This window comes from Melozone crissalis, unplaced genomic scaffold, assembly GCF_028551555.1.
Source record: "Melozone crissalis strain CALT ecotype California unplaced genomic scaffold, PUWL_Pcris_2 ptg000032l_1, whole genome shotgun sequence".
Taxonomy (NCBI): Eukaryota; Metazoa; Chordata; class Aves; order Passeriformes; family Passerellidae; genus Melozone; species Melozone crissalis.
In genome coordinates, this window is record NW_026535810.1 from 4,515,557 (window position 1) to 4,586,381 (window position 70,825).

The following is a 70,825-nucleotide window of genomic DNA, read 5'->3' on the forward strand; positions in this document are numbered from 1 at the left end:
CCTGTCTCTGCAGCCTGGATCCCAGGAGGGACAAAGGCCACGTGCCCGTGGCTGGGCTGAGCAGCAGGGCCCCAGGCAGGGGCAGGCAGGAGCCCCCCGCCGTGGGCAGGGCACGGTGCTTACAGGTGCTTCAGCAGGAACAGCCCCTCCAGGGAATGCCTCTTCACTGCCCGCAGCTCATTGTCCCTGAGCACTCTGCAAGGGGACACAGGGACATTGTGACAGCGCCCACAGCCCAGCAGCAATTGGGATTCTCATGGGAAAATCTCCTGCAGCAGCTTGACTGAAGCATCTCTTTGGGGCACCGCTGCAGGGATCGTCCCCACTCCTGGCCCCAGCAGGCCCTTGCTCCTGGCCGGCTGACGCTGACCACAGCTTGATCCCTGGGCAGACAGACACGGGGATGATTCCCTGGCTGCAAGAGACTCAAGGCAATTCTTGCCATGCTGGGAAGCTGTGGCGATTCACACCCCTCCTGGCAGAGCAGCCAAGCTTGGAATTCCAGTGAAAGCGGGTGGTGTGGGGGCTGCTGCTCACACCACAGACCAAAGGATGCAAACTCCCCCCACTCCTGACATTTGAAATGCGGCAGGGCACTTACAAGGTCTCAGTCCATGGGTAGTCCTTCCAGGTTCGTTTTCCAACATCGGCAATGGAGTTGCCAGTGAAATCTCTGTAAAGAAACAAAAGCCCCGGTTTCCCCTCAGGAAAGCCCATTTCCCTGCCTTTCGGCTGCTAAGCTGGAATTGGGCTTTGCCTGGAGAAGGCGCAGCGTGCTCAGCCTGGCTTCACCTGGCTCATGCTGAGCTCAGGCCCACAAACCCCCCCTGTCTCTGGCCAGGGAGTGCCCCGGGTGTCCCAGGTGGGGTTTGCAGGGCCAGGGAGCCGAGGAGGGGAAGCTGCAGTGCTCTGAGGGGCCGCAGCACTCACAGGAAGGTCAGGGCTCGGCGGCGGCTGCCCGGGGGCACGGTGGCCAGGCCGGCGTGGCCGCAGTTCAGCCGCCCACGGCCTGGGCAGTGGCAGGGCTGTGGGCAGAGCTCCTTGCACACTGCTGGCGAGGGGGCCACTGCCAGCAGCAGGGCCAGCAGGAGCAGAGCGCGCACCAGACGCATCACCATGTCCATGGCGAGGCAGGACTGGCTGCAGTCACCTGGGACGCAGACCTGAGCTGCAGCTGTGGAAGCTCCTGTGTCACAGTGCTGCTGCCAATGTCACAATGGTCCTTCTGATGACACTCTAGCAATGCTCTTGTCACCGTGATGGTGCTTGGCATCAGCGCTTGCAGGAAACCGCAGTTCAGGCCATGCTGTCACCAAATGAATCTATCTCAGAGCCATCAATCTGCAGAGTCATGGAATGGATTGGCTTGGAAGGGGCCTTAAAGCCCGTCCAGTTTCACCCCTGCCATGGCAGGGACACCTTCCACTATCCCAGGCTGCTCCAAGCCCTGTCCAACCCGACCTTGGACACTGCCAGGGATCCAGGGGCAGCCACAGCTGCTCTGGACACCCTGTGCCAGGGCCTGCCCACCCTCCCATGGAAGGATTTCTCCTGAACACAAGATCTAAGCCTGCCCTGTGTCACTGTTAAGCCATTCCCATCTGTATTGGGTTGGTGTGGCCAGGTTTTGGCATGGCTTTGGGGCCACAGGTGCTGTTGAAATTTCCTTTCCTTATCATTATCCTGCTCTGATTTTATGGGTAATAAATGTAATGAATATCCCCAAGTTCCGTCCGTTGTGTCCGTGACCGTGACCGGGGCGGGATCTCTCCCTCCCTTTCTGTAAACTCATGAGCCTTTCGCTGTCCTTTTTCTCCTCTCCACTTGTGCGGAGCGCTGAGAGCGCCTTTGGTGGGCAGGCAGGCAGGCGGGGCCAAAGGCCGCCTGGCGCTGGGAGGGCGCGGGGAGCTTGCCGAAAGGCGGGCAGTGTGGGCATGGCCGCCGGCAGAGGCTGAGGGAGCCGCAGCGGCAATGGCGGGAAGCGCCGGGAGCCTGAGCGGCGGCAGCTCCGCCTGAGCGCGCCGGCCCCGGCAGCGAGCGCCGTGCAAAGGGAGCCGCGGGCAGCTCGGGCAAGGCCGGCACGGCCCCGCAAGCAGCGGCCAGAGAGGCGGCCCGGCCCGGCCGGGAAGCGCGGCCGCTCCGCCGCACGGGCAGCTCCGGCTCCGGGCAGCGGCACCGGCAGGGGCCGGCCCGGCCTGAGGGGAAACGCGCGGGACAACAGCTCGGGCCGGGGCGGCTGCGGCAGCGCTTGGGCCAAGGCGGCCTCCAGTCCTGGGCACAGAGTCACGAAGATTCCTTCTGTTAGAAGCTGCTGGAAGCTTCCAGCTTCCACAATGTCCAGCAGAACCAATCCCTGGTGGCTCCTAAATGTGGACGTCCACCCTGGAGCCCACTGGCATTGGCTCTGCCGGATGTGACAGAAGGTTCTGGCACCTTCTGAAGGCTGGCCCAAGTAGAAATGGCCATTACACCTCTGTGGTAACAGATTTCAGAAGAAAGCAAAATCAAGTTGTGACACAATTTTAATTTGGACTAGAGAAAAGCAGGAGTGAGCACATGTGAGGAGAACCACCTGCAGACTCCACGGGCAGTGCAGACTGAGGCTGAGGAGATGCTCCAGGCTCCAGAGCCGAGATTCCTCTGCAGGCATTGGGGAGACCATGGTGGGGCAGCAGTGCTGCTGCAGCCCGCAGGGATGCATGGGGCAGCAGAGATTCACCTGCATGCTGTGGAGGAGCCCTGTAGCAGAGCAGCTGGATGCCTGCAGGAGGCAGTGATCCTGTGGGAGAGCTCTGGAGAGAGGGGCCCTGCTCCCAGGCTGGAGCAGCCTGTCCTTGCAGGACTGCACCTGTGGGAGAGTGACCCATGCCGCAGCAGCTCTGGGAGGAACGTTGCCTGTGGGACGGACTGATGCTGCAGAAGTTTGCAGTGAGCTGCTGTTGGTGGGATGGAGCCACATGGGAGAAGTTCCTGGAGAACTGTCTCTCATGGGAGGAGCCCCGTGGTGCAGCAGGGTGATAGATCTGCTCTCTGAGTGCAGGGGAATTACTCCCATTCCCTGTCTCCTTGTGCTGCTGGTGTAGGCAATAGTGCTGGGAAGGAGGGAGGGGTGAGGGGAAGGTGTTTTTAAGGGCTTCTTTTATTTCTCATTACCCTGCTCTGATTATGTTAGTAATAAATTCATTTAATATTATTAAGTCGAACCTGTTTTATACTTGATGGTATTTGATGAGTGTTTTCTCCTGGTCTTTAACTCATGATCCTTCGTTAAATTTCCTCCCGTCTGTGCAGCTGCAGAGAGGAGCGAGTGAGCAGCTTTGGGAGTGACCGGCATCTGGCTGGGGTGAACCCACATCAATCTCAAACTGAATTTGGCCAAATCCATTAAGGGGGATCAGAAACTGCTTTTACAAATACAACAGGAACACCAGGAGGAACAAGAAGAAACTTTATTTCTACTGAATGCGGGGGGGAAATGTTGCCACAAGGCATGAGGAAAACCCTGAGATGCCTCCTCTGGGTGTCCAGAGCTTGTGCTTGCCTGCAGCACCCTCCGGCCTTCCCTCAGCAAGGGCAGCAAGAAAATAACAGCCAAGGAAAAAGAATCCAAGGAAAAAAGAACAAACAATGAAACAGCATTCATGGAAATAACAGCAACCAATGAAATGGCATCCAAGGAGAGCCTCAGCTAAAATGGGAAGTGAAGAATTGCTGGCATCCCAGTAACTTTTTGGGAGTCTTCCACCTTAGTTCTTCACACTATGCCTCTTCCTGGGATGCTTCTCTATGGGATTGATAGGCATCCCTGAGGCTCTGAAGCCATGGCAATTCCGACTTCCTGAACAGAGAATAGCACGGGGAACAGCTTGGGGAAGCATCTTGACCGGAATGGGAACAGGAGCAAGTCACAAGGGAGCTGTCTGCCCTTTTCTCTTCTAGACTCAGTATCTCGCTATCCTTCCTCCATCTCTGTCGCAGTATTACAGAGAGCCTGAAAAAATCAGAAAGGGAAAATAGGGTTAAAGAGAGAAGGCAGCTGGTGATGGAGGCTGTGGGCAACCGAGCTGCCTGTGCTCTGCCCTGTGTGGGCAGCAGCCGCTGGAGGAGTTGGGAAGGGGCGTTTCCAACGCTGCAAAGCAATGGAGTGAGTGAGGTGAATGGGGACAAAAAGGCTTCTGGCCATCCCATGCCCAGAGCTCCCAGCTCCCGCTCCGTGAGCAGGGAGGTCTGGCCAGGGAGGGCTGCAGCAGGTGCCAGCACCTCTCCCTGCTCGGGGCTGTGCCAGCAGAGCCCAAGGAAGATGGGGAGCCCCAGCAGGGATGGCAATGGCTGGCAATGCAGAGAATGAGCCCTGCATGCAAAAGGCAAGTGGAGAGGATGGGAGTGAGTTCTTCAGCAGCCACTGTGGGGAGGGAGTGGGGAGAAATAGGGCAGAGCCATCAGCAGAGGAGACTGTTCTGGGAACACAGAGGCATTGCAGGTCCTCACAGACACTCAGGAGCACACCGGACATCCATCCCAGCGCTGGCGTGGCAAGGGCTGGTTGGGCTGGGAGCCCCCGGCCGTGCCCAGCGCTGCCGCTCAGGAGCCGCTCGCCCGGGGCTGCCCCAAACACGACGTGTTGGAAACACAGCCGGGAGAGTCCTGGGCAGCGGCTCCTGCGCGGCTGCGGGGCCCCAGGAGGAGCTGCTCTGCACGGGAAAGACCCTCGGTGGCACAGCAGTGGCAGGGGCAGGGAGCAGTTACCTTCTCAGACACAAATTCCCGGTGTCGCGGGGTTGGGAGTCAAGTTCACAACGTTGAGAGCGCTTCTGGAGAAGGAAAATGGGAGATTTGCAACATCAGTTTTCCTGTAATATTCGGCCAAACAGGAGAGGGCAAAAGCTCTCATTGCTGTGTGGCTGAAGGCAGGAGAGCAAAGCAAAGCTGGGGAGAGCCGGGACAGGAGGCAGGACAAGCTTCCCTCAGGCAGGCTGGACCCTGCTGAGCTGCCTGCTGTGGATGCTGCCACAAGCTCCAGGCTTGGAACAACATCTCCTGTGGTAGCCAGCACATGCAGGGCCATCTGCAGTGGCACATGGGGCTTTGTCACCTGAGCACACCAGCTACAAGGCAGACAGCTCTGTGTCAAACAAGAAATTGGCTTACGTGGAAGATGCACTTCAGGATCAGGAAAACGAAGATGAAGCAGGAAAACCACAAACGTGACCACGTACACCACAACTTCCAGTTTGCGCTGTGAGGAAAGGAAGATCACGCAGGTAAAAGGATTGATCCTTCCATTCTCCTTTGCCCAGAAGGACACGTGCAGCAGTGCCCAGCAGCTCTCCTACCTTCCGTGTGAGTCCCTTGCCATTGTCCATGGCCATATGAATGATCATGTTCTCTTGCAGACGACACCGGGCCATGGAATCATATGCTCCCTGGTTCTCTTGCCTCTCAGTGAGCAGCTTTAGAAGCAGCCTGGTCTTCATGACCATCCTGGCACAGGCGTGCTTGAGCTGGGGCAGGCTGCACTTCCTGTTCAGGGCTCGCTCCACGTGGGCCGTGAATGCTCCCAGGCCTTTGTGTGCCTCCTGCAGCGGCCGGGGATGATCAGCGTTGGTTTCCCGTCCTTTTGGAACTGGCGCAAGGTCTGGACTTTGGGGCCTCACAAGTTTCTTGAGGAACATGGAGTCTTCCTCCTGTGTGGTGTCAGGCATCATCAGGAGGTGCCTGCCTATAGAGGAATGCTTCTCTTCAGCTGTGGCTCTTCCTCTCCTGCTCGCAGCGGGGCGGCTCCCAATCAACAGGTCAGAGAGAAAATCCAGATTCTTGTTTAGACCCTGGTCAGATCTGGACCTTCGCTCCACTTTCACAGGCTCTGAAACCTGGTAGAAAAGATGATTATATCCAACCCCATACTGCCTATCCTGCTTCTTGTGCCATTTGTGTCTCTTGATGTAGTGCTTGCTGGCAGCTGGATCTTCCTCCTCATCTCTGTGTGGGGCAGACATGAAAGTATCATCACCACGTTTTAAACCACCAGCTACCGCTGCAGCCTTTGATCCTTGCCAGTATAAACGTGACTCCATTTTCTCCTGATGCCAGCTTGAGGGTGTCTTTTTCACCGCATTGCTTTTGGCAGTCTTGATGCTTTTAGCCTTGTGCAGCTTCTTCTTGACCTTGGCCCTCAGGTCATGAGCGCTTCTTTTGCCTTCATGCCCCAAGAGATTCTGAGGGGGATGTGAATTTGTTCTGGAACTGTCCAGGCTGCTGACATCACCCTCAGATCTCAGGGTCAGGGCAACCACAAGCGTTACACTTTCACCATCTCCCACTGAAGGCTCCTTGGGCTCGACGCTCAGCACTGGCATGCTGTTCAGCTCTCTGCCTTGTTCCATGTCCATTATTTCTCCCTGACTCTGTAGAAGAGTTGTGTAAGCTGGAGAACAGCAAGAGAGCATATCAGCAGCTGGGCACAAACACAGGCTCAGAGGTTACCCCAAGCAGCCGGAGCTCATCTCAAGGCCCGGGAGCACAGGAACAGAGTGGAGGATGTGTTGTGGTGAGGAGAAGAGCCCTTCAATCCATGCCATTATCCCCTTGGGGCAGAGCAGAGAGCTCACACAAACAGAGCCCAGCCCAAGTGGGAAGGCCTCAAGCCACAATGTCCTTGAGAGCAGCAGGCAGCTCAGGGAAGGTGAAGCGGTAGCCGCTCTCCAGGGTGCGTTTGGGCAGCACCCTCTGTCCCTCCAGCAGCATGGCCGCCCTCTCTGCCCCAAAGAGAGCCCGCACGGCCCAGGCGGGCACCGGCAGCAGCGCCGGGCGCCCCAGGGCTGCCGCCAGCTCCTGGCAAAGGTGCCATTGGAGGTGCCAGGCGAGGACGGGGCAACGCCGTTGAGGACGCCTCGCACTGACTCCGTCTCCAGGGCGTGACACACGATCCCAGCCAGGTCCTGGATGTGGATCCACGGGAAGGGCTGCAGTCCAGAGCCCATGGGGCCTCCGAGTCCCAGGCGGAAAGGCAAGAGCATCTGGGAGATTGCGCCGCCATCTCGGCCCAGCACCACACCTGTGGGGAGAACAGAGTGACACGAGGTGCTGCTGCCAGAGGGCAAAACCCCCTTCACACCCACACCAACAAGCAGGAGAATCCTTAAGGGGCTGGCTGGAACAGCACCCCAACAAGGGAAGAGAGAAGAACTGATGCCCTTTACCCAGCTCTTCCCAGCAGTAAAGCAATCCCCATTAATAACCACGATGCCCCATCTCACCTGATCTCACCACAACACCACGAGTTGGGCTCCCAGGGATGAGAGCTGCAGCCTCCCACGAGCTCGCCAGGCGTGAGAAGAAGTCAAAATCCCCTCCTGCACTGTCTTCAGTGTACTCAGCTGTGGGGCTGGGCCGGTAAAAACCTGCAGGGTGACAGCAGAAAGGGGGTCAGGGCTGAATGATCACACCAAGCCCCCCTTTCCCATCAGACCTTCTCTGCCTCCAGGAGCCCAGAACTCCTGTGAGGAAAGGCTGAGAGAACTGGGATTGTTCAGCCCAGAAAAGAGACCTAATTGCAACATTCCAAGACCTGAGGGGAGCCTACAAGAAAGCTGGAGAGAGACTACAAGGGCCTGAAGCGCCAAGGACAAGGGGGAATTGCTTCAAATTTAAAGTCAGTTTAGACTGGCTGCTAGGAAGGAAATCTACCCTGTGAGGGTGGGGACGCCCTGGCACAGGGTGCCCAGAGCAGCTGTGGCTGCCCCTGGATCCCTGGAAGTGTCCAAGGCCAGGCTGGATGGGGTTTGGAGCACCCTGGGACAGTGGAAGGTGTCCCTGCCATGGAACTGGATTGGATTTAGGGCACCTTCCAACCCAGACCATTCTGGGATTCTGTGAGCTTGATCACTCCACCAGGGATATCCTCACGAGAACAGCTCAGGGTCTCTGATCCTGACAAGTTTTTGAACTACCAATGTGCTCTACAGGTTCAGCAGGATGCACTAACACTCAGGCAGCCCCAAAACCCAAACAGGCCTACAAACAACACACTGAGCTGGCTGGAAGGTTTAAACCATGGCAGCTTTAAAGATAAACCTCAGCTTTAAAGACTGCCGCAAGCAGGAAGTTGGAGATTATGCAGAAGGCCTTACTGACACAAATTGATTCTACAGGATGCCTAAAGGCTTTCACAGGAAAACACAGAACTGCCCTAGACAAAGCACAGGGAGCCAAATTCCTCTCCGGCAGCACTAAAAGCTTATCAAGGCTTGCCTAAACACAGTGACACTGATAGCAATACAGCTGACATTTCAAGGCAAGAAGGTGCTCCTGAGGAACTGTCTGCAGGCAAGGCCTCTCCAGGTCAGCACGAGTGCTGTCTTGGCCAGGCCCAACCAATACCTACGCCAGTGACGAGGACCCAGGCACGGGGAGGCTGCTCAGCAGCACCGATGGCTTTGGCCAAGGCCTTCGTGGTCTCCACCCGGCTGCTGACGACCTCCCTGCAGAAGGCATCATTCCACCTGGGAAAGGGAGAGCCAGGGATCAAACACCTCACAGGACTGCCACCAAGGGGGACCCAGCCAACACCAGCTCACACGCACAGGGTGATGCCTCAGGTTTTAGTTTTCATATTTCTCAGGTTCTCTGTTGCTTTAGTGGGTGGCTCTGGGCTTCTATTAGGGGATGGTGAGCTCTGTGCACAGAGCAGGGAGACAAAACAATTCCTGCTCCAGCTGGGGACCAAGGACAAATGAGCCAAATCTCAGGCCAAGAGCACAAACAGCGTGGGCTGGAGAGGGAAAAACAAGGATGGGACTGCATGGGCCAAACCTGGAATTGGACAATTAACTCCAATATGCAAATGGAGAGGAACTTATAAAAGTGAGAGACCTCATGAGCATTGTCGTGCATTTTGTGACCATTTTGGTTCATTTTGGGACCATTTTGTGTTAATTTTGTGGCCATTTTGGTTCACCTTGGGTGCAGCCCTGGCTGGGCTCTTGTAGTGCCCAAGGTGGATCCATGGAGGAGATCCTTTGAATAAATCCCTTCATTATTCTGTAATTGGACAATTAACTCCAATATGCAAATGGAGCAGAGCTTATAAAAGTGAGAGACCCTGTGACCAGTGGGGCATTTTGTGACCATTCTGGTTCATCTTGGGTGTAGCCCTGTGCTGTCCAAGGTGGATCCATGCATCCTCCTAATTAATCCCTGCTTTATTCTGGAGCTCTGTCCAGTCTCTGTTCTAGGGCAGCCTGCACAAGGCATCAAGGAGAAGTCACAGGAACTCCCCTCACCTCAGAGCAAAGGGAGGACATGTCATCTTACAGCACAAAGGCAGAGGAACTTTGGGAGATGGTGGCTCTAACCCTTACAAGACTGAAGGGTTTGGACTGCCTTCAGACAAAGTCAGCAAAGGAGCTAGACAGCAAAGCTGGTGCTCCTCCCAGAAGTCAAACTTTGCATGCAGGCATGCCACCCAGTCTCCTTTTGGAAATGTGGAACTAATGTTTCTGGCCTCCAGCTGTAGATGCAGGAGGGAACTTTTCTTCCAAAGGTCTCTCAGCACCTTCCAGGCCCACAGAAATGCTCTGGGTACTTGAGGGTGCAAATGTCAACCCAAGAGATTCCTGGTCATGTTGTTTCCTCCCTTTCCACATTCGCTGACAACACTAGCCTGTCTTCACGCCACCTTATCCCAAGAGCACTATGGAACATCAAGTTACCTGCGGAAAGGGTTGAGGACATTTTCACCAGCCAAGTTGACCACAGCTTCGCACAGGGGCAGCCCGGAGTGGGACAGCTCCTCCTGGGCAGGAGTGACAGACATGACAAATCAGGCCACCCCTCTGATCAAGCCTTCCCTGCAAATAAGCAGAGCAGGCTCCCAAGAACTTCACCCAGTTTCTTCCTGGCATTTGCAGAGACAGCACGAATGGAGAAGATTTTGTTTCTTGGAGCTACAGCAGTATCCATTCTAATGACTGTGACCCACGGAACACCAGCAAAAGGACATCCAGAGGAGCCAGACCTCCCCTCCATGCCATGGAAAGCCACGGCACGCAGCCTGGTTTCTCAGCCCTGTCACACTCGCCCTGCTGTGACAGCTCTCATTTCATACCCAGCTGATCCGATCCGTGCCCCCTGTTCGTGACACATGGGTCACTTGGTGCCCTGGGCTCCGCAGCAGCTGGGTCAGGGCTCTGCCCACGAAGCCCGTCCCACCACCTGGTTAGAGAGACAACATCAGGGCTGTGTTGCTGTGCCATCACCCTCTGCAGCAGAGGCGGCCCATGCCTGGGGCTGCATCACCGCAGCACCGCCCGCGCTCATGGCCAGCTCCCATAGCCGGGGAGGAAGCGGCGGCTTGGCTCCAACCCAGCGGGCAGCACCCACAACCCAGGCCCGCCTGGCCCTTCTCCAAAACTCCGTTCCGCTCAACACTCCCGCTCCCTCACGGGACCCGCTCCCTTACGGACCTGCTCCCACAGGCACCCGCACCTCCACGGGCCTCGCTCTCTCTGTCCGCCGCTCCCTCACGGCTCCGCACCCTCAGGCCCCCGTTCCCTGAGGCCGCGGCTCCCTCACGGCCCCGCTTCCTCAGGGCCTCCGCTCCATCAGGGCCCCCGCTCCCTCACGGGCTCGCTCCCTCACGGCCCCCGCTTCAGACCTTCAGACCGCCGCTCTCTCAGGCCACCCCTCCCTCACGGGCCCCGTTCCCTCAGACCTCCGCTCCCTCACGGACTCCGCACCCTCACGGTTCCCGCTCGCTCACGGCCCCGCTCTCTCTCTGTCCGCCGCTCCCTCACGGGCCCCGTTCTCTCTTGCCCCTGCACCCTCACGCCCCGTTCTCTCTGGCCCCTGCTCCCTCACGCCCCGTTCCCTCTGGCCCCTGCTCCCTCACGCCCCGTTCTCTCTGGGCCCTGCACCCTCACGCCCCGTTCTCTCTGGGCCCTGCACCCTCACACCCCGCTCTCTCTGTCCGCCGCTCCCTCACAGCCCCGCGCCCCCAGCCCCGCACTCACCCACCACCACCCGCATTGCCGCGCCGCGCATGCGCCGAGCAGCGCCCACGGCGCGTGCGCCCCGCCCTCCGCGCACGGCGCCCCCTAGCGGCGCGGAGGCCCTTAAAGGGCCAGCGCATCCCAGCGCCGGGGCCGTGCTCGGGAATGGGCGGCGAACCGGGCTGGAACCAGGCTGGAGCCGGGCTGGAACCGGGCTGGAACCGGGCTGCAACCGGGCTGGGGACACGGGGAGCGGTCCGGGGCTGAGGGGACACTCGGGAACTGCCTGGGCCCAGGGGCTGAGGGGGCACTCAGGGAACAGAGCAGAGCGGGGCTGAGGGGACATCCATCATCCATCCAGCCATACATTCATCCATCCATCCATCCATCCATGATCCATCCATCCATCCATCCATCATCCATCCATCATCCATCCATCCATCCATCCATCCATCCATCCATCATCCATCCATCCATCCATCCATCATCCATCATCCTTCCCCCAGCCCCAGTCTGTCACTCAGTCACAGAACCATTAAAGTTGGAAAATACCTCCAGGATTGTTGTGTTTGACTGAACATCACCATGAGCTAAATCATGGCACCAAGTGCTGTGTCCTGTCTCTTTTTGGGCACTTCCAGGAGTGGTGTCTCCCTTGCTTCACTGAGCAATCACAGCTCTCCTCATCCCTCTGGCCACCAGCTCTATGAAAGTGCCATATCCTGTGGTTAAGAAAAGAAGAAATGCGTTTTCTACGAGGAGCCAGCTTGGATATTTGAGTTTTAAGAGCTATTTGCAGAGACACATCTCTGTGCTTCACTCTCGTCTGACTTAATTTAGCTGTGGATGTGCAGAGTGAGAATGCCTCCACCTGAACTGGCTGTGTTTCAGAAATAAGTGCCAGAATCTGTTTGTGTCCTATTTTACATGTTCAGTACAGTTAGGTGTGGCAGCAGATTCTGCTGCCAGAATCTGAATTTTCTGTCCTATTTTACATGTTCAGTACACTTAGGTACTCTTCAAATTGTCCAACCCATCGTGTTAATTATGGCTTTAAAATGCTGGTATCTTTTGAATGGCTATAAGAGGCCTCTAAATTACAGGTCAGATGGATTGTAAATATCTAATTACGGTTAAATGAAACCTCACTTTCATCTGCTCTAGAAAAGGAATAAAGCTGGCCAGAGAAAAATCGGGAAAAAAGAGATACTTTTGTTCACAAGAATGTAAAAGAAAATGTCAAAATTGTGTGTCACTGTGATCAGCCATTTAACAGATGTGTGGTCTTGGCTTACTTAATTGACCTTACTTTTAAATTCTTATTTTTATTCTGGTTTTATGGGTAAGCATCAATGATTTAAGTGTAATTGATGTAAACTTATGAAATAATTTCATAGAAATCAAACATATTGCCCATTGAAGGATATCCTACATCCTATCAAAAATTGTTTAGTTGAAATAACAGTCACTAGATTGTCATAGATTTGTTTATATATCCTGCTTTTACTGACCATCTAGAAACACAAAAGACTCTTGAAAGCAGGTCCTGATGTGCTTAATTTTACATTCTGTCCTTTATTTCACATTCAGGTCCTGATGTCCTTTATTTTACAAATTGGACCCCGTGCTCATTCTCAGCTTCAGGAATGGTGCTTAAAAAACCCTTTCCTTTTTAACTGTTTTTTCAGAGCCCCTTTTACCTCCCTGTTTCTGAGGGTGTAAATGAAAGGGTTCAGCATGGGAATAACAACAGTGTAGAGGATGGAGATGATGTTGCTCTTGCTGGGTGAGGATGCAGCTCCAGGCTGAGCATACATGAAGAACACTGTCCCAAAGAACAAGCAGATTGTCACCATGTGAGACGAGCAGGTGGAGAAGGCCTTGTGCCTGCTTTCTGCTGAAGGCATTTGGATGATTGTGACGATGATATAAGCATAGGAGACAAAAACCACCAGGGCAGTGCCCACAATTATTGGTCCACACACAGCCAGCATTACGAGCTGGTTGACAAGGGTGTTGGAGCAGGAGGTGTGGATCACTGCAGCAACTTCACAGAAGAAGTGCTTGATTTCTCTGTGCCCACAGAAGGACAGGCTGAAGGTGAAGCCTGTCTGGATGGTGCAGTTGAGGCAGCGTGACAGATAGGAGCCCACCACCATGAGCACACAAAGCCTTCTGCTCATAACCACCTGGTAGAGCAGCGGGTTGCAGATGGCAGTGAAGCGATCATAAGCCATCACAGCCAGGAAAAAAGCTTCTGTTGTGCCAAAGAGAGAGAAGAAGAACATTTGGGAAGCACAGCCAGCATAGGAAATGCTCCTTCTGCCCGGCAAGAATGCCAGGGCTGCCCTGGGAGTGATGGCAGAGGAATAGCAGATGTCCAAGGTGGACAGGTTCCCCAGGAAGAAGTACATTGGGGTGTGCAGCTTGGGCTCCATCCTGATGATGAGGATCATGCAGATGTTTCCCACCACAGTGACAAAGTACATTGTGGAGAAGAGAACTGAGAGAAGGACTTGGGATCCTGGGTGGGATTTGAACCCCACCAAAATGAACTCACTTATCCTGGTGTGGTTTTCCATCTTGGCTTTCCAAAAGGAAATTAGGATGGAGTGGATTGAAGATACTTTGCCTGGAGAAGCAATTGTAGAAGAAGAAGACAAACAATGAAATACATGAAACATAAGAAATATAAATTAATAAAATTAATTGTAAATTATATGCATTAATTATGTAAAATAATATAAACAATACAAAATATTTAAAAATATTAATATAATGTAAATAATATATAACTAAGAATAAAATAAATTATAATATTATATATAATTAATTAAATATATAAATATATTAAAATAAGTATTAATATGACTAATAAATATTGATAATAAATCAATAAATATAAATATTATTATGACTATAATACTATATATATTGTATATATTATATAATATATACTATATATGACATATAATCAATAATATATTGATTGTATTTATATTATTATAAAATAATTATTAATAAAATTAAATAGATATATGGAAAAATTATAAAATTAATTATATATCATATCTGCCAGTTTTTGTCAACTACTACAGGGTAATTTGTAAGCTAATAATCCAGTAATATTATCTTCAGTATAAGGAAACATTCTGCATGCAGCTTATCCAACCTATTTTAATTTAATAAACTTTACGACCAACTAGAAACAGACATTCCATTCTACAGTTGAAGACCTATTTCAGATTTAACTGGCAGAAAATAATCTCACCCTAAGACTGCAACTAACGCACAAGATTGCTCTCCCCTAAACAAAAGAACAGGAAAAATGCTGCTTCAGGTGATGCAAAACAATTGTAAATATATGAGCCAAGAAATGTATTCATTTAGATAATTGTTTAAAAAAATTTCAAGTCTATTATTTTTAAAAAAGCTGAGTGACAGAAATGGTATTTTATTTGCTTTGCTGTCATTTCCATTAGATAATTTTTCTTAACCAGCATATACTTAATATTTTAAAAGCATTGAATTAATTTTTAACAGTTTCTCCAGCTATCCCTCCGTGGTCCTTGAAATGTGGCCTCACCTCTAGGTACCCTCAGAAGGTATTAAATATATTTAATCCTTTGTTCTATTTAATCCTTTTTTCTTATTTACCCACGAGTCTTAGGAAAGGGAAATAAATTTGGAGAAAGAATTTCTCTTTGCATAACCTTGCTCATTAAATATTTAGTGAGTTTTCCTGGGGATTTTTGTGTGCAGAGAGCTCAGGTTTAGGCAGTCAGGTCAAGTATCACTCAAAGCCTTTCCAAGGTTGTTGTCTACAACTTTCACAATTCCTAAGCCTTCCCTTACTGTCAAAAGAGAGAAATAGATGCATCCACAGTGTGATCCTTCTAGTCTCACCCTACCTGTTCAAAACAGGGGAAAAACTGTCCCTTAGAAGTAGCTGGTTTTGATAAAAAAATAATAAAGCAAGCCAGAAGAGAATAAGAAAAAAAGAGATACTTTTGTCCACAATAATGTAAAAGAAAACATCAAAATCTTGTGTCATTGTGGTCAGGCATTCAACAGCTGTGTGCTCCTGGCATATGTAATTGACCTTATTTTTAAATTCTTATTTTTGTTCTGGTTTTATGTGTAAGCATCAATGATTTCAGTGTAATACATGTAAACTTATGAAATAATTTAATGATAATCAAACATATTGTCCATTGAAGGATATCCTACATCCTATCCGAAATTGTTTTGTTGAAATAACAATTACTACTGCTTAATTTAATGGCTTTTTAAAGAAGGTAAACACCTCAGCTAAGAATGAAGATGCTGCAGATACTTTTTTAGCCAGTGAGAAAGGAAGATTTTTGATTCACCTGAGAAGTCTCTGGATCTATCTGTCCCTTGATTGATCAAACAAAAAGTCTAAATGCAGACACATTAAAAACTGTCTTCCTGATAATGTATTTAATTTCCAGAAGAACTAACTGTATACATAATTACTACATTCTATATAATGAGAAAAAAGAGAAAACAGAAACTTTTAATCCAATTCTGTCATCCCATTTAACAAAGCAAAACTCAGATTTCACACACCACAATACACATACCTTGTGACACAGTTATTGAAGCCAGGTTTGGTTTTTTGGAATTCAGGTTTCTTGAACACATTGCCAAAAATACTGAACATTTTTTCTACTCAGCTGACTTTTCTCTTGTAATCAATACATCACTGGTTTTTCCTCTGACTGCTTCTAAGAGCATTCTCCTTAGCATGTTGCTTATGTATACTTTAATAAGTGTACATAAAAAACCCCAGGGATTCAGTTTCCACAGTCCTGGACCTTCACAGCAAACATCTGAAATCTCAAATGAGATATTTTTCCCTTGTGCCATTTTTATTTGCCTGCAAAAGTAGAAAACTATAAGGAATAGAAGAGATAAAATAACAAACACAAGCAATAAAGTGTAAAGCTGTTTCTGTGCGTCTTCTACCCCTACTTTTTTCACTGCTTCTTATGCAGAACCCTTCCTGCCTCTTGTAGATTTTTTTTCTGCTCAGCAAAACACTGTGGACCTAATCAAGATTCTCATTAACCATTAGAATCTGCTTCCTTCTGTTGTAGTTGAGACAGAGACAACACAAAGCCACATTCCATTTTTAGAAGGCTTCAAACTGTTTTTATTATGGCATGCATGCTTTTTATGCATTCTCATAAAACTCATAAGTTTACACTTTACTCATTGGTCACAAAAGACAAATGAAGTGTTCATTGGAAGAGGCAGCTGCAGGTTTGTCTTATTTATCCTGCTTTCTTTCTTGATTTCTATGTCAAGGACTTTGGTAGGAAATTCTTTCAGGGGTAAACATGGATCCCCTTCTCAACCTTCTCTCTGGCTCACAGAAGTCACTGTAAAACCTCTTCCAGATTATCAAAATAGAACAGACACCCTTGCCTTCTCCCCAAGCAATAATGGTTCTCCTCTCTAAACAGAAGCAAGTTTTCACTAAATGTGTTTTCTTCTCTGACTCCAGGAGTGTGCTCACCTCTAAAACTGAGAAATCTGGTTCAGGTGAGGGCCCAGCCTCTAAGGGAACACTGCTGTGGGGTGCAGCAATCACCCCAGGAAGGGAAAAACATCTCACAACCCCTGTTTGGGTATCTCACACACCCTAGGACATGGCTGTCTTTCAAAAAGCAAATTTGCATTCTTCTCAGCACAGGAGTGTCCCATTTAGTTACAGCAAACTATATTAAATTTTCTTTGTTTTGGCACGTGGTTTTAAATAAATCTGCATGAAATAGATGTTTCTGTTCTTGATATAATGGCTTCCCATATTTTGTGACTGACAATTGATCAGTGCCTTCTAAACCCAGACTATCTTACATTTGCATACGTTCCTATCAGTTTCTCTCATCTGCACACAGAGAGTGAGATTAAGAGAAAGTTTCCCAAAAGCTGAGATTGGACTTTGTTTTTACCTTCTTAACTTGTGGGTAGTGACTTATTTACAGTACTTTAAAAGTACTTGAATTTGTGAAAGTGTTTATTAGGAAAATTTCCAGAAATAAGCTTAGATGCAAGAGGGAACTTGCATTCTCAAAAGGTTTGTGTTTGTGTAAGACTTTTCTGTGTTCTCTCCTTCCCTAAGGTACCTCCTCTGTTGAATAAATTATGAATTATTTTTTTCAGGTTATCTAACAATATTATTATTAGTGTACATAAACCCCATAATAATTGGATGATAATCCTCTTCCCAGTGTATTTGAAGGATTTTCCTAAAATTATTTCAAAACAATCACTTCAGATCAGGGCTTTAAAACCAGTCAATGTGTATAGCCAAATCACTGCATTAAAGGAACTTCAAACCTTGCAAAATTTAAATTAAAATCTCAGGAAGGAGTTGTGGAGCTGAGACAGAGGCCAAGTCACAATGCAGCTGTACCATGTGAATATTCACATTATACCTTCTCTAATGCCATATTAGAAACATTTTCTTCATCAGAGGATGGTTCTTTTTATCCTACACCAGGAATCTAAGAATGTTACAATTACCCATCCTTTGCTGCTGCCTATTTCTCTCAAGGGATAATCACAAAATCTTGAACTAAATAAATCACACATAACTGATTTTCACATGCATTTACAGTGTTTTCTGGACTCTGTTCCATTTAGAGCAAACAAATCTGGGCTTTATTTTCCAGCATTTCCAAACACCTTTAAAAACAGCAGTCATTCAGTTGGAGACTTTTAAGAAAAGGTGACAGCATTGATTCTTAGGAGGAAAACAAGCAAAAAAACCCCAAACCCACACATCTCGAGTCAAAACCATAGTATATACATAAATATATCAAGGTTTAGTTCAATAAATATGAGTGGTGGTTGCACGGATTAAGGTTTGGACCTCCTGACTTCATCTCCTCAGCGCTGCCGTTGATCTTCATGAGCAAAGCCCCTTCAGTTGATTTCTTTGGTGTCTCTTCTGCAAGTAAAAGTCCTCCTCATGGCAACCCTGACCTCTTTGTTTCTAAGGCAGTAGATGAGAGGATTCAGAAGTGGCACAACCGCCGTGTACAGGAGTGACACCAGCTTGTTGGCACGATAGGTGTACATGAGCTTGGGGTGGGCGCAGGTGAAAAGAGTGGTGGAGTAGAACAAAACCACCACGGTCAGGTGGGAGCTGCAGGTGGAAAAAGCCTTCTGCCTCCCCTGGGAAGAAGGAATCTTCAGCACAGTGAAGAGGATGCAGATGTAGGAGGCCACCACAGCGCACAGAGGCAGCAGGATGACCAGCAGGGCCAAGGTGAAGTCCACGAGCTCGGCCAAAGAGGAATCGCTGCAGGAGATGTTCAGGAGGGGGGAAATGTCACAGAAATAATGATTGATTTTGTCCACGTCGCAGAAGGAGAGGCTGGCTATGAAGCCCAGCTTGATGGAAGAGGTGGCCAAGCCACACATCCAGCAGGCAGCCACCAGCTGAGCACAGAGCTTGGGGCTCATGATCAGGGCGTACCTGAGGGGTTTGCAGATGGCCACGAAGCGGTCGAAGGCCATCACGGCCAGCAGGACGTACTCAGTGCAAACAAAAGTCACAAAGAAATGCAGCTGTGCCATGCAGCCCTGGAATGAAATCCTTTTGTCATGGGACAGGACATCTCTGATCATCTTTGGCTCAATGGCAGAGACATACCAGATCTCTAAAAAAGACAGATTCCCTAGGAAAAAATACATGGGTTTTTGCAGGCTGTGGTTATTTTGGATGATGAGAATGATGAGGAAGTTTTCCAACACAGTTAATAAATAAGCCAGAAGTAAAGCAGAGAAGAGAAGCAGCTGCTGTTCACCAGTGGTGGGAAAACCCAGGAGAAAGAAATACATGACTTTGGTTTCATTCCTCCCACCCATTCTGTAGAAGAAAGATGAACCTTATCCACCTGCAATAAATTAATGCAATCACATCTAACTACCAGGCTTAAATTCTTAGCCATAAGTTACACCACCACTTAAAGGCTCTGTAAAAGTTCAGACATTTTTTGCTGGGTTTTTAGAAATGAACTTTGTGAAATTTATCTGCTCATTTCAGAATTTTTTTCATTTTAGAAATTAAAACATGCTTTTAAATTTACATTTCATGGAGATAAACACACATTACAAATTGACATTTCATGGAGATAAATATACATTACAAAACTTTGTGGAGTTTATCTGCTCAATTCAGATTTTTTTCACTTTAAAAATTAATACATGCTTTTAAGTTTACATTTCATGGAGATAAATATACATTACAAATTGACATTTCATGGAGATAAATACACATTACAAATCTCACCTTAGACAAATGATGACTGATGCTAATATATTTTCCATCCAGTATAAAGAAGTGACAGGTTTTGAGCTTGTAGACAGACATTCACATTTCCAATGCTTTAGTTTCTACATCTAAACATTTCTAAAGTTCTATCATATATATCCCAGGAACTGTAAGAGAAATGTGAAGCAGCAATAAGGATATATTCATTTTTAAAATAAAAAACCTCTCCAAATACATCTGAAAGAGCCCACTAAAGGTTTCTGTATCTGGCTCTGAGCACACTTACATCTACACAAATCTATGGAGATGGTACACAGAGATCTCAGATACAGCATAAGTACAAGCAAATTCCAATTTTAGGTCTGGTTTGTTTGCAGCTACCTCAGATTAATCCTTCAAAAATAAGAGTGGCTCAGCCTGTGCTGTTAAAAACAAAACTGTTCTCAACCTCCTGTAGTGTGAATCCACTGGTGCTGCAGAATGTGATCAGTAGGGAACAGCTGAAATGTGGACTGATATGTCAGTGCTGTGATCTATACCAGCACAGAGAAATCAACACTTTATTTACCTGTGGTGTCTCATGAGGTCTGATTCAGAAATTGTGGTAACCTCCCAATGGAAGCAATCACAGAAAGAGGAGGGATGTTATTGTTTCCTCTGTGATTCCATGCAGAGCAGAAGAAACTCTGAAGATTTTTTTTTTCTGAGACACTGAGCAATGAAAGAATACCTGCTAGTGTCTGCTGATTTTTATAGGGCAGAGGAAACTAAAAACATACCCTGAGGCAGGGAATATGGCAGTCTTTTACCAAAAGGTAATCTAGAAAAATATTTTAATGTACTAATCTAAATCAGTGACCTTAATTGGTAATGGCTTTTGGAGTGAGTGATTTTGGATAAGTGTAGTTTCACCCACACTGGAGTTGTGTTCAGACCCACAAATAGCCAAGTTATGCATTTTCTTAATTTTTTAAAACACTACAAATGTGTTCAGAGCAAAAGGAGGATCAGAGATAACATTTATCTGTCCCCTGGTGAGGTCAGCTGCCTCCCAAACAGAGCTGAGGAGCTGCTGCAGGATTCTATAGCATGAAAAGTACAAAACCTGATGCGGTTCCCCCTCCATGCTGCAGCTGTTTGTAAAATCTCCCTCCACTAGGTCTCATATTAATTAGATATCTTCCTTAAGCCAGAACCATGACTAAAATGACATTTATTACATTTAAATTACGTCTATTACATGAAATTACATTAATTACATTTAAAATTACAATTATTTTCAAACAGTGGAAATAATGGGACTTTAGCATCTAGGAGAGCTGGAATCACAGAAATTATTTGGCTGTTAGGGCATAGTTTGATTTATTTTGCAAATATGTAAGAATCTAGTGACATTTGACATACCTTATGGTGTGCTGCTGAATTCTAACTTCTGGCCAAAGCCACATGTGCATGCTCAGGAATGTAAGGGAACCTCATAAAAAAGACAACTTTAAAATAATGTCAGTGCATGGAGAAGGGAGTAGTGTTAGTTCTTACCTCATTTCTGTTAGGCTGATGAGGGTCCAACTACCATGGACCAGTTTTGGGTTCCCCGGTATTTACATAATTTTAATTTATATAATTTTATTTATATAATTTTAATTTATATCATTTTATAATTTATGTAATTATAATTTATATTATATATGTGTATATATATTTATAATTCAAGGAAAATGTGGATTAACTAGAGAGGTGCTTACCAAGGCCTGCTAGGATGTGAAGATATGACTCAGGGTACATGAACCATGAAAAGAAGTTATTGGGTTTGTTAAATATGGGGTATTGGAGGCTGTGACAAGCTATAAAAAGGGATAAAAACAATGCTTTGCAACTCAGTAACTGCTATTTAGGCCATTGGATGTGAGGTCAGAGTGCTTAAACAGCTTCCCTGAGAGATTTTAGTACCTCTGACATTTTCAGCTCTCAGCTAGACCAAGGCACTTCTGATGTAACAGAGACGTGGGCAGAGTTATGCTATAAAATTATAAATTATAAATATATATTAACATCTGGAGTACTGCATCCAGGAGTGACATGGATCATCTGCAGAGCATCCATTCCCTGGATAGGATTGAACATATTGCTCAATCTGTGGGTACCAGATTCACTTCCCTAAACATCAATTTCTGTTGCAGTTTGTCATGCCACAGAGTTTTCCATTTGACATCCAGATCAAAGAATGATACAAAAACTCGGGTTGGAAAGGCAGAACTTTAATTACAGAATATTTTAACTCGCTCTGCTGTCACAAACATATTTCAGAGTTTCAGGGACTTGTCAGGTCGAGCTTTGCAAAGCTCAAAGGACAGAGATTTCTTGACCTATTTGGGACTGTGTTGTGGTGCTTCACCACTCTATCTTATCTGAATTTAATTTTGTTGGAACAAGTTCCTGTTGCTTTTGTCTTTTCAGGCATGCCCACTTAAGAATTGCCTCTATCTCCTCTGTAATCCTCTTCAGGTGGTGGCAGACTGCAGCTAAACACCTCCTCAACATTCTCTTTTCTTAAAAAACTGCTCCCATCTGTCTCTCTCTGTGTGCTCCCACCCTTCTGTCATTTGGTAACTCTCTGCTGGTACTTCCATTTTTGTCTTTCTTCTAGTGGGAAGTTTCAGACTGGACACAGTACTGTTGATTTAGTCCTGGGTAACAAACAGAGCCCAGGATCATTTACCATCAGGCTGATGATGCAAGATTTTGTGTCTGTGTGTTAAATTACCCTCAAATTCTTCCTGACCCTCTCCTTTGAATGTTCCTTGGGGAAAGATCTGTGCTTAGACAACTGATTCTTCTCTTAGTGCTTATATCTCCTTATGTGATGTTGAAGGACCACAGGAAAAAAATTTAAGAATCAGGAGGTTGATTTAGCATTTAAAATGGAAATGAAACTGTGCAAATTAACCCTCTTCCCCAAAAGTAAAGGTTTGTTTTCTGAATCTGAGCTACTTCCCAAAGTTATATTTGAAGTTAATGAAGAAGAAACTTCTCAGTGGAGTTTCATGGTCTCCTATCACAGCTATCTAAAATGACTGAAGTTCCCATCCTCATTCCTGTGAAGAAAGCTGACATAACTATTTCTTTGGTGCCTCAAGTTCTTGAATCCTAGTTTCATGTTAAGTTGAATCAAGGTCAGAATGCAATTTTGTTCTTTGATGCATACCAACAAAATACATTCAGAGAGGACAATTATGGTTATTGCCTTTTCCACTCCTCGGAAATGATGTGTGATGTGTTCAGTTAGAAAAACCTTTTACATTCACATAGATTCAGAGATTTTAGCTGAACATGCAGATTGACTCCAATAACCAATAACTGGAGAACCCCAATAACCCTTTCTGTCAAAGTAAAAATCTTATTAGGTTTTCATAGAATTCAGACACATTCAGTTGGAAGATCATCTCCCAAGAATTCATTAGTGATCAGAGGCAGAAACTCTGGAGAGAGCAGTCCTGCTACATAAGACCTTCAGCAAAGTGTCCTTCACCTCCTGGTTCCTCAGGCAGTAAATGCATGGGTTTAGCATTGGGGTGACAATGGTATAAATGATGGAAACCAGCTTGTTGAGATCCCTGGAGTCTGCACGCCTGGGCCGAGCATATATGAAGAGAGTTGCTGAGAAGAAAATGATGACCACAGCCAGGTGAGAAGCACATGTGGAGAAGGCTTTCTTCCTGTTCTGAGCCTTGGGGATGAGCAAAACAGTCCTGATTATGCAGGTGTAAGAAACAATGATGACAGAGAGGGGGATCAACAAAGTGAACAAGGCCGAGATGAAATCCACCATCTCAGCAAGGCGCCGCTGGGCGCACGAGAGGTTGAGCAGCGGGCTGATGTCACAGAAGAAGTGGTTGATGACCCCGGGCCCACAGAAGGAGAGCTGGGAGATGAAGGAGACCTTGAGCACAGCTATGAGGAAGCCAAGCGGCCAGGAGGCCGTGGCCAGCTGCAGGCAGGCCCTGTGGCCCATGGCGAGGGCGTAGTGCAGCGGGGCGCAGATGGCCACGTAGCGGTCGTAGGCCATGGCCGCCAGCAGGACACACTCAGTGCACACCAGGGCAATGAAAAAGTACAGCTGGGCCATGCAGCTTGTGAGGGAGATGCTCTTGTTCCTCACCACCAAGGTGAGCAGCAGCTTGGGAACGGTGACTGAGATGTAGCAGGCCTCAAGGAAAGCGAGGTGGCCCAGGAAGAAGTACATGGGCTTGTGGAGCTGGGGGTGGGTGATGATCAAGGTGATGATGACCATGTTCTCGGTGACAGTCAGCAAATACACAGCCAGGAAAATGACAAACAGCACAGCCTGCAGCTCTCTGCTGGTGGGGAATGCCAGGAGGATGAACTCATGGACGTGGGTGTCATTTTCTTGTGCCATGATGACCTTGAAGGCCTGGAATGTTGTGGTATTCACATTTTCTAAGACATCCCTTTGATCAGCATTTTTCTCCTGAGAAGCTGCAGAGAAAAAGGAGAACAATTATTATTTCATTTGCTTCTCCTGTGTTTCTCTCATCTGGAATGTGTTTGGAAATTGTTTACCCACAGGTGATTGTTTCATTGGATTCTGGTGTGAGTTGTTTTCACTCATTGGCCAATCAGTGCCAAACTGTGCCGAGACTCTAAAAAGAATGATGAGTTTTCATTATTATCTTTTTAGCATTTGGTAATATAGTATAATATAATGTAATGTAATGTAATGTAATGTAATGTAATATAATATCCTTTTAAAAACATGGAGTCAGATTCATCATTCCTCCCTGCCATGAAAATCCCTGCAAATACAATAGAATGTATGAGGAGCAAAAAGGAAAGAAATAAGGGAACATTTTGTATTATCTCCCCCAAGCATCCTCTTCATGCCTGACTTTCAAATATACAGTTTAACTAGAGATTCCACACCAGTTATTTAATTGACATTCCTTATTATTTAACCATTCCTTATTATTTAACTTCTGAATTATTTTTGTGGCCTACAGCAGGATTGGTGATTGGAATCTTGGCTCCAAGAAAATAGTTAGGCTTCACTGATTTCTTCACAGACCTTATCTTAACTTAAAACACAGTCAGAGGGGAAGAGACAACATTATTAAATGCGTGTTTGATCTTTTGCATTAATTGATAGAATTAATCTTAATTTTTCACAAAATACCTGAAGTATGATGTTTATGCCTCTTATTTTCACTTCTTAGGGAAGATTTCAAACAACATTTTTTTTACATATTCCTGCACATTCCTATCCAATACTCAACTGACTTTCTAGAATGATGTTCAGTATTTGTTATTCACAAAATATTTTCTATAGAAGACATTAAGAGAAAAAAAATCCATTAATGTTCTGAAGAAAAAGAAATATGTATTTTTGTGATATCATTATTTGAGTTTCAAAATATTTATTTCAAATTAAATTTTTCTCTTGCATATAGATAGTCTCTGTAGAATCAATCTGATTACATAACTTACATATTTCATAATAAATACATCACTGCTTCCAGATAATAAAGTGACAAAATACTAAATACAAATTCATTTGTAAGGATGGCTTTCACATCTCCCAGCGTTCCATGAGATTTAAGCTGTGGTAAATACTGACAGGAAAGGCGGGTAACTCATTTTTCAATGTAGCCAGTAGAAATTCAAGCAGAACAAGGAAAAAACCTCGTTTAAGTGTTTTAGCAGGCTATAGAATACAAACCATAATTGAGAAGTGCCTGAACCAAAAGGATATTAACAAAAGAAAAATTATAGTTCCCCATTCTATTATTGACTTTAAAAATTCCAGATCTACTTTGAAAGTACCTTAGAATATTGACTGGCACTACTTTAATTTTAAATTAAAAGAATTGAAAGTGTCAGAATTGACTGACTCTACTTTTAATTTTAAAAGGGTGATTAACGGGAGCATTTCAGATACCTTCCTCAACTAACAGATCACTCTCAGGTGGCACAGAAAGCCAACTTCCATGTTTCAAGAATGAAGCTTTTCAATGTAAAAATAATGGTGAATGTTTTTTACATTCTAGTCCACTGAAAGTAGAATAAAAATGCCTTTTGACCACATAAACATGCCCAGAAGCACTGCTATTGCATAGAAAACACAGAGAGAGAGTGAGGGAAAGGTTATATTTGACTTATACTCTCAACAGAGGTCGTAAGACTTTTAAAAGCACATCAAGTACAATTAGAAATTTCCATATTTCTAGTCTTTTAATCTGTCAAATCCAAATCTGCTTTCCTTTCCAAGCAATCCCTTTCTCTTCTTTCTCACACTTTGAGAAAAATGTCCATGTTTCTCTTGAAAAGTGCTCACAGCATCACAGAATCAAAAAACCATAGAATCACAAAATCACAGTATCCCAGAATCACAAAATCACAGAATCACAAAATCACAGAATGCCAAAATCACAAAATCACAGAATCCCAGACTGGTTTGTGTTGGGAGAATTTTAAAGCCCATCCCAACCCACCCCTGCCATGGCAGGGACACCTTCCACTGTCCCAGGCTGCTCCCAGCCCTGTCCAACCTGGATTCGGGCACTTCCAGGGATGCAGGGGCACCCTCCCCACCATCCCAGAGAAGAATTTCTTTCCAATATCTAATCTAAACTTATTCCTTTTCAGTTCGAAGCCATTCTCCCTTGTCCTGCTCCAATTCTCGATAAAAACTGGGAATGCCATTTCCAGGACACTCACAACTTATGTTGGAATTTTCAGAGCTCAGGTGAGATCAGATGAGAAGAAACAGCTCTAACAAACCTACAGAAAAATAAATTAAAAGCTTTTTGTCTAACGAGAGATCATATCTATGCTTGTCTCTCTTCTACTAAGCTAAACCTTACCCCTGTGCTGTTCTGTCTCTCTCCAGTGGCTGGAAGCTGCTTTGTTGGTGGCTGCTTTGTTAAAAGCTGTGAGCACAAACAGTTCCTGCAGGCTTTTGTCACTTCAGCTGAGCAGGAGATTTCCCAGGATGCTAAAATATCTCCCAGTACATTATCCTTCAAAGCCCAAGAGAGCTGGGAACAGAATTAGAGGGAATAATTTCCCCTCTTTTTTCTAAACCTCATGGAAAGCGTTGCTCTGCTGCTGTTGGTTGTTTGCTTGTTAATTTTTTTATGTGCTAACTATTGTAGCACTTTCATACTTTTTTTCTTCCTTCTCCCAAGTCACTGTGTCTGTGTGACAAAGCATCAGAGCAGAACTCAGGATACTTGTACTTTGCTGGTGGCTCATGATGGGTAAAACTCTTCACTTATCAATGCTTTAGTTTCTCTGTCCATTAAATTGTGGAAGAGGTTTTACAGTGACTTCTGTGAGCCAGAGAGGAGTTTGAGAAGAGGATCCATGTTTACCCCTAAAAGAATTTTCTACCAAGGTTGCTGGCACAGAAACCAAGAAAGAAAGAAGGAGAATAAGAGAAACTTCAACTACATATTCCAATGAGCACTTTGTCTCTGGTGACCAATGAGTAAAGTGTGAACTTATGAGCTTTGTAAGAATGTATAAAAAGCATGCAGGCCATAATAAGAACAGTTTGAAGCCTTCTGAAAATGGAGTGTGTTGCTTTTTGTTGTCTCCATCTCAACCAGGACATTAAATAATTATTGCACTGGTCTTTAATATTACTTGACGTTCCACAGAGACAGCAGTACCCAAGGATTAAGTATCAATAATATTTTTAGGTGTGAAAGACACCATTAAGAGGGGAAATCCAACTCACTGCACGTGACTCCAACTTAGAGTGAGATACAGCCCAGAGAGAAGACACCCAAACATTCAATACACACCCATATTCAATCAATAAAACCACTTTTCATCCCCTTAATTTGGTCTGGCTCTGTGTTTAGGTAACCCACACAGGTTGCAGTGCCAGGGAATAACTGGCTGCTGCAGGTTTCTTGTTGTTTCCCCATTGCTCAGGTGTCAGCACTCCCACAAAAGGTGAGGATTGGGGTGGAGGCTCCTGCTGGCCCCGAGCCCAGGGCTGACACACACACAGGAGGATCTGGGAGCTGGTACTGGTTCAGCAGGGCTGGGAGCAGCAGAGAGCTGCAGCTGCTGGGGTGTGAGCGTTGGGAGAACCACAGGTGAGTGCTGGAACCCTGGAAAATGAGAATTTTGGATTTTCTGTGCTGCCAGGCACTGACCTCCAAGAGAACACTGCATTTGACCTGAGGCCATGGAGAAGCTTCCAAAATGGAATGATAGAACTGGGATTGTGAGTGTAGAGTTTGAATAGAAGTGTGTAATATCACAGGGTGATATCACCTTAAACTTAGAGTTTAAGGGTTTAGAATATAGTAATATATATAGAGCAAGATGGAGGTTTTAGGGTGGTGGCTGATCTTTCTTCTCCTCCTTCTTTCTTCTCCTTTCTTTTCCTTTTTCTTCTCCCCCTTCTCCTCCTTCTCTTTCACCTTCTCCTCCTTCTTCTCCTTCTTTCTTTTTCTCTTCCTTCTTTTTCCCCTTCTCCTCCTTCTTCTTCTTTCTCCTTCTTTCTCCTTCTCTCTTCTTCTCTTTCTTCTTCTTCCCCTTCTCCTCCTTCACTTTCTCCCCCTTCTCCTCCTTCTGCTTCTTCTTCTTTTTTTTCTCCTCCTTCCCTTTTCCTCCTTCTCCTTCTTTCTTCTTCTTTTCTTCTCTTTCTTCTTCTCCCCCTTCTCCTCCTTCATCTTCTCCTCCTTCATCTTCTCCTCCTTCATCTTCTCCTCCTTCACCTTCTCCCCCTTCCCCTTTTCCTCCTTCACCTTCTTCTCCTTCTTCTTCTCCTCCTCCTTTTTCTCTTCCTTCCCTTTTTGTCCTCCTCCTTCTCCTTCTCCTCCTTCTCCTTCACCTTCTTCTCCATGGGTTTGGGTGGTTTTGTGTATTTGGATAAAAAAAATCCACATTGTGGGCCACGGGTGATTGGTTTTTGGGTTAAAAGCAGAAATAGTTGAGGCGTCATTTCTTAATTGGATAAGTTTTTTTCCCCTAAAAAGACCTTGTAGAGAGAGAGACGGGGCTATTTTGTAGCTTGCTAGTGAAATGCTGTAGAACTCATGGCTTGTAAAATTGTGATATAGATAAGAAATTAGGCTGAGAAACGGGTGACAGCAGGAGGAGATGCTGAAATCAGAGGATGGTCAATATTGACAAACAGAATGCCCCAGAGACTTTTCAGAAGGCTGGGACAAAGGAAGATGTGGCTGAACCCCAGTTGTGAACAGCCCCAGAATGGATGGAGAAACTGAGCCAGAGAAAAGGACTGTGACTTTCAAATTAGAAAAAAAGAGAACTGAGCAGTGAGGGGCAGAGCAGGAAAATCAAGGCGGCAAAGTCAAAATGGAGAGCTAGACAAAAATAAATAAAATAAAATTAAAAAATAAAATAACAAAATATAATAGAAAAACAACAGAAAAAGGCAGGGACAGAGGGAAAGGAAGAAAGAAAGACCAAGATCAGAGAGGGCACTGGCTGGGGAAAAAAATAAAACCTGCTTCAGAGAAAATCTGGTATGAGAATTATTGCTTTGAACAATTAAAAATGGTTTACTATACTATTGTAAAATGAGAGCTCACTGTGTAAATATGTAGTATGTATTATAAATACCTAGATGTCAAACTTTCTATCTAGAAAAACGAATTTTTCTCTGTATTATGTCCAGACTTGCAGTGCAAAACAAAATACTTATTCAGTATTTCATAACCAGTACTTGCTGCCTTTTTGTTTTTGTGTTTGTTTTGGGTTTTTTCCCCACTTTGCTGTCAATCCAGAGTTCACAATCTTGCTTTGCAGCACTAAGGAGATGGGAATGACAAAATTACATGGCCTGGCTATTCTAGTGACAGCAGGGATCACTGGTGCAATCTGGTGGGTGTTTAACCTTTGACAATTATTCTCAACAAGAATTTCTTTCTACTGCCCAGACTCAGACAGGTTTCTTCTAACTAATGCAGGTACAATGTAAGCTTTGAATTTACACAAATTCAAAATCTCCTTTTACATTCAAAATATGAAAATAAGCAAGGTGTGAACACTTTTAACCTTTTCTGTGAAATTCTAAAAGTCTGAATAATTATATATAATACATTATATATAAAAATATACATTTTATATATAATATTATATATCTATAAAAGATATGTTATATATTTTATATATATTTATTTTTATATATATATATATATAATATCGAGAATATTTCAAGTATTCTTCAATCTAAAAATGTTGTTTCGTGGTGGTTGGTTTCATGCCAATATTCAAATCTGAGCACTGATTGGTTTGACTTCAAACTCCCAAAATCTCACTTCCTTTCAAACCAGGACAGGTGTGTATTCAGTGTTCTGGAGCCTGAAATCAGAGCAGGTGGGGTTAATTCAGAGTTGGCTGGAACAATATTGAAGATCTGTTCCAGTTGTAGGAATCAGGACAAATTTTCAGCCATTCTTTCTCTGCAGCAGAGCATCAAATGCTCAAATGTGAGCACAAATGCTCACATTTTTGTTTAAATTTACACTCAGATCCCACAGAATGGCCAGAGCCAAGGGGTGCTGTGAACATCTGGATTCAAGAGGCAGCTGCAGAGTTCTGGCATCAGCTGAGACCAAGTTCTGCTCAAAGCACACACATTTCCTTTGGTGCAAACAGTCTGGGGCAAATTAAATGACTCGCAGATCTTCAGAGCTGATTGATCTTCAGATAACTTTAGGCTAAACTCCTGTGTGAAAAACACCAATCACTTTTTAATAAAATTTTAAAAATTTAATAGTAATAAAATGGTTATAAAAATAGTAATATAACTGGAGTAATGAAAATTTTGACAATTTGGATTAGGACAATACGAGACAAAAAAACCCCAAAGAGTTACAGACATCTGGGTGCCTCTTTCTGGGCAAAATAAGCCCAAAAAAGGACCCATATGAACAGAGGATTACCCCTTAAAAGCAACAGCCTGTTGCATATTCATACACCTCATACATGATGCGTAAATTCCATTCAAACACAGGATTCTGTCTGGTCAGTGTCAGCTTCTTCCTCTGAATCCTAACAGCGTCTTCAGGGCGGAGCGAGGTGGGAAGAAGTTCATTTCCTCTGATAAGGGAGCAATAAATTCTCTTTCTCTGAAAGATTCAGGTGTCCTGTGGCTGCTGAGTCCTCTCTTTAAAAAGTCTCTTACATGGCACAGTTTCTATTTTAACATTATGTTATAACCTAAAACTCTATTTAACACACTACTTAAGAAAATTAATACAGCATCACTTTCTGACATAACACATATAATATTCATTTTAATATTTTCCAAAAGCCAATCATAAAATACACATTTTTTGCATCCTGTCTTGAAACAGCTGGGATTTGCAAATCCTCATCACCATACTGACCCCACAAATGTTCTGTTAGATTTGTTTTATAGTTTCAGTCACAATGGAAGTGGGTGAGAGGTTGATTTTGGTTTTATCATTGACTCATTGCCTTCTTATCCTGTCCAAGGTACCACTACCCTTTCTCCCCAGCCAGAGCTCAGGAACACAAAGCCTCCCCTGGAGACGATTCAGTCCTGTAAGTTCATTCTGCAAAATGAAAAAGTAATAAAAGAGGTATGGACATACAGGAGAGCGTCACGGACATATTTTATGAAAAATCCTTCTGTTAGGATGTTTTCTCCTGACAAGCTGAGAGGCCTCAGAAGTGAAATGTGAACAATGGTTATCTGCTGCTGTGGAATGCAACAGGTGCATCTGTGATTGGTCTCATGTGGTTGTTTTTAATTAATGGCCAATCACAGTCAGCTGGCTCAGACTCTCTGGTCAGTCACAAGATTTTATTATGATTCCATTTCTTTCCTTTCAAGCCTTCTGATTAAATCCTTTCTTCTATTCATTAAGTATCGTTCTAATATATAATTTTCTTTTAATATAATATATATAATAAAATAATAAATCAAGCCTTCTGAAACATGGAGTCAAGATTCTCATCTCTTCCCTCATCCTGGTACCCCTGCAAACACCACCACAGGAATGAGTTTACCAAAGGATCAGTCCAGGCCGTGAGGACAACACTCACCTAAAAGACTCCTTTTTAGGCACCAGATCCATGCTCTGGAAGTGCAAATTTCCATTTTGATATGAGCCACCCTGCAGGGTCACATTGTATATGAACTCATGTAAATAAAAAAATAGTGTTTGTGGTGGAGTCTGGATGCTCACTGACATTGAACCACACAAAGATCTCTTGCGGCGCTCATCTCTCATAAAAAGAAAAAAATCTGGAACTTCTGTGCCACAATTCATTTATGTACCCTTTATTTCTCCCTGTATAATATTTCCAATATTTTTTTTTTATTTTCATTTGCAGAAAAATAGATGAAACATCTCTGATGCTTCCATGGTAAGTGCACCTGCTCTGGCACAATGGAATACCATGACCATGAAATCCCATTGATGTCAGAAACACAGAGTGGCACTGACAGGATAGCCGAGAGCCAGACCGAATGAAATAGAAGCCTGACTAGAAAATCAACTCTTCCATAAACCATCAAAAATGCATAGATGAAGAATCTGTAATTTGTTACTTTCAGAAAGGAAACCAGGTAATGATGATGAAAGTTGAAAATATTTTGGTTTAATTTTATCTTAATTCAGTTTTTTGCATCCTCTGTCACAACTCAGAAGCCAAAAAATCAAAATACTATTTTTTGTGATGGCAGTCACCATCATACCTGATGTGTAAACACCTATGGAATTAACATTTTTGGTCACTGGGATAAATTATTTTCTGGAATTGCCTATTCAGAAATCTGTGCTGCAATCAGAAACCTATGCTGTGATTTCAAAGTGAGACTGGAATGATTAATTCAGTGTTACATCTGTGTTTGTTTTGATGAATTTCCTGGGCCATCTCAAGCCTGCCTTCATTCCCAAGCCCTTGCAGGAGGAGGGATGTGCTGGTGCTGACACCATGGCTGGCTCCAGTTGTCTGGGAAGGCACGTTCAGCAGAGACATCCTGGATGCTCAATATCTGCAGAAGAACCTGGTCACTGGAGTGGTCACTTTTGCTGTTGAAAAGTACTGGTTTGTCCTTTATTTCTTGTCAAATAGTTAAACCTCTCTGCAGTACTGCTGGTGGAGCATGATTGTATCTGCAAGGGGTGAAGGAAGGAATGATGAATCTGACTACAGGTTCTCAGAAGGCTAATTTATTATTATTTTTATTTTATTTTATATACTTTGACTATCATATGTAATTATTAATTTTATATATAATTAATTATTATCTATTATATTAAAAATACTATACTATACCAAAGGATACAGAAAGGATACTTACTGAATGCTAAAAAGATAGTAATGAAAATTATATATATTCTATATATAAATTATACATATATGATTACATATATTATTATATATATAATAACATGTATATCTTATATAAAAATAACAATATATAATTTATATAAAAATAATAATATATAATGTTATATAAAAATTACATATAATAATTAATTATATGTATAATTAATTTTTATATATTATATTATAAATACTATACTATACTAAAGGATACAGAAAGGATTCTTACTGAATGCTAAAAAAAAAATAATAATGAAAACTCCTGACTCTTTCCAGAGTCTCCACAGAGCTTGGCCCCAACTGGCCAAAGAGTGAAAACAGCTCACAGCAGAGTAATATTTTCCTCTTTGAGCCAGGTCTCATAAGCTCTTGGAGATTTATATCACACCCAAGATAGCTCAGCTAGCTTAGAAGGCATAAAATCAGCAGGATGGCTTCTGTGGTAGTGTTGGAAACAAAAAGGTATAATAAAAGGCAAAATAACAAAACTCTTTGCAGAGAAAAACCCAGCAGCTGTGTTAAATAAAGGACACTAACATCATAAAAAGGAGCAATAGATAGAAAAAGAGAAAGAAAATGAATTTGAAAAGCTGTCACTCCTCAGCAGAAGGAGCCTCTCCCTTCTCTTCCTTTCCATGTCTCTTAGCTATGTCCAGTTCATCGAAGGGTTCATGAGCTCTGCCAACAAATACTTCCTTGCTGGGCACCCCGTGAACTTCTACCTGTTCACAGACTGTCCCGAGAAGGTCTCCCACCTTCAGATGGCCCCTGAGAACCACCTGTTTGTCATCCCTGTCCAGCATGACCCCAGGTGGCAGGACATCTCCAGGAGCCGCATGGACATCCTCAGCTCCTACACCAGAGCCAGTTCCAGCACGAGGTGGATTATCTGTACTCCGTGGATATCAATGTCCAGCTCCTGGCACACATTGGCGTGGAGATCATCGATGCCTTGGTGGCCACCATCAGCTCCTGGCAGGTCACCCCACAGCAGGAGGACAAAGCCTCTGAGAAACACTCTGAGTCACAACCTGCCGTCCCTGAGGGACAAGGGGACTTCCACTACACTGCCAGCTTCTATGGGGGCAGCGTGGCTGAGGTGTACAAGCTGAGCAGAGCCTGCTCTGCAGGGCTGCTGCAGGACAGAGAAAATGGCATTGAGGGTCCCTGGCACCACGAGAGCCACCTCAACAGGTACCTCCTGCAGCACAAACCCACCCGGCTGCTGTCCCCAGAGTACTACTGGGACACAGAGCTGAGCTCCAGCAGCGTCCTGGTGAAGAGGACGTGCCCTGTGCACCAGCACAGCCAGAGGAAAGCTCCTCAAACAAAGAGTGTGAGGCCTTTCTTCTTCTCTGTCTGAAGTTTCCCTCATCTGCTCTTGGGAAGGATGAAAGTTTGACAAGAAAGTCTCACAGATATGTGTGCTTAGCAGAAAGTTTTTTAAATATAGAGTCTGATGAAGGAATAGAGATGGAAGCAAGTTTTGGTATAGAAGAAAAGAATTGCTGAGCCAGTCTTACTGGATAACCAAGGAGGCAAAGGGTGTGTTAGTTAGAAGGGGTTTTTATGGCTTAGAGCAAAGGATAAACCCATCTCAAACAAGAAAATGTTTTTACCAAGCACAAAGATAGACAGGCAAACAAGTCAGCGAAGTTGCAAGTAGAAAAAAGGTCTCAGAATTTTCCACTGCAGGAAAACTGAAAAACAACTTCCAGCTTAAATTGTAATGTATTAACGTTGAGTGATTGGAGAACAGTAACATGAATATGGTAATTACAGTAGTTATGATAGGCTAGAGATAAAAGTTAAGGTATAGATTGGTTCTACTGTATGAAGATGCTCAGCAAAGAGAAGTATAGAATGCAATGTAACTAAAAGAAAAATATATAATGCATTGGAACCAAAAGTATAGAATGCATTGGAACCTAAACTAAGGGTCTCTGGAGCTGACAGCTGTAGGCACAGCTCTGTTGCCCATGACCCTGGACTGCTGTAACCTCTTGGATGGAATAAACTGCATTTTGTATACAAGAAACTGTATTTTGAAGAGCCACCTGGAGTCCCACATCCCTCATTTCAGCTCTTAAAATCTGCCTCATGATCATCATGAAAGGGACACAGATTGGGGACCACCAAAGAAAAAGGATCCTTGTGTGAAATTCTGGCCCTGCTGGAGAAAGTTGCTTGCCAAGGACCCCAAGGCCTGAGCACATTGCTGAGCTGTTGTTCAAAGGTGTGTTTGCTGCATGCTACACTGAACCTGGTGAAAAGATTTATGGGGGAGGCATTTTAATGGTGGTATGTGCCTTATTGCAATTTCATTCCTTAAGAATACAGATTTGAAAACAGAACAAGGAGACAACATCGTGCTCAAACCTGGTTTGTCCAAAACTGGGCAGTAAAAGGTTACTGAAAGAGGGCCAGACAAGAGGAATCTGTGTGATTTGATGAGTTTTCAGATAAAGATTGGTGTGAACATTCAGCTGAAGCATTCTGGGGAATTGAGTTAGTTGGTTACTAATTTACGTAACTAGCTACTTAGGCAAAAGTAATCAAATAATTTTAGATCAATGGAAAAGGACACAGATTTAGATGTAAGACTCAGAAAAAGTCAATTCTGGTATGAACCAGCCCTTTTGAATCACTTCAGAGAGCACAGATGATGTTGGTCCCATGAAATCAGAGTGCTGAATTAGGTGAGATGGCCTTTGAGCCAGGACTGTGGGAAAGACAGCCAAGAGCTGTGGAAGAACATAGCCTTTGAGTCGAGGAGCTGTGACAGCCAAGAGCTGTGAAGAATATGGCCTTTGAGCAAAGAGCTGTGTGTGTGTTGTACGAGGCCTTTGAGTCTCGGGGTAAAATACGGATTGTGGGAAATGTATGTCTTGTACTTAAATATCTGTATCATATTTGAACATCTGTCAGCAAAAGAAAAAGGGGGAAATGTAGGAGGAGTCCTTGTAAAGCATATGTATTGTATAAGTGGCTGTGCCCCAGTCCTAGTTATTCTAAATGAGCTACAGCTGTGGAGTCCTTAGTTGGGCAGCAGCTGTGACTCATTTAGAATAACTAGGACTGGGGCACAGCCACTTATACAATACATATGCTTTACAAGGACTCCTGCTACACAAAACCCCACCTGAAACCCCATTTAAGAGCAGGGGGCAATGCCCCTGACCTGTCCCAGGGCTCGGCAGGAGGTTTGTCCCTGGGAGACGCCCCTGTCCGGCCCTGCCTCTCCCGGAGTGTCCCCGTTGTCCCGCAGGAGCTGGAGGAGCGCAGCCCGCGGGGTCCGCAGGTGCTCAAAGCCACCTACGAGAAATTCGAGCTCCACCTGCGCGGGGGGGACGCGCTGGTCAAGAACTACGGGCTGCTCTCGTGCTTCAAAAAGGACCTGCACAAGGTGGAGACCTACCTGAAGGTGATGAGGTGCCGGCGCTACGGAGAGGGGAACTGCGCCCTCTGAGCCCGCCCCGCTCCAGGGAGAAGAAACTGGAGAATAAAACCCGCTACTGCCGACACGAGTCTGGCTTTGGGGGGCACGCGTCTGGATTTTTGGGGGCACGAGGCTGGCTCTTGTGGGGGCACAAGTATGAGTTTTGGGGGACATGAGTCATGCTTTTGGGGAGCACAAATCTGGATTTTGTGGGAGTCGTGAGTCTGGCTTTTGGGGGGATCATGAGTCTGGCTTTTGGGGGACAGGAATCTGGGTTTTGGGGGGCACGGAATGTTTGGGGGATGGGAGGGGTGAGATGCCGCAGGGGGAGGTGTGATTTGGGGCTGGGAGGTGTATTTTGGGTTGGAGGATGAGGATTTGGAGCTAAGGAAGGGATATTTAGGTCTGAGAATTTGCTTGAATTCGGAGCTGGGGGAATTTGGGGTGGAGTTGGGAGAGGGGGATGAGGATTTGGGGCTGGGAGGTCAGATTTGGGGATAAACTTGGGACTACGGGGTGGATATGGGGTAGGGCACAATTGGGGCTGAGATGGGTGGATTTGTGGCTTTGGGGGAGATTTAGGGGTAGATTTGGGATTGGGTGGTGGATTTTGGGCTGTGAGGGGGGATTGGGGAGAGGATTTGGGGCTGAACAGCAGTTTGGGGCTGGAGGTGGATTTGGGGCTGCAAGGATGAATTAGGGCTTGGATTTAGGGTTGGGGCGGAGTTGGGACTGAGGGGAGTGAATTTGTGGCTTGGGAGGGATTTGGGGGTAGATTTGGGGCTGAGAGGCAGATTTGGGGCTGGGAAGGTGGATTTGGGGTCTGAGGAGGGTGGGGGCAGGGGGTGAATTTGGAAGGTGCTGAGTCCAAGGTGGTTGGTTGGTGGTACTCATGAGGTGGGTGCTGGCACCAGCCTTGGCACAAGCCCTGAGCAGAGGATTTTCCTGTCACTGCATTTGGGACCACCACAGCTTCCCTGGGGAGGCTCAGTTTTGTGCCACAGCCCACTCACCTCCGCAGGTGCAGGCACTTATCACCACAAACCTCATGGCAAAGGGGGAAAAGCTGACAGCAAGGGAAGCCCTGGCCCTGCAGGGTCATGCTTGTTATCGAAGCAGCTGAAATGAGGGCACACAGAGGTGTCCCCAAATCCCCTCAGTTGTTTTAACTTATTCCCAGTGCTCAGCTCCATCAGTGCTTGTCCTTGTGGTGCCATTTCCTGGGACCCTGATGTGCTTCTGCTTGTCCCATTAAAAGAAGGGTTTGCATTTCCTTGTCTGCTTGGAAGCAGCCAACTCCATGGTGGCTTTGGCTTCTCTGGAGCTGCTCCTGCCATGAGCCAGCCCTGGGCGCTGCCAGGGAATGGTCCCAGTCCCCAGGCTGCCAGAGCTCCCAGGGATGCCCAGGGTGGGATTGTTGGGGTGTCTGTGCAGGGCCAGGGGAGGGACTGGATGATCCTTGGGGGTCCCTCCCACTCAGGATATTCTGACTCTTCTTGCAGTTTGCCTGGAGCAGTGTCTGCCCACCCTTGTGACACGTGGTTCCCTGTGGTGACATTGAGTCACCTGCTGTCCCTGGGCATGGATCCTTACTGAAGAGCAGCAGCAAAACTGGAGCTTTTTGGGGTTTGACACAACCAATACCCATCAGATTTTTTGTTGAGAAGATGGAATTTCTGCTGGCTTGCTGTCTCTCCACACTCCCCCTTGCAGGCCCTGCTCTCCAGCCCCTTCCAAAGGCACAGCAAGCTGTGGCCAGTACTGCCCCCAAGGGAAGGGAGCAGCAGAGTCAAACAGAAAGCTCTGTTCCTGCAGAACCATCCCTCAGCTCCCTGCCTGCTCCCTTCCCTTGGGACAGGGTGGGAGGCAATTCAGAACCCACCCTCCACAAAGCACTGTCCAGCCCGATGGAAAGGGGAACAGACAGGGATTTGGAAGGACTTGCTCAGGATGAGAGTGGCCGTGTGTCCTCCTGGCTCATTGCCTCGTGATGTCAGTCAGCCCTTCCAAAGCAGAAACATTCCCAAGTGGTAAATTCTGGGGAAGCTGCCCCTCATATATGGCAAAAATATGTGCACAGGGAGGAAACTAGAACACGTTGTAGAGAGGAATTTACACTTGATTTCTCTCCCAGGCCAATGAATTGTCTTTGGAACAGTTTGACCTCAAAGAAGAAGTTTTATTTGATCTCAGTTTTAATGATGCCACAGAATTAAAGCAGCTCTGTTTTCATCGTTTCCAAGAGTTTTGCAGTGTTTTATTAGGGATGAAAGTTTAATGTTCTGAGACACCATGTGCGTCGCATCCAATGTCTGCTTCTCCTCCAAATATGTAACAGCAACAGAAATGGGCAATAAACCTAAATGCTACTAAAATTAAGCCCCCAGATAAATGCTGGTTTTAGAAAGGAGGTGTTTTCCTGTCAACTTATTGAGGTCAGCTATATCTGGAACCAGCAGAGCTGCAGGATTATTTAGACAGAGTATCAGACGTGTGCAGCACTTCCAGAACAACAAAAGGAACAAACCCTCCCTGCAGGAGCCCACGTAAAGCCCAGAGCTGCTCTGAGAAAACTGGAGGGGGAAGGTGTCTTACCAGCAGGAGTAGCTGTGGGACTTATTTGCACAGGCACAGGAAAAGTATTTCTCTAAGAAGAGAAAAAAAAAAAAAGCCTTGTAATAAATGTGTTGAGCCACAAGAGTCTTGTCAACCACAGGTGTTGAACCCCAAGTAGTTGGGGCATTAACATTACGTAAAACAAAGGTTCCTTCTACTTTCAAACATGTTTTCCATTAAATGAAATGAGATTGTGTAACCATCTGAGGCAGCTCAAGCAATGGGAAGGGACACCAAGCTCACCAAATCATGAAGGGAGGGGGGTGTCTTAATTCATAACAAACTCCTGCCCAGGTATTTTGACCTCGCTTTGCAAAAAGAAAAGCTCGGGGATGAGCCACAGGAATGATGTGAAATCCCTCTTGAAATTAGAGAAATGTAACCTGTTTAACAACTAGAGAGAGCAAAGGGGTGATTTGCTACAGGAGAAATCACCTGGCCCTGGCTGAGCTTGAACCGCAAAGGCAAAGGTAAAGCAAAATCCAGTGTGAGGACACAGAACTTGGGGAACTCCAAGTGGGAAGATGTGGTGATTCATAAGGCAGTGACCAGGGAGCCTGGTATCTGTGAAGGTATATCCCTGCTGGGGCAATTTCTATATTCTATTGGCTTATAAATGCATCAAAACATGAAATTATCACCATCCCCAGCAGTGTCACCAGAGGGTGAGGGGGGAATTCTGCCCTGCTCAGGTGAGACCCCACCTGCAGAGCTGCCTCCAGCCCTGGGGTCCCCAACACAGGAAGGACGTGGAGCTGCTGGAGTGAGTCCAGAGGAGGCCACGGAGCTGCTCTGAGGGCTGGAGCCCCTCTGGAGCCAGGCTGGGACAGCTGGGGGTGCTCACCTGGAGAAGAGAAGGATCCAGGGAGAGCTCAGAGCCCCTTCAGGGCCTAAAGGGGCTCCAGGAGAGGAGAGGGATTTGGGACAAGGGGTGGAGGGACAGGACAAGGGGGAGTAGCTTCCCCAGGGTTAGATGGGATATTGGGAAGGAATATTCCCAAAATTCCGTGTGAGGGTGGGGAGGCCCTGGCAGAGGACTGAGCAGTAGGGGCAGGGCTAGCTCCTGTCATGGTAACAGAATCACAGAGTCAGTGAGGTCAGAAAAGCCCTCCCAGATCATCGAGTCCAACCTGTGCCCATCCCTGTGGAAACCCAGGGCACCACAGGGAATATTTCTCTCTCTGCTCTGGGGTGCCCTGACCCCCAGGGCAGCACTGACTTTGACCCTCATTCAAGGAGAAAGTTTCCCAGACTTCAAGCTAGACTGGAATCCACAAAAGTGTGAAATGGATTATAGAGAATAGTGTAGGTTTATCACTGGGTGAGAAATTGAGTTTTTGGGATGTTTAGTATGTTGTGGATGGAAGCAAGATGGAGGGCACAGGGTGTCATCCTGGGTTTCTTCTTCTTCCTTCTTCTTCGTGGGTTTGGGTGGCATTTTGCAATTGGACAGAAAAGTCTGCATTGTCGGCTCTGTGGGATCAGTTCTTGGGTTAAAATAGAAAATAATCTAGGTGTCAGTTCTTAATTGGATAGTTCAGTCTTAAAAAACTTTGTATCAAGAGATTGTTGGCCATTTTGTGCCTTCTAAAGAAAAGCTGCAGAACTCATAATAACAAGATGTTTTACTGAGAAGAAATAATAAAGACCTGAGTCCAAACATTAATTACTGCCTCAAGTGCCATCCATCCAGACCCACAGAAACCAACAAGTGGTACCCCCACGATCCCCACCTTGTCCCCCAGCCCAGAGCACTGAGTGCCACAGGCAGCCGGGTCTCAAGCACCTCCTCAGACAGTGATTCCACTGCTTGAGCAGTCTATTCCAATGTTTAATCCTCCTCCCTGTGAAGAAATTCTTCCTAAAGCCCAACCTAAACCTCTCTGGCACAACTCAAGCCATTTCCTCTCCTCTTGTCCCTCCAGGCAGCCCCTCATGTCAGGGAGAGCCAGAAGGTGCCCCCTGAGCCTCCTTTTCTTCAGGCTAAACAGCTCAGCAAGAGAGAAGAGAAGAGAAGAGAAGAGAAGAGAAGAGAAGAGAAGAGAAGAGAAGAAGAGAAACTGCTTTTACAAACATACCAGCAAAATGGGGACTAACAAGGAAAATTTTAGTTCAATGGGGTTTTCATAATCAGTGGAGTTTGATCCACCAACTCCATCCCAGGGGTTTAATCCCTGCCAGGTCAAATGTGAGTCCTGCTTCTGGCACCAGACAAACGAGCATGCACACATTCACAAAAAAACACGTGCACAGCCCTGAACATACACAGATATTTCTCCCAGCTCACAGCACACTCTGGCTGCACAAAACCAACATTAACTAGGAAATAACCTCCAAGGAAAGAACTGTGAAAGAAGTAATACTGAACAGGGAAGTGGAAAGATAAGGAGTGTCAGGGTTTAGGAGAGGAAGAGGGACTGCTGGAGCCACTCTGAAGCAGCCATTGGACAAATGTCCCAGACAGACACCTGCCAAGAAGCCGAGGATCACCAAGGGTGTGACCAGCAGGCAGAAGGAGGGGACCCAAAAAGCAGGGGGAATGGAAACAGGTCCCTGCTGTGGGCAGCAGGGGAATCCCCTCCTGGCCCATCTCACCTTCCCAGCTCCCTCTACACAACAGGTGGAGGCTCTGGGCCTCTGGGGCCGGGACAATCACGGTGTGGACAAGCTCCATCCAGGCTGGAGGGGCTGCCCAGGGGAGTCCGTCCAGCCACGCTGTTTGAGAGGCTCCCTGGGGACGCTGTGCTGAGGGGCAGAGGAGTCCAGGGAGGCTGCACATTGTGCAGGGAGAAATCCTTGAAGGCACAGGCAGGAACAGCCTGTGCCCGTGTGCCCAAAGACGAGCTGGTGGGGAAGCAGAGCGGCTGAGCAGGAAGCTCTGCCTGGGACTCCAGGAAAACACAGAATTGACAGCTGTGGAAGAAGGGCAGCACCACAGGAAGATGGCGAGAATATTGTTGGGGCATTCAGAGAGAAAGGTAGAAAAGCAAAGGCTAAGCTGGAACTGTATTTGACGAATTCCATGTGGGAGAACGGAAACTGATTTTACAAAGACATCAGCAACACCAGGAGGAAAAAAAGTAAACCTTATTTATACTAATGCAAGGGGAAATATTACCACAAGGGATGAGGAAAACCCTGAGATGCCTCCTCAGGGTGTCCAAAGCTTGGGATTGTCTGCAGCACCCTCTGGCCTTCCCTCAGCAGGGGCAGCAAGAAAATAACAGTCAAAGAAAAAGCATCCAAGGAAACAACCACAACCAAAGAAACAGCATCCATGGAAATAACAACAACCCAGGAAACAGCATCCATGGAAATAACAGCAACCAATCAAACGGCATCAAAGGAGAGCCTCAACTAAAATGTGAAGTGAAGAATCGCGGGCATCCCATTAACTTCTTAAAACTCTGCCACCATACTTCTTCAAACTATAACTCTTGCTGGGATGCCTGTCTCTCGGATTCATAGACAACCCTAATGCGTCGAATCCATGGCAATTCAGACTTCTTGAATAGGGAAAAGCACGGGAAAGCACCTTGAATGGGCGGGAAACAGGGAAAACAATCGAAGGAGCTATCTGCACTTTTCTGTTCTACATGCTGTGCCTCCTTGTTATACTTCCTCCCACTCTGTGGCAGTTTTACACAGAACCTGAAAAAATCAGAAAGGGAAAATAGGGTTAAAGAGAGAAGGCAGCTGGTGATGGAGGCTGTGGGCAACCGGGCTGCCTGTGCTCTGGCCTGTGTGGGCAGCAGCCGCTGGAGGAGTTGGGAAGGGGCGTTTCCAACACTGCAAAGCAATGGAGTGAGTGAGGTGAATGGGCACAAAAAGGCTTCTGGCCATCCCATGCCCAGAGCTCCCAGCTCCCGCTCTGTGAGCAGAGAGGTCTGGCCAGGGAGGGCTGCAGCAGGTGCCAGCACCTCTCCCTGCTCGGGGCTGTGCCAGCAGAGCCCAAGGAAGATGGGGAGCCCCAGCAGGGATGGCAATGGCTGGCAATGCAGAGAATGAGCCCTGCATGCAAAAGGCAAGTGGAGAGGATGGGAGTGAGTTCTTCAGCAGCCACTGTGGGGAGGGAGCGGGGAGAAATAGGGCAGAGCCATCAGCAGAGGAGACTGTTCTGGGAACACAGAGGCATTGCAGCTGCTCATAGAAACTCGGGAGCACACCGGGCATCCATCCCAGCGCTGGCGTGGCAAGGGCTGGTTGGGCTGGGAGCCCCCGGCCGTGCCCAGCGCTACCGCTCAGGAGCCGCTCGCCCGGGGCTGCCCCAAACACGACGTGTTGGAAACACATCCGGGAGAGTCCTGGGCAGCGGCTCCTGCGCGGCTGCGGGGCCCCAGGAGGAGCTGCTCTGCACGGGAAAGACTCTTGGTGGCACAGCAGTGGCAGGGGCAGGGAGCAGTTACCTTGTCAGACACAAATTCCCGGTGTGGCGGGGTGGTTGGGAGTCAAGTTCACAATGTCGAGAGCGCTTCTGGGGAAGGGAAATCGGAGATTTGCCACATCAGTTTTCCTGTAATATTCTGCCAAACAGGAGAGGGCAAAAGCTCTCATTGCTGTGTGGCTGAAGGCAGGAGAGCAAAGCAAAGCTAGGGAGAGCTGCGACAGGAGGCAGGACAAGCTTCCCTGAGGCAGGCTGGACCCTGCTGAGCTGGCTGCTGTGGATGCTGCCACAAGGTCCAGGCATGGAACAACAACTCCTGTGGTAGCCAGCACATGCAGGGCCATCTGCAGTGGCACATGGGGCTTTGTCACCTGGGCACTCCAGCTGCAAGGCAGACAGCTCCGTGTCAAACAAGAAATTGGCTTACATTGAAGATGCACATCAGGATCAGGAAGACGAAGATGAGGAAAATCAGCAAAAAGACAAAAGTGACCACGTACACCACAACTTCCCGTTTGCGCTGTGAGGAAAGAAAGATCACGCAGGTAAGAGGATTGATCCTTCCATTCTCCTTTGCCCAGAAGGAGACGTGCAGCAGTGCCCAGCAGCTCTCCTACCTTCCATGTTTGTCCCTTGCCATTGTCCAAGGCCATATAAGTGATCATGTTCTCTTGCAGACGACACCGGGCCATGGGATCGTAGGCTCCCTGGTTCTCTTGCCTCTCAGTGAGCAGCTTTAGAAGCAGCCTGGTCTTCATGACCATCCTGGCACAGGCGTGCTTGAGCTGAGGCAGGCTGCACTCCCTGTTCAGGGCTCGCTCCACGTGGGCCGTGAATGCTCGCAGGCCTTTGTGTGCCTCCTGCAGCGGCCGGTGATGATCAGCGTTGGTTTCCCGTCCTTTTGGAACTGGCGCAAGGTCTGGACTTTGGGGCCTCACAGGTTTGTTGAGGAACATGGAGTCTCCCTCCTGTGTGGTGTCAGGCATCATCAGGAGGTGCCTGCCTATAGAGGAATGCTTCTCTTCAGCTGTGGCTCTTCCTCTCCTGCTCGCAGCGGGGCGGCTCCCAATCAACAGGTCAGAGAGAAAATCCAGATTCTTGTTTAAACCCTGGTCAGATCTGGACCTTCGCTCCACTTTCACAGGCTCTGAAACCTGGTAGAAAAGATGATTATATCCAACCCCATACTGCCTATCCTGCTTCTTGTGCCATTTGTGTCTCTTGATGAGGTGCTTGCTGGCAGCTGGATCTTCCTCCTCATCTCTGTGTGGGGAAGACATGAAAGTATCATCACCACGTTTTAAACCACCAGCTACCGCTGAAGCCTTTGATCCTTGCCAGTATAAACGTGACTCCATTTTCTCCTGCTGCCAGCTTGAGGGTGTCTTTTTCACCACATTGCTTTTGGCAGTCTTGATGCTTTCAGCCTTGTGCAGCTTCTTCTTGACCTTGGCCCTCAGGTCATGAGCGCTTCTTTTGCCTTCATGCCCCAAGAGATTCTGAGGGGGATGTAAATTTGTTCTGGAACTGTCCAGGCTGCTGACATCACCCTCAGATCTCAGGGTCAGGGCAACCACAAGCGTTACACTTTCACCATCTCCCACTGAAGGCTCCTTGGGCTCGACGCTCAGCACTGGCATGCTGTTCAGCTCTCTGCCTTGTTCCATGTCCATTATTTCTCCTCGAGTCTGTAGCAGAATTGTGTGACCTGGAGAACAGCAAGAGAACAGATTAGCAGCTGGGCAAAAACAGAGGCTCAGAGGTTATCCCAAGCAGCAGGAGGTCATCTCAAGGCCAGGGAGCACAAGAGAAGAGTGGAGGATGTGTGGTGGTGAGGAGGAGAGCCCTTCAATCCATGCCATTATCCCCTTGGGGCAGAGCAGAGAGCTGGTTCTTTCCTGGTGTCTCCTGGGGCTCTCTTTGGATGGAACGGAAACATCCCAGAGGAATGGGATTGCTGTCAGAGACATTCCCACAGCTCCAGATGAGCAGGCTTGGCTTGCTCTGCAGGAGCTGGTGAAGAGGCAGAGACTCCAGAGGAAAGATCAGCACTGCAAGGGGGGCACACACTGGCAGGGGAGGAATGCCCAGGGACTCCTTTGCTTCAGCGCCATTGCCAAGAGCAGCAGCTGAAGCTGTTAGAGCATGAAAAACTTCCTCAAGGGGACCAGAGCTGTGGGACTGTGCTGTGGGAAACCTGGGGCTGAGGCAGTGAGAGAAGCGAGCTCTGTGGGGCCCTTGCAAACATGGCTGTCTCTGTTTGCAGAAGGGCAGCCTGGCCATGCTGTGCACAGCATGTGCTGTGCCCTGTGCCCAGCTAGAGCAGGACGGGGCTTTGCTGCCCCTGCACAGGCCAAGCGGGGCATGACGGTGCTTGGTGCTCACCCTGCAGAGCACATCAGGGGCCCTGCCCCTTGCCCTGCAGTGGGCACTGGGGTGGCACAGAAACCAGGCTGTTAGGGCAATTTGGGGCCTTTATGGGCAGCCCTTGCCTTCCAGCACCAGGGAAGGGCACGGGGCATTCCTGCTTTCCTTGCCTGGGGCCATGGTGTGGGCAGGAAATGGGTAGGTTTGGTGGGGCCAGTGAGCTGTTCCTTCTCCAGACAGTATGTGACACACAAGATATGTACAATCACCAGGAACTTTCCTACCCAAGGTGTTGTGTCCAAGGCCTGTACTGCAAGGGCAGATCAGCACGCTCCAGCACGGGGCAGTGCTGCAGCATCTGCCCAGGCTCAGGAGAAGGGGCAGATTGGAGCTCCCCCAGCCCCTCCGCACACTCACTGCACTGCGGGGCGCTGGTGCTGCACAGCTTCTGGCACAGGAACTGGATGGTCCTGCAGGGGCTCTCGGGCAGGGGACGCTCCTGGCACAGGCAGCAGGCCGCCTCCTTGGGCACTTGGCTGCAGACAAGAGGGGATTCTTGGAGGAACACCTGGCCATCCAGTGCATGCCTCAGAACCCAACTCAGGGAACACACCCATACCACGCGTGGGGCTTGTGCCTGACTGTGTGCCACAGCTCTGGGAAAGGGCCCTGACTCCCAAGGCAAAGCATTAAAAAGGGGATTTTATCCTGGAAAGTAGAACTGCTCCCAAAATTCCACATGAGATATAAATGCACCCGCCTGGAGTACAAACTCCCCTTTGAGCAGCCTGCAGCAAGTCACCCCAAAGGTGAAATTCTGCCTCTGAGCTGGTGAGCTTTGGCACTTGCCCAGAAGGGAACAGCAGCTCTTGAGCTTACTGGGCTTGTTCAGGTTTTGTGGCACACGGATTTGTTTCCCAAGCAGATCCCCTGTCCCACCACTCTGGGCCTGCTGGTTTCAGGGGCTCAGTCCCACACACTCACAGGGTTTCCAAGCTCACTGTGGTCTGCAGCAGCTGCAGCAGCGTCTGCGAGTTCACTTGGGTGGCACTCATGTCTCTGCAAACATTGGAAAGAGCTGATGAAACTCTCTGGTGACATTGCCACAACTCTGCTCTCAGAGCAAGCCCAGGGCCCTGATGATGGTGGTGCTGTTGGCAGAGGCATCCACTTCTGCCTGCTCCAAGAGAAGCCAGGCAAGTTGTGTCTCCAGCAGACCCAGGCTGGCCAAGAGGAGGATGTGCTCCTGCACCACTTGTGCTGCTTTCCTGAGAACAGGGCACTGCAGAGAGACACAGCTCTCTGTGCATCTGCTCCAAATGAGCCAATACTTACAGAGAGCTCACTGAGGGCAGCTTGAAGAAGGCAGCATCATCAATGACAGCCAGCGGGTTGTGGCTGAGGATCCTGAGAAACAACAGAGCTCTGTCAGGGCTGATGGCAAGGATGTGAGCTGGCCGTGCTGGGTACGTGGGCAAGGCCTGGCCGCACTCAAGGAAGCCTTGCTGGGGAGGAGCAGGGCAGGGGAAAGGGCCTTTGCAGCTGCACACTCCTGGTGCTCCCTGGCTGACATCCACAGTTGGTATCAGGACTTTGCCAAGGGCAAATCTGCTCTTGCCCACTGACCCTGCAGAGACCCTGCAGAGACTCGCCCTGCCGTGCCTTTAGCCCCGGTGCCACTTACAGCTCCTGGAGGAACTGCATCCCATGCCAGGCCTGGAAAGTGTCGCTGCGGATCTGTGTGAGGCCATTCCAGGAGAGATTTCTGGGGAAAGAGGAGGTCACACAAAGCAATCAGGCCTGCCCTACAGAGAGAGGGGGCAAAGAAGGAGCCCTTTGTTGGAATGGTGCTAATCCAAGGTGGAAGAGGGAGGAAACTGCTGCTTTCTCAGCGTTTGTAGCCTGCTCAGGGGAGCAAGTGAAGGGCACACGTGCTGACTCTATTTCTGTTCCAGGATGCAGCCAAGGCTGCAAGAAGTGGCTGCTCTGATGGCTGTGTGTGGACAACCCCGCTGGGCTCTGTCCCCTGGCGTGGCCGCCCAGCCATTGGCATTGACCTCTGCAGCTCAGCTGGGCTCTGGGCAGGGCAGATTTAGGGACTGTGCGAAAAACAACAGCAGCATTTTCCCACACAGGAAGGGTGCCCATGAAAAGGCTGAGCTAAAACCACCAGAGAGAGACTTGATCACTCACAGAAACTTCAGGAAAGGCAGTGGCTCAAATGCCCGTTCCTCAATGGACAGGATCTCATTGCAGGACAAATCCCTGTTCCAGGTACAACAACAAATGTCACTTCCATTTGCCCTGTTGCTTTTACCTGCCTCTGCAGCCTGGATCCCAGGAGGGACAAAGGCCACGTGCCCGTGGCTGGGCTGAGCAGCAGGGCCCCAGGCAGGGGCAGGCAGGAGCCCCCCGTGTGGGCAGGGCACGGTGCTTACAGGCACTTCAGCAGGAACAGCCCCTCCAGGGAATGCCTCTTCACTGCCCGCAGCTCATTGTCCCTGAGCACTCTGCAAGGGGACACAGGGACATTGTGACAGCGCCCACAGCCCAGCAGCAATTGGGATTCTCATGGGAAAATCTCCTGCAGCAGCTTGACTGAAGCATCTCTTTGGGGCACCGCTGCAGGGACCGTCCCCACTCCTGGCACCAGCAGGCCCTTGCTCCTGGCTGGCTGACGCTGACCACAGCTTGATCCCTGGGCAGACAGACACGGGGATGGTGCCCTGGCTGCAAGAGACTCGTGGCAATTCTTGCCATGCTGGGAAGCTGTGGCGATTCACACCCCTCCTGGCAGAGCAGCCAAGCTTGGAATTCCAGTGGAAGCGGGTGGTGTGGGGGCTGCTGCTCACACCACGGACCAAAGGATGGAAACTGCCCACACTCCCGACAGTTGAAATGCTGCAGGGCACTTACAAGGTCTCAGTCCATGGGTAGTCCTTCCAGTTTCGTTTTCGAATATCCGCAATGGAGTCTCCAGTAAAATCTCTGCAAAAAAACAAAAGCCCCGGTCCCCCCTCAGGGAAGCCCATTTCCCTGCCTTTCGGCTGCTGAGCTGGAATTGGGCTTTGCCTGGAGAAGGCGCAGCGTGCCCAGCCTGGCTTCACCTGGCTCATGCTGAGCTCAGGCCCCCAAACCCCCCCTGTCTCTGGCCAGGGATTGGCCCGGGTGTCCCTGGAGGGGTTTGCAGAGCCAGGGAGCCGAGGAGGGGCAGCTGCAGGGCTCTGAGGGGCCGCGGCACTCACAGGAAGGTCAGGGCTCGGCGGCGGCTGCCCGGGGGCACGGTGGCCAGGCCGGCGTGGCCGCAGTTCAGCCGCCCACGGCCTGGTCAGTGGCAGGGCTCTGGGCAGAGCTCCTTGCGCACTGCTGGCGAGGGGGCCACTTCCAGCAGCAAGGCTAGCAGGAGCAGAGCGCGCACCAGACGCATCTCCAGGCCCATGGCGAGGCAGGACTGGCTGCAGTCACCTGGGACGCAGACCTGAGCTGCAGCTGTGGCAGCTCCTGTGTCACAGTGCTGCTGCCAATGTCACAATGGTCCTTCTGATGACACTCTAGCAATGCTCTTGTCACCGTGATGGTGCTTGGCATCAGAGCTTGCAGCAAACCGCAGTTCAGGCCATGCTGTCACGAAATGAATCTATCTCAGAGCCATCAATCTGCAGAGTCATGGAATCGTTGGGCTAGGAAGGGGCCTTAAAGCCCGTCCAGTTTCACCCCTGCCATGGCAGCAGGGACACCTTCCACTATCCCAGGCTGCTCCAAGCCCCGTCCAACCCGGCCTTGGACACTGCCAGGGATCCAGGGGCTGCCCCAGCTGCTCTGGGCACCCTGTGCCAGGGCCTGCCCACCCTCTCAGGGAAGGAATTTCTCCTGAACACAAGATCTAAGCCTGCCCTGTGTCACTGTGAAGCCATTCCCATCTGTATTGGGTTGGTGTGGCCAGGTTTTGGCATGGCTTTGGGGCCACAGGTGCTGTTGAAATTTCCTTTCCTTATCATTATCCTGCTCTGATTTTATGGGTAATAAATGTAATGAATATCCCCAAGTTCCGTCCGTTGTTTCCGTGACCGGGGCGGGATCTCTCCCTCTCTTTCTGTAAACTCATGAGCCTTTCGCTGTCCTTTTTCTCCTCTCCACTTGTGCGGAGCGCTGAGAGCGCCTTTGGTGGGCAGGCGGCAGGCAGGCAGGGCCAAAGGCCGCCTGGCGCTGGGAGGGCGCGGGGAGCTTGCCGAAAGGCGGGCAGTGTCGGCATGGCCGCCGGCAGAGGCTGAGGGAGCCGCAGCGGCAATGGCGGGAAGCGCCGGGAGCCTGAGGGGCGGCAGCTCCGCCTGAGCGCGCCGGCCCCGGCAGCGAGCGCCGTGCAAAGGGAGCCGCGGGCAGCTCGGGCAAGGCCGGCACGGCCCCGCAAGCAGCGGCCAGAGAGGCGGCCCGGCCCGGCCGGGAAGCGCGGCCGCTCCGCCGCACGGGCAGCTCCGGCTCCGGGCAGCGGCACCGGCAGGGGCCACCCCGGCCTGAGGAGAAACGCGCGGGACAACAGCTCGGGCCGGGGCGGCTGCGGCAGCACTTGGGCCAGGGCGGCCTCCAGTCCTGGGCACAGAGTCACGGAGCGTCAGAGTCACTGAGGATGGAAAACACCTCCGGCTTCAGCTAGTCCATCCTGGGCTCCATCCGCACCTTGGCAGCCAGGCCACAGCACTCAGTGCCACCTCCAGCCGTTCTCTGGACCTCTCCACACATGTGGAGTCCATCACCTCCTTGGGCAGCCCCTCCCAAGGCCTGAGCACCTTTTCCATGGAGAAATTCCTCCCTGATCTCTGTGTTCCCTGTCTTATACACCCTGACACTATTTTAAGCCTATTCTGAGCCATATTAGACAAAGGTGCCTTTCATGCATGTGCATTAAACCTCCTGGAGAAGATGATTCTGTTTAATGACAGTAGCTCTTCAGCCGGAGGTGCAACAATGCAACCATGAACCTGGGAGCCAGGTGGCTGTGAGGGAGGGCAAAGTGAAGGAGGACAAGGCAAAAACCTCAGGAGTGCAGAGGGAACAATGCTGCTTGTGCAGCACCAAGCCAGCACCATGGGGACACCAGTGCCATGGCCTCTGCAGGAGGACACGGCCATTCCCCTTCCCACCCACCACCCAGAGCTCTTGTGCTCACAGGACACATTTGGAACACAAAAGTGCTGACCCTGGAAAGCTTCAGGGGCATTGGGATGTTTTAGAAGCACCACTGTAGAGCCTCTTACTTTGATATACATTGAGCTTTCCCGGAAGGCCTCGTTGGAATGGGAAAACTCTACAGGGAGTGCTGGAGCCAGGCACTGGCACTGGGGCTGGCAGAAATAACACCTGGGTGAGGTAGGACCAGGTGCATGCTCTGCTCAGCCCAGTGGCAGAGCTGAAGGGGGAAGTGGAAAGATAAGGAGTGTCAGGGTTTAGGAGAGGAAGAGGGACTGCTGGAGCCACTCTGAAGCAGCCATTGGACAAATGTCCCAGACAGACACCTGCCAAGAAGCCAATGATCACCAAGGGTGTGACCAGCAGACAGAAGGAGGGGACCCAAAAAGCAGGGGGAATGGAAACAGGTCCCTGCTGTGGGCAGCAGGGGAATCCCCTCCTGGCCCATCTCACCTTCCCAGCTCCCTCTATACAGGAGGTAGAGACTTTGTGATATGCAAAGAAAGCTGTGTTTCGTGTCAGGTACAAACAGGCGAAATGCGTGGATATCGACAATGTGATAGTTTCGAATTCTAATAATAACTGAGGAAAATAAAGCATGGAAAAAGGCCTATGAACCTATCTTTTGTTTGCAATTAACCCTCGTTGATTTAGGAGCATTGGAATTAAGGTGTTAAGGATGTTCCTTTTTGCTGGCATTTAATCCATAAAAAAAAAAAGCTCTGCAATAATAAACTTTTGAAGTATAATTTTAGAATATTACTTGTATCCTTGAAACTATAGCTTTGGAATATATGTAAAGGAAATATGCTTATCTCACGCCTTAGTGATGCAGCGAAAAACAGTTTTAGAAAGGAAGATGAACATCACCTCAAGGGTTTATGGCTTCGACCAAGGGAAGCTGGACATCACTGTAATGAGATTTATGGTCTCTGCAATTAAAAGGTGGACCCACATCTGGGGAGCTGGACTCCACCAGATGGGATTCATCTTTCTTCTTTCGGAAACTGGACCATCACCATCTGGGGATACTCCTTTGAAAATACATCCTGAGAAACTAAAATCACAATACTGTATAAAATTATGATGTAATGATTTGGAATAAAAATTGCTGATGAGTAAAAATTGGAAATAGAAACTGTTGAAAAAAAAAACCTGATGAGTACCCCTATATATACCTGTAACCATCAATTATCGGTGTGCAGTTGGAGGGAAAACTTCCCCCACTGTACCCAGCGCTGTATTGCTCATACTTTACCATATTAAATAATAAATTGATTGCTGCTTGAATATTGGCCTAGTCAAGCTTCTTATTCATAACAAATTTGGTGCATTGGCCAGGAATTTCCAAATCCATTGAGGGAGACTGCTGATCTCAGGGAGGCGCCCCACGTTGGAGGCTCTTGCCTCCGGTGGCCCTGAGTGATGGGGAAATCTCTCAGGGAAGAGGAAATCCATAAGGTAAATTATGAGCAAAGAATTTTGAGCTCCCAGAGTAGACTGCAGTAAATTCACCTGTAATAAACCCATAGAAAACTGTTTTGTGCACGAAGACCCTCGTTAGAAAAGGAGGCTGTGAGTATCACGAGGTTTTGGGTCGGGGGGCGGCTGTATGCATGTGTGAGTGAGTGTGTGTGGAGTGTCTGAGACGGGGGCTGGGCAGTTCCAGACCCCCAAAGCAAGTAGGACCTCCCAGTAGCGCGTTTTCACGTTCTCCGCGAGGAGACCGGCCGGGAAAGGAGGGAAGCGAAAGAAAAGTGAATGAGTGGGGACCCCGGGAGGGTTTGACCCAAGGGGAAGGAGGGGATCCCTGGTCCAGGCACCTGTGGGAAGGTCTTTGGGCAGGAGGGTTTGACTCAGTAGGGAGACTGAGAGAGTGAATGAATAGGTTCAATTTCCTTGGAGGGTTTGGTAGGAGGCAATTTAGTATGCGATTAGATGGTGAGAGGACGGGGCTAATAGATTGAGAAAGAGGGAGAGTTAGGAGTGGAACAAGTAGATTGCAGAGGGAGAGATAGGAGTAGAACAGGTAGATTGAAAAGGCAGTGTGACAGGGTAGTAAGGGAGGAAGTTGAACCACAAGATGAGTGTGGGAAACAAAGACTCTCCTGGTACCGGGGCTTTCTTAGTTTGTTGCTGCCAGAAATGGGTCAGGGAAAAAGTAAGTTCCTTGACCCAGGGGCTGCGGATTGTAGGAAAAATTCGCAGTGGTTTGAGGTATCTGGGAACCGTGAGGGGGGTTCTCAGGGGGGGAGCATTCCTCAGGACAGCCCACTGGGGATGATAATACGGTTTTGGGATGAATGGGAATCCTGAAGAGAAGAAAATCAAGAAATTCAGAGGGCAGTGCCTAAAGGACATAATATAGGAAAAGCTTTGAGTGAGCATCAGAAAAAATATGAGTCGCCGGCAGAATGGTTAAAAAGATTAAAAAGAGACTTGCAATTATATTCAGGTCTAGATACTGATACTGCAGTAGGGCAGGTTCTGTTAAAAATTCAGTTTGTGACCGGATCTTGCAGTGACATCAGGAAAAAGCTGGAAAAATTAGAAGATTGGCAGGACAGGAGACTTCAGGAGTTACTGAGAGAAGCCCAAAGGGTGTTTGTAAAGAGAAATGAGAAAAAGCAGAAAGCAGATGCCAGAATTTTGGTGGCAACAGTTCAAGAAATGCAGGCAGCTTTGAATACAGAAAAATTTGCAGGGAAAAACAAACAGCCGATGTCAGGATCTATTTTTGGGAACACAAAACCTGTGCATTTTTCCTGCCCAAAAAAAAGACACTTAAAAAATTCTTGCCCCACTTTGAAGGGTGCAGGACCCACCTGTTTTTATTGCCATAAAAAGGGGCACCTGCAAAAAAAATTGCAGAAAGAAACAGCAAGATGAGAAAACTTCTCAGGAGAATCAGAGAGGGCAAGAGTTTTGTTTAATGAAGAGGACCGAAATACAACCAAAAGAGCCCTTGATAATAAAACTAAAAGTAGGTCCTCAGAGCGAAAACTTATATTTTTAGTCAATACAGGAGTTTCTCGGTCGACAGTGACAAAATTACCCCAGGGATGTGAGATAAGTCGTGAGCGAGTTTCAGTAATCGGAATTATGGGAGAGGCTTTCCCTGTTCCTGTAATAAAAGGAGTGCAAATTGAAACAGAAGAAAAATTTGGAGTAAATGATTTATTGTTAGTACTAGAGGACGAGAATAATTTGTTAGGCAGAGATCTAATGATAGCCTTAAATTTACAGATAAAACCCTGTGAAGGAAAACTTAAAATTTATTCTTCAACTGAAGAAGATAATTTAGAAATTAATGACACGGGTTGGCATTCAGGTGAAGTGAGAAAAAGTTTAAGGCAAAGGAGTCTGGTCCCCTTCGTCCCTCCTGCTCAGCACAAGCCTGTGAATTTTATGCATTACTCTGTGCATTATTAATACTAAAAAGGCAAGAAGGGACTATTTATACAGACTCCAAATATGCTTTTAGTGTAGTACATACTTTTAGAAAAATTTGGAAAGAAAGGGGACTTAAAAACACTCAAGAGAAAGGGTTAATACACAGGGAATTGATAATTTAGATAATTGAAGCTTTAAAAGGCTTAAAGAAAATAATAATAGTTCATGTAAAGGAACACCAGAGAGGGAGGGATATTAGTCAGAAAAATAATTTGGCTGATGAAGAAGCAAAAAGAGCGACCTTAAGAAAAAGAGATACTGAAATCATGACTTTAGAAAAAAAAAAATAAAAAGAAATTCAGCAGGAGACACTTTCCCTTCCGCTAGCAGAACTGGCAGCTATAAAGATATTAGGAGCAAAATTTAAGGAGGGCAAGTGAGTTTTTCCTGATGGCAGGATTATGATGCCAAAACCAGTGGCACATCAGATTTTAGATAACTTGTATAGATGGACACACTGGGGGAAAAGAGCCTTTTGTGATTACTTTTTAAAATTTTATAGGTGTAGGAGGATATTTGAAATTGGAAAGCAAATTACCCAGGGGGGTCTCGCCTGTTAAAAGGTAAATAAGAAGGTGTTGAAGAGCCCTCCCTCTGGAGGATGCAAAACAGCCTACAGGCTATTTGAAAAGATCCAGGTTGATTTTATAGAATTGCTTAAAGTGGGTCGGTGGAAATATTTGTTAGTTATAATAGATCAATTAACTCAGTGAGTTGAAGCATTTCCAGCAGCTTGGGCTGCAGCTCAAACAGTGGCTAAAATATTGTTGAAACATGAAATTCCAAGAATGTGATAATATGGTGGAATTTAAGTTTATTTATGTTACACCCTCATTTATTAAGAAGGAACTAAGCATCCTGGAGTGGCTGCGGACCGCAATTCCCTTGAGCTCGGAGGCAGAAGAACGCCGGTGGAAAAGAATAAAAGACTTTCTGAATTGGTGGGAATGGCCTAAAAGGATCGAAGATCTCCTCCAGGATCACCCACCAGCAACATTATTAGAATTGATTACAGAACTGCAATTCCAGAAACTGAGATTGATAACACCTGTTGTTAAAAGAGCTCAGAGACAAGTAAAATGTTGGGAGTGAGGTTTAGGGTGTCATCCACGGATATGTATTGTTTGCACACTTTGCTTTAATTCGTGGTGGAGAGTAACTAAAAGGGAAGAGAAGGAGAGACGATTTGCTTGTTTTGCTATGGTTATGTATTTAGTCAGCTAATTATAGAACGCATTGCTAGTGATTTTTTTGGATATCTTTGAGACTGGGAGACGGGACCCTTCCAGCAGCAATTGGATTAATAGAAAACTTAGATCAGTTGGTTCTTGCTATATTGGCTATAGCACAAATAAGAGAATAAGCAACTGATAATATTATAGACCAGTGTTTCATAATTGATAGTTGTTGTGGAGAAGAAGTCTACATACCACATCATAGGCACTTTCCAGGGGCACATTGGCGCTGCGAGTTTGCCTATTGGAGGCGGCGATTTAATAAACTCCCCGCCCTTGAAGCAGAAAATAAATTAGAAAAATCTTATTGTGGTTGGCACATCCCTGAAATTTTGGAAAATACAGGTTTATCGTATTCCAGCCTAATCTTTTCCCTGTTCTTTTTGTTTTAATTACTGCTTCTTAACTAGCCAGAACGGAGAAATGGCATTTAAAAAGGGACAAACAAACTCTGTGGAGCTATGGGTACCAAGGAAACCAAAAGCACCGGTGACTAGATCCCAGGATATTACCTTTGCTACCGAGAAGACTGGCATCTCGGCCCTTGGTTGCAACCCAAGGGGCCTTGAGAAAGGTAGAAAGGTAGATTTCCTGAGGATTATTTTCACTGTGATCATTCTGGTACCCTGGGCAGTTGGCCAAAGCCAGAGAGCCACACTGGACAGAGTTTCAGCAATGAAAAAGCAAACAAGGCAAAAACCAAGTCCCAGCAATTTCAACATTTGTGACTATTGCAATCACTCTGTGTGGATTAAGGACAAGATGAAATCTGTGCTTGTAACACAGCTGTATGTTAGCTCTGCGTGCTACAATCACGGTAGTGTTATAGATGTTTGTATTAAGGAAGGAAAGATGTATTGGGTAGGGAAAAATTTGGGATATAATGGACAAGCTCCTTATCCCCATGGTGATCAAATTTGCCCTCAATATAAAAGATTTGTTTGTTTTGAAAGAGCTGATAATGGAAAGGATCCAAGTATAGGCATGGGAAATCGGGCACTAAGAAAAATTGAAAGAGAAAATAAAAGAAGAAAAAAGAAACAAAGGAGAATAGAAAAAAGAACAGGAGAAAAGAGTCAACAGAATTGGCTGAAGTGTATAAACAGCTAAAACGTTACTACAAAGATTGGGATTTGCCAGCCTCGAATAAGAATCTGTTTGTGGGATTGATGCAAAGGATTGTTACAGAATTGGAATTATCCAAATGTTGGATTTGTGGAGGTGTAAAAATGGCTGAAAGATGGCCATGGAAAGGTGAGAGCTTAGCTCCAGAGCAGTTTTTAAAGTGGAACCACATCCAAATTTCTGGAACATTGAAGAGACCTGAAGGATGGATTTTAAGCCATCAAGTAATTGGATCATTTGTATAACTCGAGAAGGAAGGAAATTTAATAAAGTAGTAGGGCATACTCCTTGTAAATCCACATTGGTGGTTAATATGGATAATCGTTCAACAATTTGGTGACCTGAAAATCCCATTGGATATTGGGGACCAATAAAAGAAATAAATTGTGAATGGGATGAACAGATTAATTTATGCTGGTACAGAAGTCCTGGAGCTAACCCCTACGAATCCATCAACAGCCTGAGGTCTTATTGGGAACAACCGGAGAAAACTGATAAGAAATGGAAAGCCCCAGATGGGATATATTGGATTTGTGGGCAACGAGCATACAGTGAGTTACCTCAAAAATGGGGAGGAACCTGTACTTTGTAAGTAATACAACCCTTCTTCTTTGTTTTACTGAGGTCTAGGAGCAATGTGCTAGGAACTCCACTGTATGAAACCCTACAGTGGAATCAAGGAGATTTAAATTTAAATTTTCCAACAGCAGGAGGGAATCAAAAATGGGAAGAGGACGAATGGCCTACAGAACAAATTATAGCATATTATGACCCAGCAACATGGGCTCAGGATGGGTCATGGGGATATAAGGCCCCAATTTACCTGTTGAATAGATTAATAAGGCCCCAAGCAGTAGTGGAGGTGGTGTCAAATCACACCATCAGTGCCTTAAAAATGTTGGCCAGGCAATATACACAAATGAGGGTGTTTGTGTATCAAAACAGGATCGCCCTAGACCATCGGTTAGCAGAAGAAGGAGGAGTTTGTGGGAGGTTTAATGAATCTGAGTGCTGTGTAGAAATTGATGATTATGGGGAAGCTATCACAGAACTTGCAGAGGAAATGAAAAAAGTGGCTCATGTGCCACTACAAAAGTGGAATTCAATCTTGAAAGCAGATTGGTGGGGTAACCTCTTTGGAAGTGTTTGGAGGAAAAAGTCAGAGTTCATGTTGTTATGCTCAATTCTGGGACTTCTGTTTCTGCCTTGTATGATTTTGTGTTTTATTAGGTTAATTCAGTCAGTGGTTCAGGGGATGCAGATTACAACAATGTCTCTAGGTTCAGAATCAGCAGAAAAAGGAAAACCAAGATCTATAATGGTATTAAAAGCTAAATCGATGCCTGTTAAAGAACAAGGACCTAAAAAGATTGAAATAGGCCAGGAAATGTTAACTAAACTTGAAAGAGAGTGTGAAAGACTAGAAGCAGTAATAGAAATGCTGGAAAAGTTTGAAGCTGAAAAGAGACAGTGAGAAAACCAAAATTTTGAAAAATATAAAAGATCTCAGGGCACAGCTTTTTAAATACAGCACGAATCATAATGATCAAAAAGAGAAATGGGGGATTTGTGATAAATAGGTATGATTAGTGCTGATAAAAATTGAAATAGTAATTGATATTGATACAGTAATTATTATTTGAGAATAATAAATAGATAAAAAGTTGTAATGCCAAAGAAGAGAGGGAGAGGAGGGGCTCCACCCCCACCCCCCCCAGCAGATGTTTTTTTCAAGGACCACAGGAAAGAAGCTGAAGATACAGTTGCTAAAAATGACCAAGAGCCTGCTTGGATCCCAAGAAAATGTTAATTATAAGGGATTTATTGCCTTGATATGTAGATGCAGTGATACGTTAGTCTTGGCTTACATTGTACTGGCTTGGTGCGCATGTGTAACCCAAAGGTGAATTAAAGGACAACGAAGAAGACGACAGAGCCTTCATCAGTGACGATCCCCAAAGACTTGTGCGACCTCCAAAGCGAGTGGTGGCGCATGCATGGTAAAGGTGGTAATGAAGGTGGAGGCAGAAAAGTGACGAACTGAAAATAGCAGGAGATGGACTTGACATATGGCATATAAGGGGTGATTTTTACTTGGCAAGCTTGTACGTGAAGTGGTAAGGGTCATTAAACCCTGCCCACCGTACCCCGCGGCACCTCTTGCTTATGTGCTATTGGAACCAAATTATCCCTTATTTATATATTTTCTAAATTATTCAATTAAAATTGCTGCTACCTTAAATACTGCTTGCTTTTTTTATGATGGGATCATTGGGCAAACATAACAGGAACACAAACGTGTTGACCCTGGAAAGCTTCAGGGGCCTTGGGAGGTTTCAGAAGCGCCACAGCAAAGCCTCTTACTTTGATATCCAATGAGCTACCCCGGAAGGCCTCGTTGGAATGGGAAAACTCTACAGGGAGTGCTGGAGCCAGGCACTGGCACTGGGGCTGGCAGAAATAACACCTGGGTGAGGTAGGACCAGGTGCATGCTCTGCTCAGCCCAGTGGCAGAGCTGAAGGGGGAAGTGGAAAGATAAGGAGTGTCAGGGTTTAGGAGAGGAAGAGGGACTGCTGGAGCCACTCTGAAGCCGCCATTGGACAAATGTCCCAGACAGACACCTGCCAAGAAGCCGAGGATCACCAAGGGTGTGACCAGCAGGCAGAAGGAGGGGACCCAAAAAGCAGGGGGAATGGAAACAGGTCCCTGCTGTGGGCAGCAGGGGAATCCCCTCCTGGCCCATCTCACCTTCCCAGCTCCCTCTACACAACAGGTGGAGGCTCTGGGCCTTTGGGGCTGGGACAATCACGGTGTGGCCAAGCTCCATCCAAGCTGGAGGGGCTGCCCAGGGGAGTCCGTCCAGCCACGCTGTTTGAGAGGCTCCCTGGGGACGCTGTGCTGAGGGGCAGAGGAGTCCAGGGAGGCTGCACATTGTGCAGGGAGAAATCCTTGAAGGCACAGGCAGGAACAGCCTGTGCCCATGTGCCCAAAGATGAGCTGGTGGGGAAGCAGAGCGGCTGAGCAGGAAGCTCTGCCTGGGACTCCAGGAAAACACAGAATTGACAGCTGTGGAAGAAGGGCAGCACCACAGGAAGATGGCGAGAATATTGTTGGGGCATGCAGGGAGAAAGGTAGAAAAGCAAAGGCCCAGCTGGAACTGTATTTGGCAAATTACATGGGGGAGAAACTAAACTGCTTTTACAAAGACATCAGCAACACCAGGAGGAACAAGAACAAACCTTATTTTTACTGAATGCAGAGGGAAACATTGCTACAAGGGATGAGGAAAGCCCAGAGATGCCTCCTCAGGGTGTCCAGAGTTGCTGCTTGCCTGCAGCCCCCTCTGGCCTTCCGTCAGCAGGGGCAGCAAGAAAATAATACTCAAGGGAAAAGCATCCAAGGAGAGCTTCAGTAGTTCCTATTGTGGAAAAGGCAGTGAAGAGTTGTTGGCTTCCCATTAACTTCTTTAGCCTCTTGAAAATCTTCCAGTCCCTCGAGTTCTTCACACTGTGTCTCTTCCTGAAATGTTTTTTCTGTCACTTTAGTATGAATCCGTGATGCACCGAAGCAATGGCTTTTCAGATTTGCTCAACAGAGAAAAGCTCCAGAAAGTGCTGAGAAAGGAAAGACGTTTTAAAAGGAAGGATGCCCAGGCAGCCAGGAAGAATGGGCAGCGCTGGGAGGAGCCCCCTGCTCTGTTCTGCTCTACATTCTGTGCCTCGTCATCCTTCCTCCTTCTCTGCCGCAGTATTACACAGAGCCTGAAAAAATCAGAAAGGGAAAATAGGGTTAAAGAGAGAAGGCAGCTGGTGATGGAGGCTGTGGGCAACCGGGCTGCCTGTGCTCTGCCCTGTGTGGGCAGCAGCCGCTGGAGGAGTTGGGAAGGGGCATTTCCAACGCTGCAAAGCAATGGAGCGAGCGAGGTGAATGGGGACAAAAAGGCTTCTGGCCATCCCATGCCCAGAGCTCCCAGCTCCCGCTCCGTGAGCAGGGAGGTCTGGCCAGGGAGGGCTGCAGCAGGTGCCAGCACCTCTCCCTGCTCGGGGCTGTGCCAGCCGGGCCCAAGGAAGATGGGGAGCCCCAGCAGGGATGGCAATGGCTGGCAATGCAGAGAATGAGCCCTGCAAGCAAAAGGCAAGTGGAGAGGATGGGAGTGAGTTCTTCAGCAGCCACTGTGGGGAGAGAGCGGGGAGAAATAGGGCAGAGCCATCAGCAGAGGAGACTGTTCTGGGAACACAGAGGTATTGCAGGTGCTCACAGAAACTCGGGAGCACACCGGGCATCCATCCCAGCGCTGGCGTGGCAAGGGCTGGTTGGGCTGGGAGCCCCCGGCCGTGCCCAGCGCTGCCGCTCAGGAGCCGCTCGCCCGGGGCTGCCCCAAACGCGACGTGTTGGAAACACAGCCGGGAGAGTCCTGGGCAGCGGCTCCTGCGCGGCTGCGGGGCCCCAGGAGGAGCTGCTCTGCACGGGAAAGACTCTTGGTGGCACAGCAGTGGCAGGGGCAGGGAGCAGTTACCTTGTCAGACACAAATTCCCGGTGTGGCGGGGTTTGGGAGTCAAGTTCACAACGTTGAGAGCGCTTCTGGGGAAGGAAAATGGGAGATTTGCCACATCAGTTTTCCTGTAATATTCTGCCAAACAGGAGAGGGCAAAAGCTCTCATTGCTGTGTGGCTGAAGGCAGGAGAGCAAAGCAAAGCTGGGGAGAGCCGGGACAGAAGGCAGGACAAGCTTCCCTGAGGCAGGCTGGACCCTGCTGAGCTGGCTGCTGTGGATGCTGCCATAAACTCCAGGCTTGGAACAACATCTGCTGTGGTAGCCAGCACATGCAGGGCCATCTGCAGTGGCACATGGGGCTTGTCGCCTGGGCACTCCGGCTACAAGGCAGACAGCTCTGTGTCAAACAAGAAATTGGCTTACGTGGACGGAGACCTTCAACATCACACCAATGATAATGAAGAGAGATAACAAAGTCACAAACATGATCATTTCCTGAGTGTGATGTGATTTCTGTTCAGAGAATAGGAAAGAAGATCACGGGGGTAAGAGGATAGCTCCTTCCATTCTCCCTTGCCCAGAAGGACACACGCAGCAGTGCCTGCAGCTCTCCTACCTCCTCTGTGGGCTCCTGATCCTCCTCCAAAGCTGTGCGCCTGGAGATGTTCTCTTGCAGAGGACACCGGCCCATGCCATCATAGGTGCCCTTGTTCTCCTTCCTCTCACTGAGCACCTTTAGAAGCAGACCCGTCTTTGAGACCATCTTGGCACACACCACCTTGAGCTGGGGCAGGCTGCAGTCCATCCTCAGGGCTCGCTCCACGTGGGCCATGAACATCTGCACGCTTTTGTCCGGCACCAGCAAGCGCAGGTGACGATCACCTGCAGATTCCAAGAGCTCTCCTGGAACTGGTGCAAGGTCTGGACCTTGGGGGCTCCAAGGTTTATTGAGGAACCTGGAGTATTCTTCCTGCTGCTTCCAGTGTGTGCCTGTGGTGTCAGGCATGATCAGGAGGTGCCCACCTAGAGAGGATCGCTCCTCCCCAGCCGTGGCTCCTCTCCTGCTGCTCCCAGCGGAACCTCTCTGAACCAACGGGTCAGAGAGAAAATCCAGATTTCCGTTTAGACGCAGCTCATCTTTGGTGACGGTGGCTCTGGGCTCTCCCTCTGCTTTCACAGGGCTCAAACCCTGGTAGAAGAGCTGATTATGTCCAACCCAGTAACGGGTGTCCTCCTTCTTTCCCTGTTTCTCAGAATCGACATAGTTCTGCCTTTCAGCTGGATCTTCCAAGTCATCTATGAGGTATCTGCCAACCAACTTGTCATGAATGGGGTTTAACCCACCAGCTACATCCCAGGGGTTCAGTGCTTGCCAATTCAAAAATGGTTCCATCTGCTTGTGATCCCAGCTTGAGTGTGTCTTTTTCACCACATCCCTGAGCCTGACAGGCTGCGGGTGGTGTGGGACAATGCTTTTGGCAGTCTTGATCCTTTTAGCCTTGTGCAGCTTCTTCTTGATCTTCGCCCTAAAGTCATGAGCGCTTGTTTTGCCCTCATGCCCCAAGAGATTCTGAGGGAGATGTGAATTTGTTCTGGAACTGTCCATGCTTCTGACATCACCCTCAGATCTCAGGGTCAGGGCAACCACAAGCGTTACACTTTCACCATCTCCCACTGAAGGCTCCTTGGGCTTGAGGCTCAACACGGGGATGGTGCTCCGCTCTCTGCCTTGTTCCATGTCCATTATTTCTCCTCGACTCTGTAGCAGAATTGTGTGACCTGGAGAACAGCATGAGAGCAGATCAGCAGCTGGGCACAAACACAGGCTCAGAGGTGACCCCAAGCAGCAGGAGCTCATCTCAAGGCCAGGGAGCGCAAGAGAAGAGTGGAGGATGTGTGGTGGTGAGGAGGAGAGCCCTTCAATCCATGCCATTATCCCCTTGGGGCAGAGCAGAGAGCTGGTTCTGTTCTTTCCTGGTGTCTCCTGGGGCTCTCTTTGGATGGGATGGAAACATCCCAGGGGAATGGGATTGCTGTCAGAGACATTCCCACAGCTCCAAATGAGCAGGCTTGGCTTTCTCTGCAGGAGCCGGTGAAGAGGCAGAGACCCCAGAGGAAAGATCAGCACTGCAAGGGGGGCACACACTGGCAGGGGAGGAATGCCCAGGGACTCCTTTGCTCAGGGGCCATTGCCAAGAGCAGCAGCTGAAGCTGTCAGAGCATGAAAAACTTCCTCAAGGGGACCAGAGCTGTGGGACTGTGCTGTGGGAAACCTGGGGCTGAGGCAGTGAGAGAAGCGAGCTCCCTGGGGCCCTTGCAAACCTGGCTGTCTCTGTTTGCAGAAGGGCAGCCTGGCTCTGCTGTGCACAGCATGTGCTGTGCCCCGTGCCCAGCTAGAGCAGGACGGGGCTTTGCTGCCCCTGCACAGGCCAAGCGGGGCATGACGGTGCTTGGTGTTCACCCTGCAGAGCACATCAGGGGCCCTGCCCTTTGCCCTGCAGTGGGCACTGGGGTGGCACAGAAACCAGGCTGTTAGGGCAATTTGGGGCCTTTATGGGCAGACCTCGCCTTCCAGCACCAGGGAAGGGCACGGGGCATTCCTGCTTTCCTTGCCTGGGGCCATGGTGTGGGCAGGAAATGGGTAGGTTTGGTGGGCCCAGTGAGCTGTTCCTTCTCCAGACAGTATGTGACACACAAGATAAGTACAATCACCAGGAACTTTCCTTCCCAAGGTGTTGTGTCCAAGGCCTGTACTGCAAGGGCAGATCAGCACGCCCCAGCACGGGGCAGTGCTGCAGCATCTGCCCAGGCTCAGGAGAAGGGGCAGATTGGAGCTCCCCCAGCCCCTCCGCACACTCACCGCAGTGCAGGGTGCTGGTGCTGCACAGCTTCTGGCACAGGAACTGGATGGTCCTGCAGGGGCTCTCGGGCAGGGGAAGCTCCTGGCACAGGCAGCAGGCCGCCTCCTTGGGCACTTGGCTGCAGACAAGAGGGGATTCTTGGAGGAACGCCTGGCCATCCAGTGCATGCCTCAGAACCCAACTCAGGGAACACACCCATACCACGCGTGGGGCTTGTGCCTGACTGTGTGCCACCACTCTGGGAAAGGGCCCTGACTCCCAAGACAAAACGTTAAAAAGGGGATTTTATCCTGGAAAGTAGAATTTCACCCCAAATACCACCTAACACAGAAATGCACCCGCCTGGAGTTCAAACTCCCCTTTGAGCAGCCTGCAGCAAGTCACCCGCTAGGTGAGATTCTGCCTCTGAGCTGGTGAGCTTTGGCACTTGCCCAGAAGGAAACAGCAGCTCTTGAGCTTACTGGGCTTGTTCTGGTTTTGTGGCACACGGATTTGTTTCCCAAGCAGAGCCCCTGTCCCACCACTCTGGGCCTGCTGGCGGCTGGGGCCCAGTCCCACACACTCACAGGGTTTCCAAGCTCACTGTGGTCTGCAGCAGCTGCAGCACCATCTGCGAGTTCACTTGGGTGGCACTCAGGTCTCTGCAAACATTGGAAAGAGCTGATGAAACTCTGTGGTGACATTGCCACAACTCTGCTCTCAGAGCAAGCCCAGGGCCCTGATGATGGTGGTGCTGTTGGTAGAGGCATCCACTTCTGCCTGCTCCAAGAGAAGCCAGGCAAGTTGTGTCTCCAGCAGACCCAGGCTGGCCAAGAGGAGGATGTGCTCCTGCACCACTTGTGCTGCTTTCCTGAGAACAGGGCACTGCAGAGAGACACAGCTCTCTGTGCATCTGCTCCAAATGAGCCAATACTTACAGAGAGCTCACTGAGGGCAGCTTGAAGAAGGCAGCATCATCAATGACAGCCAGCGGGTTGTGGCTGAGGATCCTGAGAAACAACAGAGCTCTGTCAGGGCTTTTGGCAAGGATGTGAGCTGGCCGTGCCGGGTACGTGGGCAAGGTCTGGCCGCACTCAAGGAAGCCTTGCTGGGGAGGAGCAGGGCAGTGGAAAGGGCCTTTGCAGCTGCACACTCCTGGTGCTCCCTGGCTGACATCCACAGTTGGTATCAGGACTTTGCCAAGGGCAAATCTGCTCTTGCCCACTGACCCTGCAGAGACCCTGCAGAGACTCGCCCTGCCGTGCCTTTAGCCCCGGTGCCACTTACAGCTCCTGGAGGAACTGCATCCCATGCCAGGCCTGGAAAGTGTCGCTGCCGATCTTTGTGAGGCCATTCCAGGAGAGATTTCTGGGGATAGAGGAGGTCACACAAAGCAATCAGGCCTGCCCTACAGAGAGAAGGGGCAAAGAAGGAGCCCTTTGCAGGAATGGTGCCAATCCAAGGTGGAAGAGGGAGGAAACTGCTGCTTTCTCAGCGTTTGTAGCCTGCCCAGGAGGGCAAGTGAAGGGCACACGTGCTGACTCTATTTCTGTTCCAGGATGCAGCCAAGGCTGCAAGAAGTGGCTGCTCTGATGGCTGTGTGTGGACAACCCCGCTGGGCTCTGTCCCCTGGCGTGGCCGCCCAGCCATGGGCATTGACCTCTGCAGCTCAGCTGGGCTCTGGGCAGGGCAGATTTAGGGACTGTGGGGAGAACAACAGCAGCATTTGCCTACACAGGAGGGGTGCCCATGGAAAGACTGAGCTAAAACCACCAGAGAGAAACTTGATCACTCACAGAGACTGCAGGAAAGGCAGTGGCTCAAATGCCCGTTCCTCAATGGACAGGATCTCATTGCAGGACAAATCCCTGTTCCAGGTAGAACAACAAATGTCACTTCCATTTGCCCTGTTGGTTTTACCTGCCTCTGCAGCCTGGATCCCAGGAGGGACAAAGGCCACGTGCCCGTGGCTGGGCTGAGCAGCAGGGCCCCAGGCAGGGGCAGGCAGGAGCCCCCCGTGTGGGCAGGGCACGGTGCTTACAGGTGCTTCAGCAGGAACAGCCCCTCCAGGGAATGCCTCTTCACTGCCCGCAGCTCATTGTCCCTGAGCACTCTGCAAGGGTCACAGGGACATTGTGACAGCGCCCACAGCCCAGCAGCAATTGGGATTCTCATGGGAAAATCTCCTGCAGCAGCTTGACTGAAGCATCTCTTTGGGGCACCGCTGCAGGGATCGTCCCCACTCCTGGCCACAGCAGGCCCTTGCTCCTGGCCGGCCAACGCTGACCACAGCTTGATCCCTGGGCAGACAGACACGGGGATGATTCCCTGGCTGCAAGAGACTCTTGGCAATTCTTGCCATGCTGGGAAGCTGTGGCAGAGCAGCCAAGCTTGGAATTCCAGTGAAAGCGGGTGGTGTGGGGGCTGCTGCTCCAACCCCAGACCAAAGGATGCAAACAGCCCACACTCCTGACATTTGAAATGCGGCAGGGCACTTACAAGTCTCAGTCCATGGGTAGTGCTTCCATGTTCGTTTTCCAACATCGGCAATGGAGTTGCCAGTAAAATCTCTGCAAAGAAACCAAAGCCCCGGTCCCCCCTCAGGGAAGCCCATTTCCCTGCCTTTCGGCTGCTGAGCTGGAATTGGGCTTTGTCTGGAGAAGGCGCAGCGTGCCCAGCCTGGCTTCACCTGGCTCATGCTGAGCTCAGGCCCCCAAACCCCCCCTGTCTCCGGCCAGGGAGTGCCCCGGTTGTCCCAGGTGGGGTTTGCAGAGCCAGGGAGCCGAGGAGGGGCAGCTGCAGGGCTCTGAGGGGCCACGGCACTCACAGGAAGGTCAGGGCTCGGTGGCGGCTGCCCGGGGGCACGGTGGCCAGGCCGGTGTGGCCGCAGTTCAGCCGCCCATGGCCTGGGCAGTGGCAGGGCTCTGGGCAGAGCTGCTTGCCCACTGCTGGGGAGGGGGCCACTGCCAGCAGCAGGGCCAGCAGGAGCAGAGCGCCCACCAGACGCATCTCCAGGCCCATGGCGAGGCAGGACTGGCTGCAGTCACCTGGGACGCAGACCTGAGTGCAGCTATGGCAGCTCCTGTGTCACAGTGCTGCTGCCAATGTCACAATGGTCCTTCTGATGACACTCTAGCAATGCTCTTGTCGTGATTGTGCTTGGCATCAGAGCTTGCAGCAAAGCGCAGTTCAGGCCATGCTGTCACCAAATGACTCTGTCTCAGAGCCATCAATTTGAGGCATGATGAAATGGATGGGCTTGGAAGGGGCCTTAAAGCCCGTCCGGTTTCACCCCTGCCATGGCAGCAGGGACACCTTCCACTATCCCAGGGTGCTCCAAGCCCCGTCCAACCCGGCCTTGGACACTGCCAGGGATCCAGGGGCTGCCCCAGCTGCTCTGGGCACCCTGTGCCAGGGCCTGCCCACCCTCCCAGGGAAGGATTTCTCCTGAGCAGGGGATCTAAGCCTGTACTGTGTCACTGTGAAGCCATTCCCATCTGTATTGTGGTGGTGTGGACACTTTTTGGCGCGGCTTTGGGATTACAGTTGCTGTTGAAATTTCTTTTGCTTCTCATTATCCTGCTCTGATTTTGTTGGTAATAAATGTAATGAATATTATAGGTTAGTTGCGGTGGGGAATTAATCACCGACTAAGAAGTCCAAATAAAATGAAATTTATTAATTCATACAGCAAGCAATAGTAGGCAAAGTCAGCGCCCCGGGCGCGCTGGGCGACAGGAGAGTCCCCAGTCTCCCACCGCCACACTCTTCTGATATTTCCTGGAGTTCTTATACAGTCCTGCTTCCACGTTGATGTGTAGTACTCTGCGTATTCTTCTTTTTGTCTAGGTGGTCATAGTCCACCTCCCGGAGGTCTGAAAATGAAGGCCGGTATTTTCCTTATTTGTTAGGTCTATCTGATTCCTGGAATTTTAGGTTCAATCTGCTGAGTTCCTGGAATCTTAGGTTTACTGAGCGGATAAGCTGATACTGTGCTATCAATCAATCATAGCAATCCCCCCACCCATATTAACAGTTTACTAAACAGATAAAGAAATGTTTGTGAAACCAATTGTCTTTGGTTTCACCATCCTTATCCTTTTAAGTCTGGAAATTTACTTAAGCAAACAAATAGCGGTGGTGCAACAGTCTTACTGGAATAACTTTGTCAGCTTTGATGAACAAACCTAAAGTTTTACCCCATTACAATTCCCCCCTTTTTCTTTTTATCCATTTGGTTCATCAAATCATTTCAGTTCTTGTTTTGGTAGCTCCTTAAGAACATCAAATGTGCAGCTTCTAAGCGTCTTTTTACTATGGCAATTAATCTATAAAATTGTCCTGGTTTAGGGCAAATTTGTTAAAGAATCTGAAAAGGAGGGCCCCTCCAGAAAGCAAAACCCACACGGCCCCTACCCCCCAACCGGTTCGAGAAAAAATTCCTTGGAGAGAGGTGGAAAGAACCTGTTTATTTCAGGCACAGCACCCCCCAGCACACAAAATGAACAATACCAGCTGACACCGCTCTGAGAAAGATGACAAAATCAGAAAGTCTCTTTCGGGGGTGGTTGCTCTGTTCTCAGTCCCTCCGGCGCTGGGGCAGCTGCTGCAGCCAAACCTTCGGTGTTCCCGGGTCCCAGTCTGGAGCAGGTGGAGATGGTCACAGAAACAGGAGAGGAGAAACAGTCCAGGAAGGGATGTGGACTGTTTAGCTAGAAGTAGCTAATAAGCAGAGGCCAAAGCAGAGCAGAAGCGAGAGTAGAAAAGAGAGCAAGCAAAGCAGCAAGCTGAAAGCAAGAAGTGAAAAACAGCCCTATGTACTGCTCGTCTCTGTGTCCCTGATAAGAGAAACCCAAACAAAACTTCCGCTCTTCAGAGTCGGTCTTAAAGGCACAGAACAGATGAATGGGGATACAAGCATCATAACGTCACCCCAGGACAAAAATGCATGGCCCAAAAGTGAGCCCGAGTAGTGTATCTACTGCTCCCTCTTCCTCTGGGAGCCAAGGTTCTTCTGTCATTTGACTGTCCCTGTTCTAAAGACAATTAAAACGCAAGGCAAAATAAACAAAAGCAGTTAAAAACACATCCACTATTCTGATAACATATGTTACAAAAGTACAGGCTAGCCCATCAAGCATGTCTAAAAAGGGCTAATAACTCTTCCGAAACTCAGGCAAAACGATGATTGTTTAGTTTGAGTAGCAAACATTACCCATATGTTTTCTTTTTGGCTGGTTAAAGCGTGTTATTTCTGTTATACCAGCTGTTACAATAAAAAAAAGTTTTATTTTTCTTTTCCCTTTTTCTTTTCCTCCCTTTTTTAAAGATCTAAAGCTGAAGCTGTATCCATCCCTGTCTGCCTCCTCACGTCCCTTTGCTAGCTATCAAATATGTGCCTGTGCTGGCATGTGTTGCATCCTAGGTGCCAGATCAAAGACTGCTCTACTTAAAAGGTTTTACTACAACTCTCACAATACAGTGCTACCCAAGCGGCATAATACGGGCTATAGCACTCAAGGCAGTTTTTCCCCACTGGTCCCCTTTTGTAAAAAGGCGACAATGATTCAACGGTGTCAATCAATTCCTTAGCAGTCTGGCGGCGTGTCACGGCCCTGTCGACCGTTTTCGAGTGTCCCTTCAGTTGTATCAGTAGTGGCCGCAGGATCAGGGGCAGCTTCTCCTCTAGTCGCTTTTTGTCTTCTTCTGTCAGAATGTCCACCAGCCGGTGCATTGGAAGCAGGCTTGGTCCACTTTGCAGGTAGTTATACAGCTCCTGTAGGGGTAGAGACACAGGGATATCCCCTTCCCCAGTATAAAACTCTGGGCAGAACCTATCCACTCAAGTTACAACATTTAGAAGAGAAAAACCAGAACCTGCCAGGTCAGACGGTAGATATTGCCTCTGAATTGAAATATTTGCCAATTCATTCCCCAATTTAGTGACTGTTCCCCTTTTCTTTTTGGGAGTTCATGCTCCGCCTGTTCCATAATATTTCTCTTTGTTAGGTTAGACTCTGTTCCTCCACGGGTACTTACCACTCTGCCTTTGCTCGTCAACTCGGTGGCCTCGAGCTACAAGGGAGGTATAGTCTTCTCGTCAGCAGAGGTATTTCTTCAGAAGGGTCTAACCTATCACTGTTATGCTGTTTCAGAGAGAAAGAGCTCATTACCAAAGAGTACGAGGGATCGGATTACAGGGGCACCGTCTATGATTTTGCCAAGAACTTGACTCCCCTCTTTTTCTCTTGTGGCTGATTCCACCATCTATCCTGACAAATTTTACATTTGCACCCTCTACTGTGGGGTTAATGAAGTCTTTTTCCATGATTTCATTAATATCCAATCACCTGGTTTAAATGTGATGGTTCATTTTTCAGGTTTCTTCACTAGTCTTTTGATTTTGCTGGCATGAGATTCACCTTCTTTCTGTGGTGGTCTCTGGGCTATCATGCTCTTTTCCACAGTTCTGCCCTATATCGCATTAGGGTGGTCAAGTATGTGTTAATCTGCTGGTCCCTGAGGCTGGGGTGGTCTTGGGGTGTATCCCGTACAGCATTTTGAAGGGGGAAACCCCCACATCAGCCCTAGGCTGGGTTCTAATATTTAATAGTACCAATGGTAAACACCTGATTCATAACCACTTTGTTTCTATTATCAATTTAGTGAGTTGTTTCTTTATTTCCCCATTCATCCTCTCAACTCTTCCTGAGCTTTGAGGGTGCCACAGAGTGTGATGGTCCCATTGTATCCCATTATTTTCATTACTTCCTGAATAACTTTAGACACAACTTCAAAGGCATACAAAAGGATTATTCACTCTTTGCATACCACTTAACAAAATAAGGCACAAAAACATTTTGGCATGCTCAAAAATAATTATGAGCGATTTTTTACAATAAACCAAAAGAATAATATATGTACAAATTTCATCAGTATTAACTGCCCGCTAAGCCTGTTCTCCATTCTCAAACAATTGGTATATGTTTTGAACAGGGCTAGGCTCCAATGGAAATTTCTCT

General features: G+C 48.1%; 3 protein-coding genes and 2 pseudogenes across 3 annotated transcripts; 1 reads left to right on the forward strand and 4 right to left on the reverse strand.

The window, feature by feature from the left end:
• Window positions 1-6,626: 6,626 nt before the first annotated feature.
• LOC128940221 (epimerase family protein SDR39U1-like) lies at window positions 6,627-11,029 on the reverse strand (annotated as a pseudogene).
• Window positions 11,030-12,628: 1,599 nt separating this feature from the next.
• LOC128940081 (olfactory receptor 12-like) lies at window positions 12,629-13,573 on the reverse strand. The gene has a single exon (XM_054281385.1). The coding sequence runs from the start codon at window positions 13,568-13,570 to the stop codon at window positions 12,629-12,631; it is 942 nt and encodes a 313-aa protein (XP_054137360.1). The 5' UTR covers window positions 13,571-13,573.
• Window positions 13,574-17,061: 3,488 nt separating this feature from the next.
• On the reverse strand, window positions 17,062-18,893 carry LOC128940082 (olfactory receptor 6Y1-like). Its single transcript, XM_054281386.1, has 2 exons — window positions 17,980-18,893; window positions 17,062-17,143 (listed from the first exon to the last, which is right to left on the reverse strand). The coding sequence occupies exons 1-2, from the start codon at window positions 18,891-18,893 to the stop codon at window positions 17,062-17,064; spliced, it is 996 nt and encodes a 331-aa protein (XP_054137361.1).
• Window positions 18,894-22,756: 3,863 nt separating this feature from the next.
• LOC128940083 (olfactory receptor 6B1-like) lies at window positions 22,757-23,716 on the reverse strand. Its single transcript, XM_054281388.1, has one exon. The coding sequence runs from the start codon at window positions 23,714-23,716 to the stop codon at window positions 22,757-22,759; it is 960 nt and encodes a 319-aa protein (XP_054137363.1).
• Window positions 23,717-29,116: 5,400 nt separating this feature from the next.
• LOC128940084 (histo-blood group ABO system transferase 2-like) lies at window positions 29,117-36,133 on the forward strand (annotated as a pseudogene).
• Window positions 36,134-70,825: the final 34,692 nt, after the last annotated feature.

Coding starts and splice junctions, on each gene's coding strand:
- LOC128940081 (XM_054281385.1), bottom strand. CDS start 13,570: ATGGAAAACCACACCAGGATAAGTGAGTTCATTTTGGTGGGGTTCAAA.
- LOC128940082 (XM_054281386.1), bottom strand. CDS start 18,893: ATGGGTGGGAGGAATGAAACCAAAGTCATGTATTTCTTTCTCCTGGGT. Junction 17,144..17,979: donor GTTGCCATGAGGAGGACTTT/TACTTGCAGAAG, acceptor TCAACAGAGGAG/GTACCTTAGGGAAGGAGAGA.
- LOC128940083 (XM_054281388.1), bottom strand. CDS start 23,716: ATGGCACAAGAAAATGACACCCACGTCCATGAGTTCATCCTCCTGGCA.